At 39.7% G+C, this 71,159-nt stretch overlaps 4 protein-coding genes across 18 annotated transcripts in view; 3 read left to right on the top strand and 1 right to left on the bottom strand.

The window, feature by feature from the left end:
• The window catches only part of b4galnt3b (beta-1,4-N-acetyl-galactosaminyl transferase 3b), a 33,754-nt gene extending 17,280 nt beyond the window's left edge, over positions 1–16,474 (top strand). For both annotated transcript variants that reach the window (XM_044035316.1, XM_044035317.1), the window contains exons 10-20: positions 1,087–1,221; positions 1,353–1,462; positions 2,986–3,086; positions 5,927–5,988; positions 6,098–7,244; positions 9,606–9,868; positions 11,843–11,996; positions 12,095–12,167; positions 12,375–12,528; positions 13,685–13,811; positions 14,876–16,474. In XM_044035316.1, the coding sequence (XP_043891251.1) occupies positions 1,087–1,221; positions 1,353–1,462; positions 2,986–3,086; positions 5,927–5,988; positions 6,098–7,244; positions 9,606–9,868; positions 11,843–11,996; positions 12,095–12,167; positions 12,375–12,528; positions 13,685–13,811; positions 14,876–14,993 (2,444 nt within the window). In that variant the 3' untranslated portion in view covers positions 14,994–16,474. The remainder of the gene's footprint in view (positions 1–1,086; positions 1,222–1,352; positions 1,463–2,985; positions 3,087–5,926; positions 5,989–6,097; positions 7,245–9,605; positions 9,869–11,842; positions 11,997–12,094; positions 12,168–12,374; positions 12,529–13,684; positions 13,812–14,875) is intronic.
• A 3,376-nt stretch (positions 16,475–19,850) lies between these two features.
• Positions 19,851–51,380, top strand: c2cd5 (C2 calcium dependent domain containing 5). Of its 13 annotated transcripts, none has more exons than XM_044035444.1 (29): positions 19,851–20,156; positions 21,313–21,421; positions 21,987–22,073; positions 22,180–22,351; positions 22,450–22,545; positions 23,170–23,325; positions 23,441–23,678; positions 26,661–26,821; positions 29,379–29,467; positions 32,266–32,374; positions 37,190–37,304; positions 37,428–37,526; positions 37,652–37,763; positions 37,880–37,959; positions 38,441–38,627; positions 38,711–38,875; positions 40,037–40,081; positions 40,604–40,744; positions 41,239–41,302; positions 41,392–41,453; positions 42,601–42,699; positions 43,622–43,711; positions 43,800–43,878; positions 44,169–44,261; positions 46,611–46,643; positions 46,944–47,045; positions 49,206–49,399; positions 49,481–49,627; positions 50,579–51,380. In XM_044035444.1, exons 2-29 carry the CDS (start codon positions 21,332–21,334, stop codon positions 50,693–50,695), a joined length of 3,222 nt encoding a protein of 1,073 aa, XP_043891379.1. In that variant the 5' UTR covers positions 19,851–20,156; positions 21,313–21,331; the 3' UTR covers positions 50,696–51,380. The 13 variants fall into 13 exon arrangements, with proteins under 13 accessions (XP_043891379.1, XP_043891378.1, XP_043891377.1 ...); XM_044035443.1 differs by having other exon boundaries at positions 46,914–47,015; XM_044035442.1 differs by having other exon boundaries at positions 46,914–47,045.
• A 2,240-nt stretch (positions 51,381–53,620) lies between these two features.
• Positions 53,621–64,372, top strand: lmf2a (lipase maturation factor 2a). Of its 2 annotated transcripts, XM_044036231.1 has the most exons (15): positions 53,621–53,806; positions 55,448–55,701; positions 55,982–56,010; positions 56,368–56,561; positions 58,018–58,196; positions 58,580–58,718; positions 58,970–59,098; positions 59,864–59,969; positions 60,065–60,161; positions 60,252–60,434; positions 61,381–61,549; positions 61,640–61,751; positions 63,391–63,499; positions 63,603–63,945; positions 64,078–64,372. In XM_044036231.1, exons 1-14 carry the CDS (start codon positions 53,713–53,715, stop codon positions 63,924–63,926), a joined length of 2,118 nt encoding a protein of 705 aa, XP_043892166.1. In that variant the 5' UTR covers positions 53,621–53,712; the 3' UTR covers positions 63,927–63,945; positions 64,078–64,372. The 2 variants fall into 2 exon arrangements, with proteins under 2 accessions (XP_043892166.1, XP_043892165.1); XM_044036230.1 differs by having other exon boundaries at positions 63,603–64,372.
• Positions 64,373–64,412: 40 nt separating this feature from the next.
• miox (myo-inositol oxygenase) lies at positions 64,413–70,578 on the bottom strand. The gene is made up of 10 exons (XM_044036235.1): positions 70,447–70,578; positions 70,285–70,365; positions 70,106–70,186; positions 68,315–68,477; positions 67,500–67,567; positions 66,666–66,775; positions 66,312–66,379; positions 66,130–66,179; positions 65,203–65,315; positions 64,413–65,116 (listed from the first exon to the last, which is right to left on the bottom strand). Exons 1-10 carry the CDS (start codon positions 70,462–70,464, stop codon positions 65,008–65,010), a joined length of 861 nt encoding a protein of 286 aa, XP_043892170.1. The 5' UTR covers positions 70,465–70,578; the 3' UTR covers positions 64,413–65,007.
• Positions 70,579–71,159: the final 581 nt, after the last annotated feature.

Below are 71,159 nucleotides of genomic sequence, written 5' to 3'. Positions count from 1 at the left end.
CATTCATGACCACGGAAATTCTGAATACCAACTACGAATGGAACACACCCAGATTATGCATTGAGGAGTTGAATTACTATTGCATGCAAATGTTTTGTAAGTCGCTTTGGATAAAAGCGTCTGCTAAATGACATGTAATGTAATGTAATGTAATAAACTCTGGAGAAATTCCGCTAGCTTAAATGCTAACGCGTTAGCATAAAGTCCGCTAGCTTAAATGCCAACGCGTTAGCATAAAGTCCGCTAGCATAGCACAAGTGAGATCGGAGTTGGTATTACCAGAAGCCTCTATTGACGTTAAGAAGCCACGATTTAGTTCTCCTGCAATGTGTTTTTTCTTGTCCATCTTCATTTAACGGTGAAAAACACGCCACACAGCTGAAATAGAAGGTTGGGAAAATTCTACAAATCTGTTTGGAAGAAACAGATTTTTCTGCTTTATAATTGTGGGAAAGTTCCCCAAGAAACCTCCTGCGACCCATTTGTCAGTCCCAACCAAGTATGGAACCACTGCTCTACATGGTACCAAAGAGCTGCCAGATTAAGTTGTGTTGTATTTGACAAAAGAGTTCAACCAGAAAACACAGAATACTAACAAGCTGAAAGGGGTCAGGACAATATATTCAGACTACGAGATGGACAATACATCGGTTCTCTGCTAGTGCTTCCGTACTGGATCGTTTAGTCGTCAGGTTTTTAAACCCCTGCTTCTGAAGTTCACTCCACCCTGTGCCTGATTTTCATTGTACTGCTGTATAATGACGATAAAGGCATTCTAAATTTTGAAAACAATGCAGAGATGCCCTCTGTCGAACCGGGTCATGAACCCAGGTCTTTTAGCCACTACACCGCTGTGTGACCCTCAATTTTAATTCAATAAATCAATTCCCCTCAAGAGCTTGTACACTCGACGAAGGACTGCGCTTCAGGTTGAAACAAAGTGAGTGAGATTTCACAGTAAATCTGGATCACACTGTCCTAACCATAAACTGTTGCCTTGCATGTTCTGCTCAGAAGCTCACACCGCACACCAAGTCGGAAGATAAGTTTCACAGTAAGCTCAGAGAACTTCTCTTCACCCTGCAGATGAGTCAACATTTTCGATGAGCGATGTTACCCACATACCACAGACAGCTGCGAGCCACCAGATCACGCCCACAAAACAGCACAGCGCTACAGTCGACATGCTGAGGAAAGACCCGCGAGACACGCTTTACCAAGGTGAATGACGTTCAAGCACATGAAGTGTCTTCACTTCCTATTGTCCTGGATGCATGTGTTGTGCAGTAAGTAAGTTCCTTCCACCACAGCGCAAAGTAATCATCTCTGCGATCTCTACATTGTGCTTGCAGTGCCTTTGATCAACAGCAAGTTCCTACAGGGGGTTCTGCCTGACTGTGTGTACAAACCCAGCTACACAATCAAAGACTTTCCTTTGCTGCGCTACCAAGGACTGAAGTTTGTATGTATTTGTATATGTTTGCTGAATTTATCTTGGCTCTCATGACTCTTTTCACTTATTTTATTCCCATATTTGTTTTAAATTTCACACAGTTAATACAACAAGAAACTGAACATTACATGAGTCGACCCACATTAAAAAATAGTAATACTAACCATAGTGAGGTGCTCAGCAAACACACTGATGGATGACCTTCAAAATAATGAAACTAGTGAGCATATTCTCCCTGATAAGGTGTAAGTGTGTTTTTCTGAGGCCAAACAGCCTCAAAGAGAACTTCAAACCATTGTCCATGTGGTGTCTCAGTCGTTTTCCATGCATTTTCAACAATGTTTGGCAGGAAGTGAGCACAAGCTTATAGTGACCTAATAGTGAGACCACAGATTTTAGCAAACACAAAGCCTCACCTCTCTGTTTCACAGGTCAGGAAACTATGGTGGCCTTCATGTGCCAAAAAGGATGTTCTTTGTTTGTGTAGTGAGATGCTTCATGACGCGATAGAATGCTTTGGCTGTTTTGTCCATTCGGGCTGCCGTAGAAACTTGGTGGCCTCCATAAAGTAAGACCCATTGCCTTAAAGCTGCAGTGTGTAACCTTTGGAGGTTTTCATTGTCGTTAATGTCTTTCTCTCTTTTTTGTTAATAATTTCACGGCAACGGAGGGTTTTTTTGAGCAGTAAAATTCACTCCTGAAACTTTTCAGTCATACTCATAACCTGTCTTTTTATGTCTTTCTCAACATAAAACAAATCACAATGTCGACAACGATTCTAATGTTACAGACAACTGCTTATAATTAAAGTGACTCACTGTAGGTTTAAGTACTTGAAAAGTTGAATCCAAGGCAACATAAACAAAAGGATTTTTTTTAAAGGCAATTATACACTTATACAAACATATAAATGGATAGTGTGTTACATTTCTGCTGATAAATAAATGTAATACAGTGGATCTTTTAGCTCGGGTGGAAAACAGTCTAAGTTTAGTTTTCCCAGAAAATCTTTGCTCAAGAGGAAATAAAAAACATGCCTTCTTTTCGTAGTTCTTTTGTGAAGTTAGTTTCTGTTGATAGTGAGCATTGCTGTCTCTCTGAGGACTCTAAATTACGATTAGGACCATTTGAAATATAAATAATAGATATCTATATGAAATATATAGAATAAAGTCATTATGCACCCATTTAATTAATTTAATTAAAACAATTGAAATGCTGTTTTCTTTCACGTCCTACAACCTCTCTTATTCGTCTCATAAGTCTCCATATGTGTCACTTTACATTGACTCTGGTGGTTGCCAAGCAACCTCATGCTCATGTCACTACTCAGCCAAAAAGTACTGTGCAATCTAGCCCCACCATAAAACCACAACCTGTTTTTTTATTTACGTTTTGATATTTCTGCAGCTTAAACAAAGTAGGTGTAGTTTTGTACACACACACACACACACTATAATCGCTTAATCAAATATGTTGTCATGAGAATGTAAGCTCTTTTAACAACATGTCCTTTAATTTCATCTCACCAGGTGCACATGTCCTACATCTACCCCAACGACTACACCAGACTCACACACATGGAGTCAGAGAGCAGCTGCTTCTACCCGGAGAGCAACTTCTACTTTAAGATGTGAGATAAACATGTCAAACTGACTATAGATCCATATGTAGTGAGGCACACTTTGTGCATTCATAGTCCAACGAAGATGGGACACAAAAGTTCTGGGGGCCACTGAACACCTAGTCTGATCAGGGGGTCAAGAGGGGGCCGGTCAAGTGAAAAAAGATCAACATTTTGGGGAAAAGCAACACTTCAGTAGTGGTGGGTGATATGAGCTTAAAATCATATTGCGATTTTCCATTGTGACATAGCAAAATTTCAAAATCAAAGTACAGTATTTGTGTGACTATGAATCGATTTCATAGTGCACAATAAAAACATTTATTTATGACCTTTGCCTTTAAGGGTAACTAAGTATTCTCTTCTGAGGCTAACTGAATTTGAAGTGGGCTGAGAGCTGAGTAGGAGGGGGGAGTGCAGGGGGCGTGGTCTGGTAGTGAAATCTGACGAAAGCGTCGACTAAGAAAGCATGCAGTAGCTGGTGTTTGATCATAGAGGCAGTAAATACACCAACTTTTATCAAAACATGTATTTCAATACTTTACACTTAACTGTGATAAGATTTGCACCTGGATCAACAAATAACATAGTACATATATATATATTATATACATACACTGGTTTACACCTGCTAAAAGTGGTTCAGTGTGGGCCGGGCGATATGGGAAAAAATCTTATCACAATATACTTTTTTACATCATTTGATATCAATAATATGGCGATAGAAATCAAATCAATATTTCTGTAAGGCTGCACAATATGGCTTAGAAATAACGTCTGGATATTTTTTGGCTATATGGAGATATATGGGATATAAAGCTGCACACAGGTTGTTTCTCTGGACTCGTGAAAAGATGCATATTGTGATGTGCACTCCAAAATGAAATATCCACTGTTGATGATCTGTATTACATGATCTTAAAATGCACTTGAATTATATTTACGTGTTAGAAACAATTAAAATTGACTGTTAATATGGTGAAATTCTGCTAGAACACAAATAATTAGGCTTAAAATGAAAGAAGTGTGATTATAATATAATATTTTTACATAAAACTTTGTCGATTGCGTGTATGTGTTAATCCCTATATAGTATATAATCATTTATTCAGTATAATAAATAGGATGGTTATCAATGCAACATCCTTTAAAACCAGGAAATGTCATCTCGGATACCTTATCACAATACGACGATAAGACCATAGTTTGTCTCATGTCACAATACAGATATCATATGGTTGTGTTGCCCAGCCCTCCTGTGATCAGTGATCTCCTGTGTGATGACAGGTGTCACATGATCGGGCTCTTCCTCAGGGCTAACTATGCCATGTTTGAAAATTGTAACCTACTTTTTTTTTTTTTACCGTGCTGTAGGCAGTTTTGATCCGGTGACTTTGACCAGTATCGGACCGATGCTGATACTGAGTACCGTATCAGTTCATTCCTATTATAAATCCCAAACTTTGCACAGAAAGTGACATATTCTTATTTTACGTGAGGTAGCGTATAACTGCACAAAGAAAGCGCTGACCTGTAGTTTCTTTGTCACACAAAACAGATCTACCACAGAGGTTTTTCATTTTGAACATACGAAGGAAATGACTCATCTCTTCCTCGTCCTACCAACAGTATGAGCTGTAGTCTCTTTTATTTCAGCTGAAACACGACTCTTCCTCAGGGCTAATTATGCCATGTTTGAAAATTAGAACCTACTTTTTTTTTTTACCGTGCTGTAGGCAGTTTTGTGATCAGTTCACTCAGACCGGAGTCTGATTCCAGTCTCATGTTCAAATCTGAGTCACCAAACAAGCGTTGTAGAATTCATGTACACAAAGCATGACTTTCGGTCTCTTCACACTGTGAGCTGTGAATGTGTTTGTTGTCCCACATGCTCACGTGTAAGTGATGGCGTTCATATAGCAGACAGTATTTCCTGAGATTGATTCCAATTAACATATGACATGAAAGTCTGAATGCAGTAATGTCTCAAGACAGCATTCATCTAGAAATACAGAAATATACTTATTTATAAACCATGCCAGTTTGCCTTTATAAATCTATTATATATAAACATAATCTATAGCTGTATTTCCATTGAGTGCAACATTTCAGTTTGGTATAGTAGGGTGCAAATTTGTTTGTGCTTTCAGTCGAAATAGTCCCAAATTTACCCACCCCAACCATTCCATTCTTTGACACCCTTCCCTTGAGGTACCAGAGTAAAATGCTACGGTACAGTCAGGGTGGAGCTTTATGCAAAAACGTCCTATTTAATAGTAATCATTATTGTTCAGTACATTTCAGGGCGTCTCAGTCGAGCAAGGTTTCGTGGCTTTCTGTTCAATCATGTTCATCTTTTTGTGAGCAGAAAAGATTGGATTTATTTTACCCTGTGGTATCATTTTCCTGAGGGAAGGCATGATGACACTTTTTTGTGTCCAATACCACAAACTTTTACTGTTACTGTTACAGTCATTGTAGACCTTGAGCTATTAACAACACCTTTAAGCTATTTCAAAGACATAGTCCTTAAACTGTGTCACAAATATTCTTCTCCTATTAAAGAATTTCATGGTTTTTACATTTTTATCCGTCCAATATCTGATCCGGTGATTTTGACCAGTATTGGACCGATGCTGATACTGATATAACTGGTATAACTGCACAAAGAAAGCGCTGACCTGTAGTTTCTTTGTCACACAAAACAGATTTACCACACAGGTTATTCATTTTGAACATACGAAGGATATGACTCATCTCGTCCTCGTCCTACCAACAGAATGAGCTGTAGCCTCTGTTATTTCAGCTGAAACACAATGTAGACTAACTCTTTGTCCCTTTAACTCCAGGTATGGTTTCTCTGAATACATGAGACTTGATCGTCCTGATATGAATGGAAACGGAATCTCTGGTAGAGTTGGGGTTTTTTTTCCGCACTTTTTCTTAAGAAAAAGTTCTTTGTATTTATTTTTGTGAGCCTGTTTCACCCTTATTTCTTTGTGTTTCCTGGTGAATGTTAGATTTTGAGTTCCAGCAGAAGTTAGTCATGCATGAAGAGGATGATTTTGATGACAACAATGAGAGGGAAAGGGAATCCAGGCGTGACCAGAACGACAATGCACTTTTTCCAGACTACGGAGACGATTTTGACGACTACAATCAGAAACGCACACGTAAACTCTTCTCTGTACCTGTGCAAGAAGTTAACAACATGCCAAACTCCTCTAACACAAGACAGCACATGGGTAAAGTGCAGATGAGACAAAGGAAATATAATGTGCCACAGGCTCAGACTGAGAAACCAGAGACACCTCTGCCAACACAAGCCTCGAAACATCACCTGGAACAAAAGAAGGGCCTGGGTAAAAAAGTTCAACAGGTGAAACCTGAGGGAAAGCGACTGCCTGAGAGACAAAAGAGAAAATCAGCAGCAAAAAAAAGGCAGCATAGGAAAAGTGATCCAATACAGCTTAAAGCACAGGAGCGACCTGTAGTTCCAACAGAGCAGCTCATCACTAAAAAACATCCCATTCAGAGGTCTCGTTCACTGAATCGAACCAGAATCCAGAGACGCAAAGCCTCAAAGAAACCCACTGTGACCAAGCAGCAGAGGATTGTAACTGCAGAAGTGGAACATCACCCAGACATGAAGAAGCATGTTACCGCTCCTAAAAGAGACATCATCCCACCTTTAGTGCAGTTAGATCAGAGAGACCCCTTTATCAGAAAACGCATCAGGGAAAAGGAGATGAAGATGATGGCGATGCCTCAGGATGTGGATAATGACATCGACGGGCCTCAAATGGTCACCACAAAGACTGACGGTGATTGGTCAGATATGAGGGGACAGGAGGATATGCTGATGAACGAGGACAGAGGAGATGACCCGGCCGGGAAGCAGATGTACAACGGAGACTCAGACTCTCTGTGGCAACCACAAGAAGACTCTGAAGGCACCGACAATGAGGATTTTACTCCTGCACCAGTGTTTGATGCCGAGGTGAAGTGGAGCCAAACCTTCCAGTTCAATCACCTGGACATTCAGGCTCAGCGCTCGGACCGGATCGACCTGCACTGCAACATCTCCGGCAACCTGCTGCTCCACTCCAGTGATACTCTGCCGGTGGTCGAGGCCTTCATGGAGCAACTCAACAAAAAGCATAATGGGTAAGTGTGTTTGAAACTAACCAAAGTCTTAAAACCAAAACAGGATGAAGTGGAACGGTTCAGTTCAGTACGATACGTATTTTTCTTGCTTGGTTTCTATCAGGAATAGTACGGCCTCAACCTTTCCATTTTTCCATTTAGCCCTGTCTTGTTGTAAATGGAACAGTACGGTATGGGTGGAGCTAGACCCACGACTGTCAGCTGACTGGGCGACAGAAAAGCGTCACTCCCTTGCAGCCGGTGATTCTTTAATGCCCGCAGTCTCTTCTCATACAAAGATTGACGTGTTGTTGCGACAAACAGACACTAAACGAGCAGAAAAATAACGAGCTACTGGATGTCATCCAGTGTTGTCTGTTGTGTCGCGTTTGATGTCGTTGTTTGTTATAGGCACGCAGCTACAATGTCATACTGTTGTCACACTACTACTAATGTTAAATTTCCCTGTGAACATAAACGATCACAAATCAACATCAAATTAAGTGCAATTAGGCTCCAACTAAAAGAAAAGCAGTTAACTTTACAATAAATGAGTGAAAGGAGACGATACGATGTGAAACTAAAGTATGTAACATAAAAGTATACTGTTTACAGTACACCATATAATCATCTGTGCAGGATATGATGTGCAGGACAGATGTTTATGATGAGAGCCGGTGCATTTACAGTATATCAATGTCCAAGAGTGGGATCAAAGTTAGTGTGTGTGTGGGTCTAATCTTACTGATAAGACTCACAGCAGAGGGGAAGAACATGTGCTTGTGGGGTGAAGCTTGGTCTGGATTGACCACAACCTTCTGTCAGATGGTGCCTCAAACAGTGCGTGCCTGGGGTGGGAGGAGTCAGCACTGGGTGGCATCAATAGTAATAGCAGAGAGTCTCCCAGATGGATATAAACAATTTACTGCACCAGGAAGCTAAAAATATAAATACTGTACAGGGATGTCACGATACCACGGGTCCGATATCACAGACTTCAGTATCTATTGATACCGATATCAGTCTAACACAGTCATTTTAGACCTTTTAAATTGTTAAGCTGTAAACAACACTTGTGACATTTCAAGCTATTTTGCAGACATAGTTCAACTGTGCATCAAATATTCTTCTCCCATAAAGAAGAAATAGACAGCCCACAATATGACTCTGCTAAAATGCTGCGGCTGATATGTTTATGGTCTATGCAAGCAAGCAATACAGAGGATTTTATATTTCTATCTGTCCGTTATCCGATCCAGTGATTTTGACCAGTAATGTATTGGCTCATCCCTATTTAACATATAAGTCAACAAAGCCATAGATAATGTCAAAATGTGAAATGTAAAGAAATCTCCCACAGTCTCTAAGACTGAGTGGAATAGACTGAAATTGAAGTTAATAAAATTGAAAATGAATATACTACCCATAAGTATGTTTGTGAAAATGTATAACCTCTTTTTAAGTAATGGAATAAGCCTTTGACAGTGTGTGCCTGGCTTTAAGGACAGCAGCCACAACGGGCTAAACCAAAATTTGCATTTCACATTTTGAAGCAGGAAACTTACAATGCAAATGATAATTTCAGTTCATAGGACATGTGTTCTCTGAAGACACACTGTTACCTGTGAATCAGGGGTGCTCTGAAAACAACCCCCATTAGCACTTGGTACATTCGTCCAGATGAAATCAAATTAACCACAGACTGTATGAAATTAACACGGCAATAAGTCGACCAATCAGTCGACCAAGAGTCGAGCCAGAACGTATGGACTCATAAATCGACCAATCGACTGGGACTTTACAGCCCTATCAGTTACACCGTCTGTGTGTTTGTGTCACATATGAAACAATGTCATGGCAGTTTTGTCATGACGACCCCGCCCACACTGGGGAGGAACTATGAAGTCATGGAAAATGACGTGCCTGATACCAAACTGAGTAGTGTTGGTTCAAGTAGAGACGAGTAATGCTAGAACTGTAAAAGTGCCACACAAAGGAGTAATGGCAGGGCAAAGATACTTGGCATGCATTAAATTCAATCTTTCCTGATACTAACTGCATTGTTTCCTTCCAACTAAAACCCACATTTGACAGCTAATCACAGACTTAGCAAAGATGGCAAAATTTGGCACCTGCACTCGTCTCTGAAGAGGCAAAAGTGTGCAAGAAACCGTATTTTTTAATTCTATAGTGTGCTTGAAATAATTGAAATTTTCAAAGTACACATCACAATGTGTACTCTACAAAAATTTAAATGACCCTAGTTTGTCACAGTCTGAAAGTGACTTGTTTTCCAAATCAATTTAAGAATATTTGGGCTGTTTTTGCAGTGTAATCATGTGCATGTGCCGTCATAATTGTGACTCTGTGTGTCACCTGCAGGCGCTTCGCCTTGGAGCGTGTGGTCAACGTGGTGAAACGTGTGGATAAAGTCCTGGGAAATCGTTACCTTCTGGAGCTGCTTCTGAGAGACGGGGTGAGCGGCCAGCTGCTGCGTCTGTCCAAGTACGTCTACGTTCTGATCCGCCTGAGAGGGCCACGCAACTGGGACCGTGGTTTCCAAAACCAGCAATCTGACACTGTGCTGAGTAACCCGGTGGGCTTCCGCTGGAACCCCGATGCCACTGTCCACTTCATAATACCAGGTACTATACATCCTTATCGGAACATGTGCAAGTGCACTGAACGTTGTGTTAACAATAAACCATAAACACAATAAACAGAAGCAGAAACAGCAGACGATATATCTGTAGTGAGAGTAGGGCACAGGTGGAACAGAGAAGAGCCTGAAGAGGTTGGAGGTCTGCACTAGAGAGAAGAGGAATGAAGGTTAGCAGGAGCAAGACAGAATACCTTTGTATGTAGTACATGGCGTCACATGTATGTCAAAAGTCGTGAGAGCGGTAAAACGAAAAAATGTTCACTACCAAATAATATGACCACGCTATATACTGTAGGTCTTTGCACCCGAGCAGTTCAGACAGCTGTGAGTGAGAAAACTCAGCTGTGTCACTCAAGTCGACCAGACATCAAATATATGCTTCAACATGAGTTCTCGTCTGTGCAATTGTTTATATGGTGTTTACTTTTTGAACATCACAAACTCTTTGCTTCAGGCTCACACAGGGTAATACATCCAAATACATCTAAAAACAAAACAAAAAACAGGTAAATACATTTAAAAAAGGAGAAAACATCGGTAAAAGTCATGTGTTACACTTATTTTTGTTTTTTTGTTATGTTGTGTTCTTGTCTAGTTAGTACATTGAGTTGTATATGCACTATATTAATTAAAACTGTTACTTTAACTCACAAATCTTCTTACGAGTCTTTTGGAATTATAGCATCATTGCAAGCACTATGTAACTGTCTTCATTGTTTATTGACCTGGAGATAATTCAATAAAAAAGAGAAGAAGAAGAAAAAAGGGGTAAACAAAACTTCCACACAATAAAACAATAAAAAAAAACACAACTTAAATTGTGTCAAAGGCCAATGTAAAGAGATGAGTTTCAAGAAGAGATTTAAAAGCAGACAGGGAAAAGGCAGAGGGCTCTGAGCTGCATTTGGTTTTTGGCTGATGATTGAGCAGGTGGTTGGGCAAGGGCAGGGCAAGGTTATTAAGGGATTAGAAATTAAAGAGGAGATTATATGCATCGCAATGTCAGTACCACAGCTCTTCACACACCCTCTCAATGAACATCTAGCACTACTGCCCTCAGGCTGTGATTACAGGGCTATAAAGGTGCATTTGAGTGGCAGGTTGTTGTGCTTTGGAAGAAGTCTGAGTCCCTTAGCCCGATTCCTTCAGTCTGATTCCCTCAGTCTGATTCCTTCAGTCTGATTCCCTCAGTCTGATTCCCTGTCTGATCCCTCACTCTGATTCCCTCAGCCCGATTCCTTCAGTCTGATTCCTGTCTGATTCCCTGTCTGATTCCCTCAGTCTGATTCTCTCAGTCTGGTTCCCTCAGTCTGATTCACTCAGTCTGGTTCCCTCAGTCTGATTCCCTCACTCTGATTCCCTCAGTCTGATTCTCTCAGTCTGGTTCCCTCAGTCTGGTTCCCTCAGTCTGGTTCCCTCAGTCTGGTTCCCTCAGTCTGGTTCCCTCACTCTGATTCCCTCACTCTGATTCCCTCACTCTGATTCCCTCAGTCTGATTCACTTACTCTGATTCCCGTCTGATTCCCTCAGTCTGATTCACTCAGTCTGATTCACTCAGTCTGATTCCCTCATTCTGATTCCCTCAGTCTGATTCACTCAGTCTGATTCACTCACTCTGATTCACTCAGTCTATGTAAGAGTTGATTCATGGTAGTAAAGTATGTTAAGTTTGTATTGTGGAGTATTGTGTTGTTGTTGTGAAAGATATTCTCCAGGCTTTCTTCATTCCTTCAGTCTCTGTCGTTGTATACATTGTGATGTGTACTTATTTGAAAAAAAGCTTTATTTGAAAGAAAAAAAATGTGTTCACAGCTCATTATGCCATATGCACATGCTCACCGTCTTCTTCTCCAGTTGTGGTGTAGCGGTGCTACAGCGCCACGCACAGGCCTCGCGTGTGTACTACAGTGTTGCCATGTTTGCGGATAACTTTATCTTTGTGTCCTGTGTGTCTCAGTGAAAAACCAGGGTCGATGGGTCAGGACGCTGATCGATTACATGGAGAGACTGTTCAGAGAAACTGGGGACACCAACTTCAACCTCATCATCACAGACTACGACAGCACCGACATGGACGTGAGGAAGGCTCTGCAGAAATCTTCACTCCCCAGGTTACATATTTCTGTGCTTGCATTTGCTTTCACGCAGCTCATAAATGAATATTTATAGAGTGTTAATGTGCTTTAACAATCCCTGTGCAATGTTTCAGGTATCAGTATGTGAGGCTGACTGGAGATTTTGAACGCTCTGCTGGTCTTCAAGCAGGAGTCGACCTTATAAACGTAAGTAGAAACATGAGTAGATGTAGGGCTGGGCCATACAGGAAAACATCCTATCATGATATACCTTTTCATATCATTCACTATCAATTATATTGATATATCAAAATATGACGATATCCAAAATCTAAGCATATCTTGTCTCATGCTGCGATTACAGATAAAATATCGATATATTTCCCCGCCTTAATGGATGATTATCTTCCGCAGGACGACCACAGCATTGTGTTTCTGTGTGACCTCCACATCAACTTCCCTTCCTCGATCATTGATACCATCAGGAAACACTGTGTGGAGGGATACATGGCCTTCGCGCCCATAATAATGAGACTGGACTGTGGGGCGACACCACTGGATCCCAGAGGTACACACACACACACAAACATCTGCAGTTTCACTGCCATGCGATCGCTGCTGCTTGAAAACGGGAATTCAATTTGTTAGGAATAGCGACATCTAACGATGAAACTGCGGTGATCCACTCTGCATTCCAAGAAATGGATGTCGTTCTTTTGTGTTTTTGCCTGTTTGCACTTCAAAATAGTGAAATGCACACTTTGTCTGTTTAGGCTGCTGTAGAAAGATGGTGGCGGTTCTGACTAGGGATGTATATCGTTAGGATTTTATCGATAACGATACTCCTTATCGGTACCGATACTTATCGATCAATTACTTATCAACATGTCATTTTTTTGTTACAAGATGTTAAAAGATTCAACCTTTTTTTTTTATTACCACATGTTATATTAAAGCTTCAACAGAACATAAGCTATGCAATTACAAATGCTTCTCAGAAGAGAATGAAAACTAAGTAATAAGTACAGACAGAGCCGTACGTCAAACTTCTCCTGCCACATTTGGCCCTAACAGTTTTTGTTAAAGAAAGGCAACACGGAAAAGTGCTTTTACCCAACTTTTAATATCTGCCAGTTGTGTTAAAATAGTGTATTAACAATTTGAAATGAAGCAAGACTAAAAGTTTTATTGAGGAAAGCACTGTAGTTGAACAGTACAAAACAAAAATAAAATTTTTGTTAAAATAACAAAAATGGAAACTCTCCTCTCTGGTGACAAAGACGCTGATTCTCCGGCTTCTTCTTTTTGCTTAATGCTGGACAGTAATTTGACCCTTCTGAAAGAGAGGCACCTCTCTGATGATGTCTTCCAACATGGGCTACACAGTAAGGTAGTGATTAGTATTGTTGCCTCACAACAAAAAGGTTGCCGGTTTAAATCCTGGTTTTCGACCGATAGCCTCTCCGTGTGGAGTTTGCGTGTCCTCCCCATGTGTGCGTTGGTTTTCTCAGGGTTCTCCGGTTTCCTCCCACAGTCCAAACACATGCAGAGGTTAATCTGACACTCTGAAGCGGCTGTAGGTGTGAATGTGAGGATGAATAGATGCCCGTCTCTGTGTGTCGACTGGTACCTGTCCATGTCGCCCTGTGTCAGCTGGGATGGGCTCCACCAGCAACACACACAAGTTTGTGTTGGCTCCATAATGTGATGTGTGTGGTTTGCAGGTTACTGGGAGGTGAACGGCTTTGGCCTTCTTGGAATCTATAAGTCGGATCTGAATGCAGTGGGAGGAATGAACACCAAAGAATTCAAAAAGCAGTGGGGAGGAGAAGACTGGGAGCTCCTGGACAGGTGTGGTCCTTACTGAAAAGTGTCATTACATTGTTTTTCCACTGTTCATCTTTTATTTCTGTCAAATTTTCTGGACTACATGTTTTTAAAGACACCACCGTAAACATCCATCCATGTTCTCCTGCTTTATCCTCAATTTATTGTAAAAACTCACAGCTGACAGTGACTGACTATGTATCTCACGAGTTACATATGTCGTTCCCACGGGTCAGTATCGCGCGGCCATGGGTTACACATCTCAGGCCACGAGTTACGTGTCTTGTTCCCACACATTACTGTGCGGCTGACTGTTGTTGCCACAGGTCATTAGCACACAGCCACAAGTTACGTGTCCTGTTCCCAAGCATGTGTGGCCACGAGGTACATGTACATACTGTATCTCATGAGTTACATCTCGTTCCCACGGGTCAGTATCAGGTGGCCATGGGTCACGCATATCAGGCCACAAGTTACATACAGTATGTTGTTCACACGGGTCATTAACGTGTAACACATCTCATTCCCAAACGTTATTAATGCGTGACCACAAGTTACGTGTCGCAAGAGATTTATGTATTTCACGAGTTGCGTATCTTGTTCCCACTGGTTATTAATGCACGGCCACAAGTTGTGTACGACGTTACTACAGGTTATTAATGTGTATTTCGCGAGTTGCGAATCTCGTTCCTACGGGTCAGTATCGCGTGGCCATGGGTTACGCATCTCAGGCCACAAGTTACATACGTCTTTCACATGTTATTAATTAGGTATTAATGCGTGTGGCCGTGAGTTACGTGTCTCAAGAGTTTCGTATTTCAAGAGTTACGTACCTCGTTCCCACACATTATTAATGCTTAGCCACAAGTTACATATAGCGTTAACACAGGTCACTAATGCACGAGTTACGTATCTCGTTCCCACGGGTCATTAACTCATGGCCATGATTTAAGTATTTTGTTCCCAAGCGTGATTAATGCGTTGCCACAAGTTAACATATCTCACGAGTTACACAACTCATTCCCAAGGGTCATTAAAGTAACGTGGCCAAATGTGATGAAACAAACCCTCCTTGTTTTCTGCTCCAGGATCCTTCAGGCAGGACTGGAGGTGGAGAGGATCTACTTGAGAAACTTCTTCCATCACTTTCACTCCCGCCGTGGCATGTGGAACCGGCGTGTCCCGCCTTCGCCCGGCCACAGGTGACCTCACAAAAGTGACATCACTACAGTTACAACCAGAGCACTTTACAGCTGAATCATGGAAACTGCTGTTACACCTGCTGACTGACAGGAAGTGACATACCAGAGGTGCAGATACCGCGTGAGTTCACGCAAACGTCGCAGAGGAGCGACACCTCAAGGAGCTGCAGTGAAATACAGCAATAAGGAGATTCTACTGATTCTACACTCCTGAGTTTGTTTCGCTGGATGTTCTATTGACTACTGAGACGGTACTGGCTGGTGCCACTGACTGTGTGATATTTATATGAAGGTACTGCTGTGTTACTGACTGAAACGATGATGATCTGCACTACTGCCCGACCGACCACAGACACGACACAAATGAAATGGCAGCGCTCGCTTAAACCCAAGTGTCTTACATCACAACTGTCTCAAGTTTTGCACATGAGTCTTAACTGGACGGAGAGAAAATAGTTTTATTTTTGACAAAAAGGAAATGTCCTCTTTGTATTTGACTGGAGGGCCTTTAGAGAGTAAACGCAGCTTCACTTTGACGTGATTTAAATGAGAGGAAATATGGAATATTTATTGCATCAATGTCTGTGGGATTTTCCTCATGGATGTTTGTTCTTGTTATTACTCAAAAACGGGCCCCGACTATTCTGAATCATGTACCTCAAGTTGCCTGTTGATTGTTGTCGCCTGTGTTTAACGTGCCTTCTGCTGTTGTTGTTGTTGTTATTGTTGTATTTATTCAGGTACTGAATTCAGGAAAAAAGCTTTAAAGTGGTGAAAATATTTTGGCAAGAAAAGGGAATCATAGTCGTTAGAAAAAATGTTGTGTTTCACAATGCATCACAGACAGTGACAGACAGACTGTATTTAATAGAAAGCTGATTGTTGCCTGTTCTCTGTACATCACCACTTACGGAAGACAATAGGTTTATGTTTAACGTGCAGCTTATTAAATATGTAAATATGGCATTAGTCCAGACATAGTTTTACTGTAATTGATCTGCTGGCTCCATTGAATTGTTGTGGATCATAAAAGTAATATTTCTGATGAAGTTCACAATCTCATAATGAAACTTTTTATACAGTAAGTTATAGGTAGGAAATGTAGCTAAGGAAAATGATCGTGTTGGTTCATGTTTGCTTTGTAATTGAAGACAAAACTCGTGGCAGCATTTTTCCGATTTTCCACATTCCAGTTGAACAGAGTTGAAGAAATGACACTTTTTTTTATTGTGGGCAGAGTTTTGTAGTTTGGTTTCTGGTTTGAGCAGAGGACGTTTTGATACTTTCCATTTTTCTACCAAAAACCGTTTCTCCTTAAACTCTTCTCCTTTGTTGTGTTTAGATATACCTCATCCCTCCCTCACTCTCTCAGTGGTAGGAGTTCACCTCTGCCGTGTTGTACAGTTCAGTCGTCTCTTCTCTCAGGGGCATTTCTGTTTCACTGTGCCTTTTCAATTCTGAGGAATAAATTTCTCTAAAAATGTATATGTTGCCTTTATTTTTATTACAATCTGTGTTGATACTTTTATTTTGCGTTTATTTTCCATATGGAATTTACACATCTGAGATATTCTTGCTTTTCATTTTACATTAAAAGATATACAAGATATGCCGTATATCTATGTGTTTGTTGTGTATGACAATAATAACCAAAGTCTGGTTATTACTGTTTATAACGGATATTTGTTTTGGGTCCATAAAGTAGTATACAGATTTTTTCAAACTTTTAATTAAGATTTACAGCACGTGTTTATGTTTTAACCCTTAGAACACAGAGCTGACAACGGGTTGAACGTTGACATTTTGACATTGATTTGGATTTAAATATTATGCACTGCACTTTTAAGCAGGTGTATATTTTATAAGATGATCCTTCTGTAAAGAGGCTAAAGGTCATGATCCTTGTTTCTTTACCTTGGATTTTTGTTCCATTTGTCTGCTATTCTGTTCCTTGTTTCCTGTTTTATTTTGTAGTTTTTCCCTGTCAAGTTTTACTTCCTGTGCTGCCTTCCCTTTTGATCATCTGCTCCCCTCTGTTGAGTTTCACTGTCTGTGCTCCCCAGTGTCTGTCAGTTCATTTAGTTGGTTCATTCTTGAAACTGCATTTGGGTCCTCAGGTTTAACATAGTGACATTAAAATGTGTTTTCCCTTCATGGAAAGGAAGTCGGTGTTCGACTAGCACACTGCAAAAAGTGCAAAGTATCTCTTTAAACCGTTTTTTCACTTGAAATGATGATAACAGCTGCATATTAAATTTGTTGTAAGTTTCATAGTAACGTGTGTCATCTGAGAGCAGTGTTGTGGAGTAATGAACTGCATAATTATTAGTGCAGCCAGAGACGGCGCAGAGAACACTTGTGTTTATTAACCACTGAGATTAACGGGGTCTTCACTGATGCCGTCACTATGCCGATGAGGCATAGTCTGAAATGTCCTCTCCTGACCAGGGTATTAGCTGAAGGTCACAGCATCTGTTGTTGATGTGACAGTGACTCAGAACAGCTTCAGCAGATTGACCCAAACTTTCTACACAGGAAGCTACTTTTTAAAGTTGGCAAACTTGTTTGGGGACCCCAAAAAAGTCTCCCGTGACCCATCTGTGGGTCCCGACCTGCTGTTCTCAATAAAACTCAATAAAAAGAAGAACATTATGATTAATAGGGAATTGTGCATATAAAGGATGTGTCTCATGCTTTTTATTTCACAGGTTAAGTTTGGAAACACAACATTTAAAACAGATGTATGTCCCAAATCCCTCAATCCACAGTGGAAATCTAAGTGGTTCAAATTTGAGGTAAGAATCCCAGTGAGCATCTCTTTAAACAAGGGCTGATAAGTATACTAAATATAGCATTGTAAAAATAACATCTATCAAAATATTTTATATTATCATCATCATCATCATCATCATCCGGGGCCGGGTCGCGGGGGCAGCAGTTTCAGCAAGGGACCCCAAACCTCCCTTTCCTGAGCCGCATTGACCAGCTCCAACTGAGGGATCCCGAGGCGTTCCCATATTTTATATTAAATGCTTAAATATCACAGTTAACACAACAGTTCTTCTTTCGTAGCAGCTGTCGCAGCTGTCGCTGTCCCATCATGCCTTTGGCTGTTGGACGTGCCAAGCAAGTAGAGCACGGGGACGGCTCTTTTTATATAGCCGAGAGGCATTACAGCAGCTCTGTGTCATTTGACCACTACGCACACAGTAAAGGTTCAGACACCAGCATTTACTAATTCTCACCTCCTCTGTTCTGTGTTTGTGGATCAGAGTGAGGTCCCAGCATGCACCACATACAGATTTTTATTTTCTGGTAGGGCTCAGTATACATACAGAAGCCTTTTGTTCAAATTTTGTTTGAATTCTTTCAGGGAGAAAAAACATGTTTTTTGTGAATAACTTTTTCTATTATTGTATTATTATTTTCTATATTAGAAGTCCTTGCACTCATATATAGTCTATAAATATATAATATATAAATAGTCTCCTTGTCCACTAATTACTTAATAATGTTGCTGTTTAATAGAATTTCACATATTTATATAGTTAGTTAACTATGTACTTAATCTTGATTGATGGCTCTTTCCTCAAGAGTTCCAGGGAAGGCACAGATGTTTCTCTTCGTAGATACACACTGACGAAAAATATCAGTCTGTGTGGTGTAAAAAGATGGAAAGTCTAAGCTCTAACTGACATTTCCTGAAAATAGAAATGTTAACCTTCATATAGTGTCATTTTGGTTGAGTGGTGCATACATACAGTACAACTCTAAATTTAAGATGATTTTCAGCCATACATGCAGTATACTTGTGAGCATGATCGGTAATGTGAGAACAAATGAAGGAAAGTGCTAGTCAGTGTAATGACGTAGTTCCCTGATGTAATTTCCTCAGCTACAGGGAACCTTATATGTTAAGTTCTAGTTATTCTTGTGTTTATATGGGCCTTGACAGGAGAAAGAATAGAAACTCCCCACACCCGCCCTGAGTGTGGGGAGTTGCCTAGGCATTGGTGGCTGCCTAGGGACACACATAAGGGTGGGCTGGATGCCCACAAAGAAAACTCCCAAACTTTCTATATGGGGACCCACTTTTTAAAGACGGCAAACCAACGCAACATGGCAACATAGATCATGACAACAGCACATTTATGCACACATTTTTGATTTGGTAAACAAATTGTTTCCCAAAAATGTTAACACATAATTCTCAACTAAAAGGTTGGGAATATTCTGCAAATGTGTTTGTGGACCCAAAAAACATCTCCCCTGACCTCTGTGGGTCCTGACCCAGTCTTTTTGAAGCACTGATATACATGTAGGCTATGAATTTCCCTAATTGATGCTACATTTCAGTTTTTGTACAAGACAAAAATGGACAGGAAAAAATGTTTTTTGCACCTTGATCATAACAATGTCGTAATGATCTCCTTGTACAAGGAGAAAGGAAGAGGAGGAAAAATAAAGAGGTATGTCAACTGGTAGTTACTTTATAGCATTTTATTATATTAAAATAAATAATAAAATACCAGATAGGACTCAAAGCTGTGTCCACAACCTGGAAGATGAAACAGGTAGTAAATGTTTCCCTTGTCCATTACAAAGCATGACGGTGACGCTGCCTTTACGTGCTGTCGGAAAACAGGGCTTTATTACGTAGCTACCACAAAGACCGTAAACTAGATTCAAAAACTGCTTTTAGTGTTTAGTATGCATGTGTGTATACTGATTAATATTTAAAATGAGGATCTTTCCAAGCAATGTTCACATCACTTATCACTGTCAAACTGGAAACTAGTAGTTTGACGTTTTAAGTGTACGCTACGAGTTTACGAGGCGTCTTGAAAGCAGCACACACCAAACCCTGCAAATTCATTCAGCACGGGTTGTATCTTCAAGCTAGCTGCAGGCTCACACGCTAGCCAGCAGCATGTGTAACGAATTAATACGTCGGTCTTTAACTTAAGTTCCACAGCAGTAACAATATACGTCAGTAGCAGTATCACTTCGTGAATATAAGTGAGCGAAAGGACACTTTTTTGGCGGGTGCGGTGGTAACGAACGTCTCGTGTTATGGGAGAGAAACGGAGGTCAGATGAGCGGTGGGCAGAGAGTGACGAGCCTGCTGCTGCTGTTATGACAGCTCTCCTGTGATACTGTAGTACTGGTAAGGACGACTGAATGTGACGAGCAGCACCATGTTATTGCCACCTGGGTGGTGGCTGTACAGTATGATGAGGGTTTATAAACATGGCCGAACAGGTAGAGCTAAAGAGATTGTGGCTGTCTGAGTGGCTTTACCTGCTAGCCCCGCTTTGCTAACATAATCTTGGCTAAAACGGACGGTTGCGTCTTTGCTAATAAACGCCACTGAGAGTTCAACACATCAGTTCAAACAGAGCTGCTAAGCTATTTATGGATACCTTTGAAGCGTTAAATACTCAAATTAGAGCAGGAGATAGCAAACATCCACCAAGGCCGCTCGGTTTCACACAGTCACCACAGTTCTCCCACACAAATGTAATCATTTCTTTCTTAGGCCATGCCAGTGGCAGAGGTCCGTTTCATTAGCATTGCATAAATAATATTACTGGTTGACAACTTAATAATGTTGTACAATACTTTGTTGGAATTGCATAATGACATATTAATTCATATAATTCACAATCAACACTGGAATGTTTTGGAATGAAATGCACAAGTTCCCTGTGGTGTGTGAAAATTATTTCAAGCTCAACCTTCGATTAAAGACTTTACAATATTTTCCACAATTTTTTCAGCTTTACTGAAAGCAGCAGTGGTTGTTGACTGATGAAGGAATTTTTACAATTAATTATATTTAGACTGATGGGTACCATACACTGTTATTGCTATGTTTGTTTCATATTTAACACTGATGTATTACTCTCTTAAACAAAAAGATTCAGTTGACTGTGTATTTAAAATGAATCTAAATGATTTAGTAGTGAAAGCACTTGGAGAGCACAAACCTCTGATAATGTTGCTCAGTTTCCCACAATGTCCGTTAACTCCCCTGACAATCCCTGATCTGTGTCGCCATCATTACCAAAGTCAGTTAATTTTTTCCTTGGGCCATAACTCACATCTCCAGAAGATTTCATTAAAATCTGGCCTTTATTTTTTGAGATCTTCTGCTCCAAATCAGACAAACCTTTCTTTGTAAAGGTGATGCGATAAGCTGCGTGACGCTAACATTAGCCAGGGTGGCGGGGGCACTCTCCATACTGTCAACAACATATGTCCTTGTTACGCTGAGTCCCTCTCACTGATGTTTGTGACTGTAGCGTACTCTTCATTTACAGATCGACTTACATTACAGTCATGCCTGGGAAACTAAAGGCAAAGATTGTGGCGGGGCGTCACTTACCTGTCATGGACCGAGCCAGTGACCTCACTGATGCTTTTGTGGAGGTGAGTGAATGTGCTAAAAAAAACAACAGGCTTGGTTTATTCTATGGACTTTTGTGTATCTGTGTCTGACATTATATGATATACAAATATGAAATGATTGATGGCTGAGTTCCATTTAACTTCCCTCCAGGGTGCGTTGGGCTTTTTTTTAGGAAGGAAGCACGCATGTGACTGACATGATGATGATGTTAAGTTCAAGTAGTTATGACAGTGTGGCAGTGAATCCACATGCACCATGAAACTGAGCAAGCTGAATGGAACTCCGCCATCATTTATATGATTATTTACACCTGTGCATGCATTTCCATCACTGATGTAGAAAACCAGGCCTACTGTGTTAAGAATAAATATTTTGTATTGTGTTACTATACAAGCATGGTGTGGATCTGTGTTTTGTTTTTGTTTGTCTCGCCTGTTTTAATCTGTGTTGTGGTTGAATAGTGTGAATCCTGCTGTTTAAAACTGACATTAGTGCTTCTGTACACATTTGGTGCAATGTGCATTTGCTGTTGAAAACAGCAATAAAAAGAAGAATAGTATGATTAATATGTTTTTTATTTCACAGGTTAAGTTTGGAAACACAACATTTAAAACAGATGTATGTCCCAAGTCCCTCAATCCACAGTGGAACTCTGAGTGGTTCAAATTTGAGGTAAGAATCCCAGTGAGCATCTCTTTAAACAAGCGCTGATAATGTTTTAAATGCATCACAAACAGACAATTTATCATCTGTCCTTTTTCCTCCTAATGCTGTTTAGGTTGATGATGAGGACCTGCAGGATGAACCATTGCAGATCACTGTTTTGGACCACGACACCTATAGTGCTAATGATGCCATAGGCAAAGTTTACATTGACATTGACCCACTACTGTGCAGTGAGGCTGCTTCTGTCATCTCTGGCTGGTTTCCCATCTATGATACCATCCATGGTATGATAAGAACTAATATGACTATAGAATAGAATCACACTGTGTACTGTATGTGTTATTCCTATCCTAATGTTTTTCTCTTTATTATTTGCCATTAGGTATTCGAGGGGAAATCAATGTCCTCGTCAAAGTGGAGCTCTTCAATGATTTGAACCGCTTCAGACAATCCTCCTGTGGTGTTAAGTTCTTCTGCAGTAAGTCTAACTTGACTTGAACTTCAGTTGTTTTGTTTATAGTTTTAAAATGCATCATGAAACACAATTTGTACACTTAAACCAACAACACATTAAACCACAGGAGTTTGTCTGCGTTAGAACGGCACCTTATTCAAAGCACTACAGGGTGATACACAGCTTCTCTTATTACTGTACGGCTCTCACAATAAGAGGAATAACAAAAAATATACAGGGTGATATTCACCTGCTGCTCGCTAATGTAAATGCACGGCACACATTACTTTGTGCTTACACACACCAGGCTTAGCCTGTAACTTAGAAGAGACTAGATTAGTTTATGTCTGACAGGGTGGGGGTGTGGCATCACAATGGAGAGTCACCATCGTGATGCCACACCCCCACCCTGTCAGACACAAACTAATCTAGTCTCTTCTAAGTTACAGGCTAAGCCTGGTCTGTCAGCCAATCACGATGCCAGTCACGATGGCACAGCCCTTGTGTCTTATACATTCAAAAGAAATTAGACTTGCGTTTAAGACTTGCAGTTAAAGGTGTACCAATAGGAAATGGGTAGCTCAAATTAAATGTTATGGTTTGAGATCCTTTGATTCTGCCTGATGCTTATCCACTTTTGTATAATAGCCACATCTATTCCACGCTGCTACCGTGTTGCGATGGTGCATGGGTTTGTGGAGGAACTCGTGGTGAATGAAGATCCGGAATACCAGTGGATCGACCGTATCAGAACTCCCCGGGCCTCCAACGAGGCTCGTCAGAGGCTCATCTCCCTTATGTCTGGTAAGAGCTTTCATCATGATCCTCTTTTCATGTTGATGAAGAGGAAGAAAAATGAATAGCCTGCTTTACACCATTTCATTGCTGGTCCAATGCTCTTTGCGCTGTCTGTGTTTAGGAGAACTGCAAAGGAAAATTGGGCTTAAGGTACTGGAGATGGGTGGGAATGCAGTGGTGGGCTACTTGCAGTGTTTTGATCTGGAAGGAGAGTCGGGTCTTGTGGTCCGGGCCATAGGTACTGCCTGTACACTGGATAAACTCAGCTCTGGAAGTGCCCCCAACACCACCACACATGTGCATCCTAACACAGCCCCTGCTTCTAATGCCTGCAATTCCCCCTCGAAGGATGGAAAGGAGTGAGTATGGACCAGTAACACATGCATGGATCCTACATTTGTTTACATATATTACTGGGGATTTAGTTTGTGAGAATGAGGAAAGATGAATGCATGAGAGTGTGTGGATGAAATGTATTGTATGCCAGCGTATGTGTGTGTTAAGATACAATTACTCTTGTGTGTGTCTCAGTATCTTTGATTGTCTCACATACAGTTTGTGTGTCTCTGGTGTCACGTGTATTTCTCCACTAAACTAACCGCACAGGACGTAACCTGAGACACACACATGTGCAGTACACACACCCATCTCCCCTATTTGCTCTTTTAGGCCACTCTTGCATGGCTTTCTGCTCTGCCTCTGCATGTTCTAGTGCTTTTAGTGAGTATCTAGCAGACATATAGTTACATTATTTTGTCCTGCTGTCCTAACCCTGGCTACTGAGTGGTTAGTTTGTAAGTTCACCCAGTTACTCTAACTACACCTGAGTGCATGTGTGCCTCTCACTTGCCTTTATCCTTGATATCTTTGTGTCGTTGTGTTGGAGATGGAGTTTGGAGATTTATACTGAATATATATATATATATATATATATATATATATAACTTTTAACTAATTCAGGAGCTTCATCTGGATGATGGCGATTCAAAACTTATTTCAGAGGGGACAAAGGGGACAGAGTTTTTAGGGATGCACGATATTGGGCTTTTTGCAGATATCTGATATGCCGATATATTGGGGTTGCTTGGGCTGATAATGGAAACCGATATGTATACATTTGTCCCAGCAGAGCCCTTAAAAGTTAAAAGTGCAGGATTTCTCTATTTATTCACAACATGGAGAACGAAGTGCATAAAGTCTATGTATGGAATGTGGATGGGGCATCTCTTAACGTCACTTTTTCTGCCATTATCCCACTGTAAATTCCTTCTCCTTTGGCCAGGTAACCAAAATTCAAGTTTCCCTCATTCATTTGAGCAGACATCATTATCACCATTATTGCACGAGGAAGGGCTATGATATGTATCAGCAAAAATCGATATTTTGACCCACCCCTAAATAACAATATTGTGCATCCCTACCTTTTTTTATCTCCTTTGACCCAAGTAATAAAATAGGTGTTCAGTGCTTATTGCAATCGGAAATGTTTGTGCAACACTGAACTTTGCATCATAGCCAATGTACGCCACAACCAATGCATACGTGAACCCCCACGTGTAACCTCCCAATAGTAACGTTTTGGGAGCTGATATAATCAATTGTTGGTCATTTTTGCTTGTTTTTTTCAATCTGTCATGAATATTGTTGCTCTTGTAGTTGGGTATGTTGATGTACATGAATGTGCCTCTTTGGGCCTCTTTCTGCTGTGTTTTCTTCCCTGCTGTGTACATTTGTTAGAGGCTACATCCACATTACTCTGTTTTCATTTAAAAACACACACACACACTCTCTGCTCTTGGTACGCCTGCTGTCCACATAACCTCGGAGAAAGAATGGTTCTGTTTTAGTTCTTAAAATTGTCCAGCTGCATTTTAGTCTGGATGGACATAAAGCTAGACCTTTGGAAGCAATGTTACAGTTACCAATAATTACTTCCTATCAGCCACAACTGGATTATTAGCTGTGAATTGAAAAGTTTTGTTAACACTTACTTTCATTTTCACCCCGTCAATGGGTCCTCATAACAGAAGTTGTTCTTACTTTTCACCATTCACGAGTCAGAATGAAGAAAGGCAGGGTGACTAAGTTATCACAAAGCAAAAAGACCAAACTATCTCCAAACACAAGAAGAGGAGGACGACTATGACAAAGAACAGCAAAATCATCCCTCCGTGTTAGTTGTCTACACGAAAACACAAGGGTGGTGTCTGTATGCATAGTTTATTTGAATATGCTGCATCAAAATGAAAATATAGTGTGGATGTAGCCTGAGACTGAGATGTGTAAGCTGAGAGCTATGCATGATTTTTCCTTCTCCTTTCACACGGCTTTGAGTGGAGTAACAAAGGCGACGCAGACAAATCCTCTTTTCTGTTCTTTTTTCCTTTTGTCTCCTTTTGTAAGTTGTTGCAATGTTGTGGTGTTGGTTGTTGTATGCATCTCTCTCTTCCTCTCTTGCTTTTCTCTTGCCTACATTTGGATCGGGACGTTTCTCGCTGCCCGTGTTCAAAACCTGCCCTCCATCTTCCTCTCTTTTTCTGCGTGCTGATTGGCCCAGGTCTCCCCTTGCCCACGGATGTCGCTCCACCCACAACAGCCCAGTGCATTCGGCCTGCAGCTCCCAGAGACTGTCCCAGAACTTCTCTGTCTCTGTTCCCACACTCATCTTTACTGGTACGCAGGGTCAGGGAAGGTAATACGTATGGAAGACAGACGGAACATAGATGATGTTTAACAGTAAATATAAGCTACATATGCCGGGTAGAGTGACCACCTTGTCGTAACAATAGAGAACTTGTCTAGACAGAGGTATAAAAGAAGACACACCCTTTTATGAGAAAGAGACCGAACAATAATCCTAGCCTCAACTAGCTCCTCCTATCTTTTTCCAACAGTAGAAAGGAGGTTTCACATTTCCACCTGCATCAGTCTGCATTGAATGGCTTTTTGCAGGAAGTTGATAGGTGGTGTGGCTGTAGCCCTGAGGAAGGGCCTGCCATCGCTTCAGTCACCTGACCTTTGCCTCACCCTATGGGGACACATGCTTCAGCTCATCATCCTCTGTTCGATCGAAACCTTTTGTTTGCCATGTTGCTTTTGTTGTAGCTTATTGTGTGTGTATTTCTTTGTGTTAATGCATATATTTTTTGCCCTCCCCCTCCCCATGCTTGCTTTGTTTGGTTCTCCAGCCACCTGTAGCACCTCACACTCACCTCACCCAGGAGACTTGCAGATTAAAAAGTCAACACTGACTCCACACCCTTAAGTACATCCACACAAATGCTCACAGGCTGAGGTGGTGACTGATGTGTGTGTGTGTGTGTGTCATGTTCTCCTGGCAGGCCGGTTTTTGGTGAGGATGTACTCTCGTTCTCTGGCCCACCCACCCCTTTCAGAGCCCTCCCCACCTCCTCCTCCTCTCCTCCCCCCTTCTCTCCCTCCAAGCCATGCAGCCGCCAGTCCTCATCATCAGACACAGACCTCAGTTTGACGCCCAAGACGGGTAAGAACACTGTCCCCCATCCCCACTTTCCCTGTTGTCACCCCCTTCTTCCCCTACAACTCTTCCGTTCAACTCATTTTGGTGCTACTCTGGTGGTCGGTTTTAAATTTTTGTTGTTTTTTTTTCTTTTACTTTTTTTTTATGGTTAAATGTTTCATGATTATGAATCCTTCCCTCGTGTCCTCAGCAGACTGGTGTGTCTTCTTGCGCCACTGTATTTAACAAAAGGTTTTCTTAAACATGTATGATTACATGAAGTCACACCAGATCTGTGTATGTGTTCTGTTCCCTTTTTGTCGTGGGATTTACATGAAGCACTGTGTCTCATAAGAGGATGATGTTGATCTGAGGTCGCCGCTTCATTGGCAGCCGTTGCAGTTAATCACTGAGGACAGGGCTTGCTTGATCAAACTCAAGGCCAAGGCACCTGAGCACATTTTAACACAGTTAAGCATAAATGCTGAAAAGCCTGAAGAACCGTCTTATCAGAGCCAGCTCTTGACCTTTCAGGGAGAGAGCAGCAGTCTACCTTCCTCCTTATTTCCTTGTTTCTTTCAATCCTTTCTCCTGTTCTTTGTCATTTTCTTTTCTTTGTTGAGCCTCCATTCTTTTGTCCTTCTCTTTAACAATATATTGATAAAATGTAAAAACTAGGTATAGTGCAGTGGCCTTTTTTTGAAACCTAAATTTAAAATATACAATGAGCGTGCCACTATTGGAACCTCCTAAGTGTGGATTTGTCATCTGGATGTTTTCAAAATGCGTCACAGCGATGTGAACTGTCCCAATTGACACTCAAATTGCTGGCTCCTTCTCATGCGGCAGACAATTGCTTGTTTTTGAAGGATACATTAATGTATGCTTCGCAAGTGTGGCTGTCCTAGATGTTTGTGAGTGCCAGTGGCAGAGCTTAAACTTTTAAACTTTGATAACAACACAAGTAAGGGCTTGGTGGAACCTGGATCATTATATTCCCAACAGAAATGTTATATTTGCGGTTTAATCCACAAATATAAATTCTTCAGAAGTAAACCCTGTTTAAATTGCATAAAGAATGAGTTAACATTACTCAGTAAGCCCATTTCAATATTAGATGATGAAAAACAAATTTTATCTAATTATATCATAATCATATCTTCTTCTTGTAATGGTATTATTGTAGAGTTTTTTTGCATTTGTCTTCATCTCCAGGTTGCACCTGTTATGTCAGGTTGTTGCATATGTCTTCAGATTTTTAAAACAGAAAGGTGCATTACTGCCATCCTTATTGCTCTGCTGTTGGTGCACAAAGAATTCTTGGATATGGTCGGCCGCAAAGGATACACAAATATATCCTTCAAAAATGTCGACTGCATGAATTAGCTGGCGGTTCATGTGACAATTAGGACAGCCCGCAACACAGTGCTGTAGCGCATCTGGACAACAAATGCACACTTGGAGGAAGCAGCCTTGAAGATTGAGACGGAGCTAAAGTATACACTCACAGAAACAGAGCCAGGGGAAAGGAAGAAAATTAAAGTTAACATAGAGCAAACAGACAACAACAAACAACTGTGTTTTTCTTTTAAAAAAAGAAAAGGAAAAAAAAAAAAACTATTTCAAGGCTCCCAAAATGCAGTTTCCATGTGACTGAAACACCAGAACAACAAGGCATCCAGAGATGGCAGACTTCACCCCATTCATGCAACAAGCCCCTGTCGGCCTCTGTTGGTCATGTTGGGAAGTGCGAAACACAAACACACACAGAGCCACTAAAAACAATACTGAAAAAATCTATGTGGATTCTCGTTTCTGTGTGGTCTGGCCCTAATCCAGACACATCCCTTCTTTCTTTTGTCCCCTCTCTTTTCTTCTGTTTACATCGATGCTTATTGCTCTATCCTGTTTTCCTCTGTGCACCCTCCATGTTTTTTTTGTTTTTTTTTGAATCTGCTGGACAGAGAAACCCCAGCTAGTGAGATGCAGGCCTGGCATTTTTCTCTGCCCCAGCTCCCCCATCCTCTCTTCAGACAATCTTTACTTCCCTGGTTCTGGCTCACTGGGCCGTGGTCCCAACACTGCCCTGAGAGCTGCCACCCCACCCTGTATCTCCTCCATCCAGTCAGACTCTGCCCTGCTGAGAAAGAGTGTGTCCTTCACTGAGGACCTACTGCTGGCAGCCTCTGGTATAGTAGGACTGCTGTGTGTCTTCAAGTAACACAACCTTCTAACAGTTTTGCTCTGGCATCTCTTGTGTGTTGGTATCTGGACACATCACACCCAGATTGACTTGACTGGAGATTTCAGAAACATTAACAACATATGCATGATATAACCGCTCAGAGCAGAAACACTTGGACTGATTCCTGCAGCATGTGGTTTGATGGAGTTGTCAGGTGAACACAGTCCTCACTCTCGGTTCAGTAGAGTAAAAGAAAATGCTTAGGGTTGTATTAGGAAGAGTGAGGTATGGTGTTAAGGTGCACAATATCAGCAATTGCTATAATCGTCTGAAAGTGTGGCATTTCTTGCCTTTTGATTAATGTGATAAAAGTGATGAACTCTCCTCCATGATCAGGTATGGGCAGTGGAGGCAGCGCCGGCAAAGAGGCGGGACCTCTGAAGACCCTGCTGCGACAACAGACACAGACAGCTCTTGAACAGAGGGTATGATCACGTGCTCACACACACACGCTCACCTTTCATGTATTTAGTTACTCACTGTATGTGGAGACATTGGAGACTGAAACGCACAGTTTTATTTCAGCTAAGGCTTTTGTTGAAGTGTCATTTTACTTGGATTTACTTTTATGCCAAATAAATAAAAACTCAGCTAATGCTTTGACATGTCTCAGATGTATGCACATAAGGCACACAAAGCTTTCTTTGACCCTTTTCAAATCTGGCATTACCATCCTTTCTCAGTGGTCGTGTGGAATGCTCTAAGTTCAGACTACAAGTTCAGACTTTTGAGTGGACAGCAAAGTAAGAATTTCATTGTACAGGGAAACGTGTTTCTTTACTGTGCATATGACAATAAACACTTTGAATCTTGAATCTTGAATCTACAAATCCGTCCTGAATGTGTCCCTGGATCCAGTCACAAACGACAGTGGTTGGAGGGACACTTTTGTCCACATTCCTTGAACTGCATGAACAATGTCTGTCTTCAGGATAGATGTGAGACAACTTCCCCAGCTGCTGTCCTCCCAATAACACTTTTTTATACTCAGCACTCGCACATTGATTTATTTCCAACCCTGTCACAATACTAACACTAATCACCATGTGATGTTTGGATAATGGTTTAAACACAGAGATCTGATTCACTCAGCTCCTCTCTGTCACTCACACAGACACACAGATGCACACTAGGGCTTTCACTTTTTATCAAAATGTTGGACAACCATTCAAACTTGGGTAGGGATTTTCAAACACGGACCATAAAAACTAGTAATGCAATTGCTTTCAGACTGTGAGGTAATTATCAAGTTGTTCAGCAGAGGACGCTGTAAGCCCAGTTTGTCCTGCATCCATGTTGTCTTTGCTCCTCAAAAGAAGACAACAATTAAGTAATGCTGTTTTATGGTGACAATGGAGGACAAAAACAAGCTTAAATTTGTTTTAGAGTGGACAGTCATGACAATAAATCATTTGAACATGTGGAAATAATTCTGGTTTTATGCCATCAATGGCAGAGTAACTAATAAATCAGCATACTTTGCTGTTCACTAGATGGTGCTGGTGGAGCTAACTGTTAACGTAGTCAATGCATCACACAGCCATCTGTCTTGTGTTATCCACAAACCAAAATTATTATTCAGTTTTAATTATTTCTTTGTTATATGGAGCAAAGAAACCACAAAATACTGACATTTAAGAAGCTGAAAAATCTGACAACTTGGTTGCACTTTCCACATGAGGTCAGACTACTGAGGATGGATGTTAATACCAGGTCTGACTTGGGCCTGTGTTAGAGAATACTAATTTACACTTATGAGATGGGAAGTGGGTCTGTGTAAGAGCAAGTAATATTCCCTCTTTTTGTCCTCTTGATCACTTGTGCTACATCAGGGAACGTCCTCCTCTGGGTTATTGTTAAACGCCAGGGTATGTCCCAATCAGTGTGACACTTCCTCTGTCCACCTTTCCTCTTAACACCCTGACCTGCCGATGGCCACCATCCAGTCTGAATCGGCTCTTTACCCTTCCCTCCCTGATCTCTGTAGAGGGACGGGCTGGGTTGAGTGACATGGCTTCCTCATGTGTCCTCACATTTGCTTGGCACCCACTGTGCTCTAAGGGGTTTACATGCATGTTGGGTTGAGGGGGTTCAGAGTTGTGGTTTCCTCAGGTTTTAAAAGAAGGGCATGTGACTGCGTGTGTGTGTGCGCGCGCCTTCTAGTTACTCATATGAAGTCCCCTTTCTGTCTGACTCCTTTTCCTGAGTGTGATTCTGGTTGCTCGGGAATGAGCATGGTCACCTCATCACCTCTTTCTTGCCTCTGTAGTCTGAGTAGAAGATGTCAACCATATTAGTATATTGGACAAGAATAAAACAAATGGCAGTCCCACACCTGATTTTTAAACTCTAAAGCCCCATCTCCACCAAGCAGTACAGTTTGGTTCAGATTAGTACTTAACACAATTATTTGCATTTCACTTGTTGAAAGTTGGGAAAATAACTGATCCATACTATCTCACATTCAGCCATCCAGCCATTGAAATGCTAGTCAAGTCAGGATTTACCATTCCAAAACGTACAGTAGCGAGCTGAGCTGCACTGCACTGCTTGAGCCAATCCGTCATTGCATGATTGGTAATCACAGCAAACCTCAAGGTTTCTGTAAAGTTGTAATCCCTTCAACAGAGAATGATTCTAACAGGCACAGAAAGTCATTTTAACTTCACTTGTGAGTGATTGCATGGATTATGTGTGTGTTTGTATGCCCTTCAATTTAACTTGAAAGGGTTGAATAAACCACTTAATCATTGATATTGAAAATACTTAATATCAGTCACTTTCAGATCTATTTGAATTGGGGAATTCTTGCACGTGGGGAACTCTATCACTCTATATCTTTTGCTGCATGCTTGCACATTTACTAACACCAGGTTTGCACAGTTAAAGATACACTATGTAGCATTTGGGACTTCAAAAATTCAAAAGCCACTATTGGACATTTGAATCTTTTTAAATATCTTGCCTGTTGTCATTGTTGAAAATGAAATTAGGGAATTTGTAATATTTAATTTGAAGTGGACTGAAAACAATTAAATCTTTTTACGATTTTGTATCATAAAAAAAAAAGAAAACCTCTGCTCTTTCCAAAACTGCAAACTTGAACTCAGACACCTGCATATCAAATTAAATCATGACATTTAAAATATTGTAATCAATCAAAACTACACAGGAAAAGTGTTTTTCTCTAATGCTCATGACCACACTTGTTTTCTTTCATCAGGAGTTTCCATTCTTCACTTTAACATCTTTCCCACTGGGTTTTCTGGTCCATGTCGGTGGAGTAGTCAGTGCCCGCTCCGTCAAACTACTGGACAGAATACACAACCCTGGTGAGTCCCACACACAAAAAAACACAAGTGTCCTAATGTGGCTCGTCCATTGTCCAAAACGCTATCAGTTGGTTCCTCCATCGACCTACACTGTTGTGTGAGTGTCCAGTCTTGCCACAAGTGGGTGTTAGTTGATGCTGCCCCTATTATCTGCCTGTTTCTCACTCTGTTTGACTGTGTAGATAAGTTGTGTTGTAAGACCTCAGTTCTTGAGTCCTAAAGTGGGTGAAAGCTGTTCCTGGTGGTCACGCAGCTTTGCCGCACTTGGCGGCAGTAATCTCAGTTTAGGCTGTAATCAAAACAGTGAAAAACACTTTCATGAATGGGGCAACTTTCACTTTATGATTTGACTGACTGGCTGTGTGTAATCTTTTGCTGTGCTGGTGATGCGATGGTTGTGTCTGTCTGTGTTTGTGCGTGAGGTGCAGCCCCCCCCCACCCCCACCCCAAAATGAGGCTTTTTAGTGGTGCATGGCTCCAATCTGTTGCCTGCTGCTTCTGTGGTGTGATGATGATGATGATGTTGGCTGTAGGTGGTGCTGTGGTGAGATACTTTGGTGTTTTACATTGCTCTGCTCAGCTTCTGATTTGTGTTCACTTCTAGTCTATTATTTTATAATGTAGATTTAAAAAAAAAAAAATTAGATTAACATTGACGACAGCCAGATTATTATTCATTAAGTGAGTAGAAGCTGTTTAAAGGTCCTTTAATTAGCCTGAGTATTCTTTTCCATTTCACTAATTTGAATCATGGATTCTGAGAATTTAGGGAAAGTGGGGGTGGTGCTGATGACTGTGTGCTGGGTTTAGGATAAGCAGGGTTCTTTTCAGACGTGGACAAGGAAACAAACGTTAGTCACTCAAATCTTTTACTGCTAAACTGCAAAAAAAGTGTCAATCAAGCGACTGAAATGCTGTCTGCACTTGTGCAAATCTCATAGTTTGACTTGGAAACCATTCTGAAGAGAGCCCTGTTCACTGTTGCTGTCGTATATTAATTACAGATCAAAGTTACAGCTGTCCTGTGGAGTTTTTTGACCAATTTTTTGGTCAGTTTACCTGTGCGTTTAAATCGAATTTTGCACAGTGATGCTCACTTAGAAGGCAAAACATATGAAGGAGATGATGTAATATAATTTGGTTCATTTTAGTCTTAACTAAAGTTAAGTTGATGGCTTTAAAACACAACAGGTTGAGTGATTTGACTAAAATATGACATACTACAGGTATATTACATTACATTACATGTCATTTAGCAGAAGCTTTTATCCAAAGCTACTTACAATAAGTGCATTTAAACATTTGGGTACAAATAAGAGCTAGAAGTAAGTAAGAGCTTCAAGTAAACCAAACTATGAAGTGCTAGTCATAAGTGCGATGTATACTTTTTTTTTTTGTTGGTTTTTTTTGTCGTCGTTGTCGTCTTAGTCGAGGTAGAGTCATTGCAAAAGAGAATTACTTGATTGGGTATTATCAATATACTAACTACTATACTACAAGGATGAGAACTTAAAGATGTCAAATGTGAATTATTTCTAACATTTATGTATTTAAACATAGTAGCATAGAACATAGTAGGGACGAGCCGATACCATACTGAGTATTGATATTGGTCAAATACTGGTCAAAATCAGTGGATTGGATCTTGAAAAGAGAACAATCTTAAATCCAATACGGCTGCCACAAACGTTTTTTTCGATAATTGACTATTCACCGATTATTTTTTCGATTAGTCGGATCATATGTAAATTCCAGCTTATCGCAGCGGAGAGCGGCAGGGTTTATTCCTGTGCCGTAGCGAGGCCATTAAAGCCGAGTGTTGCGTGTGATGTCAGAGAGGTGCGTAGGTGAAGCACGAAGTAATGTGTGCCGTGTGTGTACATTAGCGAGCCGCAGATGTATATCTTTGTCACCCTGCATATTTCGAGTTATTCCTCTTATTTTGAGAGCCGCACAATAATAGGAGAGGCTGTGTATCACCCTGCAGTGTTGTGAATAATGTGCCGTTCTTCAACGCAGACAAAGTCCCGTGGTTTAATGTGTTGTTGCCGTAACAACCTAATCCAAGCTAAAGGAGCTAGCGGTCATCGGAGGTTTCCTTACTCGGTTCGGGGGTCTGCTGGGTTATTGGATTATGAACTCCCCGCGACATTCACTAGGAAACTTTTGAGCTAATCATGGCAGCCCTAAAATCCAACACTATCCCAATTATGGTATGGTAATTATGGTATGTCTTCACATAAACATGGAATAATCTGAAAAAGAACAATTTACACAGTGGGATTTTGATATGGAAATGATTAATTGTTCAGCCCTACTTATATTATATATTATTCATAGATGTTTTTAAAGCAATTTATAATCTCAATAATACACATAACACAAGAAAACTCCACAGACAGGACACCTTCTCATGTACTAAATTTAACTGTTTCTGCATGTTGTTTTTTTTAATGGCTGGGTCTTTATCCCTCTTCTCTTTTCCTTGTCAGTCTTCTTCCTGTAAGATTGTTTTAGTAGGCCTGAATTTAGTTGATGTCTGCACAGTGACTGTGAAGTGCCGTGTGACCTCTGCTGTTGTGTTGTGCTTGTTTGTTAGACTCTCTCTTTTCTTTTTCTCTCTCTCTCTTGTTTTCTGTACTAACGGTGTGTTCTGGCCCAGCCTTGGGTAACACGCGCTCATACAAACTGCTAGACTGGAATAGTATCACCGCAGGTATTTCCCCCCTTTTATAGCTCTTACCTATGTGAGCAGTGGCAGCTCAATGAAGTTAAACATCTTTAAATGCATCCAACACTCAGACCAGTCAGTCTGTTTATGTACAAAGAGATTTAAAAAGTCTGCCCGAGTTACTCGCTGAGTTCACTGAGCTGCCATTCTCCTCTCTCTAATCTGTGTGAGTGTATGCTGAGCTGATTGGAGCATGCGCTGTGTCCCACCCACCCCATCCAGCCTGACCTGGCTACCCCCCCTCCTCCCCACTCCCAGCTCATCCTACTGCATGGAAGAGCTGCAGCTCTTCCCTAATGTTGTCCCAGTGCTGTTTCTAATGCTTTCTGAATCAGCATTGTGGTCAAACCTGTCTAGACCAGTGGTGGTTTAGGAGGTTTACTCAATGACTAAGAGCCACTGACTGGGCATGTGCATCCCTAACTCACTGGGCCGTATTCATAGGGGGGAAAGGAGGGATGGACGGATGGATGGAAAGCAGGCTGATTGAATGGGTGGCATTTGAGGAAAAATGAATGGGGCTGTATGATTGGGGGTGGAAAGAAAGAGCTGAGGTTGGGGAATGTAGAAGGACACTCTAACTTTGAAGCTGGACTAGCTTTGAAAGGACTCTTGTGAATGAATATGGCCCTTCCCTGCCCATGAGAGTGTACATGGTCATGAGCGTGCACGTTGGTGAGCTTGTGCCTGTGTGACATGCTGCTTCTGATTCAAAGGAACCCACCTTGTGGGCCTGATGCCTGACCATCAACCATTATATATCATCTCTTCACTTTCATCTCCAATTCTTTACCCTCTCATTCATTCATCTCCTCCTTTTCACCAAGCAACTGAGGCTCTCAGTTAAATGAATGAAAAAATGGAGTCATTAGACATATCAGATTCAGAACTCAACTCTTAGTGCTAACTTTTCACCTATTTATTAAGCCAATTGCTAAGGCAGACCAGTCTGGTGACATTTTCAGTGGACAGTGCTGCTGTCCACAGAGATCCACAACTACCTAATGAATTGCATGAAACTTGTCAACAATGGTTAGACTATGTCACACATAGGTGGGTATTTTTTCTTCCCCCCAGTTTTAAATGTAATCCTGTGAACACATGCCAGATTCTCTGAAACCTCTTTATTCACATGATGAAAACACAAAAAGCTCAACAGATATAACCCTGACTGTAATGTCTTGTTGACCAATTAGAAGACCTGTGCTGTCCACTTAGTAATGCTCATACTAGCACAAGTTTGTCTAATATGTGATGATGTCGCACACAATGGGATGTCACAAGCCCAAACTTCTGTTTACCCTGTCGCCGGGGAGATTGTGAGAATCTTTTCTAAAATTTGCATTTTCAGAAATTTACAATAACCCACGGTTTGTTTGTATGAAAGGTCAAAACACACAAAGAAAAATACCCACCTATGTGTGGACTGGGCATAATTTAATAGTCATGGTATAATTTTAGCAAAGCCTTGTAATACTATTAAAATGCATCCATGGCTTATTATAATGATAATCCTTTTGAATTCAAATCCTTTGTCACCAGGTTAGGAAAGACTTTCTTCATAAGTAGGGGCACTGTCTTTTATATAATGAATCTATAAAAAAACAGTCATTAAGATATTCTTTCCACACTACTTCAGCTGGTGCCTGTTTACACTTATCTGTTAGTATAGCTGACTGAAGGGAGACGCAGACAAGAGAGAGACTATGTTTTTTTCTTATAGTGTACATAGTATAGGAATGTCACACGCATCGATTGTCATCGTCATAAAACATTCTAATTGTCTTTTTGTTTTTACAGAATGATAGTTGGTTTTGGCTTGCTTTATTATACATTTTACCCCATCAATCATCAGAAAATATAAATTGTTATTGTTTGATTATGCTGTGGTAAATTTGTCAGATTAGACAGCAGATTAGATGCAGACTTTTTGTAAACAGTTCAATTGAAGATGAGTCTTAAATTAGTTGCTAGTTTAGTTGCTAAACCCTAAAGATTTTAGGGTTTAAGGTTTTAGAAGATGTTTCAGTCAATCTAGAAATGAGTTGTGCATATTGTTTGACTCAAAGTTTTTTGTCTTGCAGACGAGCCAGAGACTCGTGATGCCTGGTGGGAGGAAATCCGTCAGGAGATCAAGTCTCATGCCAAAGCTCTTGGCTGCCATGCTGTTGTGGGCTACAGTGAGAGCACCAGTATCTGGTATGTAATAGTAAATGACTTCCCACTTATCCAACTAAACTGCAGCCAGTTTGTTGACCATCTCCTGTCCTCATCACTGGCAACTTCTCTCTCCCCTAATGTCTTCTTTTCTCTTCAACACAGTGAGGAGGTGTGTATCTTGTCAGCGTCGGGCACAGCATCCATCTTGAATCCCAGATACATGCGTGAAGGTTGCCTAGACATCGGAAACACTGATCACAGGTTGTTTTTGTGTGAATCTCTCTGCATGTATAGAAAATGTAAATTAAATATCCGTATAGTTCATGTTTGTACAGGATGGACGGAGTCATGAAGGCTAATACCACAAGGTGCATGTTGTTTGCCAGGTTTGAGGAGCCGTCACCTCCAAGCTGTGGTTTCTGTCACATCCCGTATGATGAGCTGAACATGCCATTTCCCGCTCAGCTCACATACTGTCACCACTGCAGACGACAAAAGGTCTGAAGACGTGATGCATATAACTTTGGTTTCCCAGAAAGAAATGGTTAGTGAAAAAGTATGAGTTAAGTTGATTATTTAAGTTGTTTTTGCTCTTCTTTTTTTTCCCTACCAAGGTTCCTGATGTGCTCTTCACAACAATTGACATGCCATCTGAAGCAGCCGTCTCAGGGAAAGGCTGCCTTATTCAGGCCAGGTAAGAAACCTTACAGTTATAATCTGCATTAGCCCATTGTTATCGATCTATCTTTACATCTATACATCTATACATACATACATACATACATACATACATACATACACTTTTTTCCTCCCGAAACTTGATAAATAGCTTTTTTTGCTATGCTTTTATTTGACAATTTAGTTCTTTGATTGTCTTTTTCATGTATTTAATTCTATACATTATTACATTTTATTCAAAATATATAAATGCTCTGCACTGTGGACTTAAAATGCAGATTGGTGTAATAAATAATAATAAAAAAAATGTTTATTGAACCCTGGTGTTCAATTCAAATACATGCATTAGCTTATGTGTTGTAATAGGGAGGAATTCACATTGTACCATTGATATGTGATGATATTCTCCAGTAGATCAGCATACAATTGAATTCATATTCAATATATTGATCACACTGATCAATGTGAGTTAACTGCAGTGTGTATTGTCTTCTTAGGCTGTGTCGTCTGAAGAAGAAAGCCCAGGGAGAAGTGAATGCTACGGTCATCTCCAACCTGCTGCCTTTCATGGAATACGAGCTTCACACTCAGCTGATGAACAAACTGAAGCTGAGGAACATGAACGCTCTGTTTGGCCTACAGATACAGATCAGTGTTGGGGAGAACATGCTCCTGGGTCTGGCTGTATGTACAGTATATTTGAGTTTAACATGTTTTTTGTTTATTTTCCTGCAGCCTTGTCCCTGATAATCTCTGTATGTGTGCAGTCTGCCACAGGAGTGTACCTGACAGCATTGCCGGCACCAGGGGGAATTCAGATTGCAGGGAAGACTCCTATTGACCTGAGCAATGAGCACCACATCCTCACCATTCAGAAAAGGATCAATGACACTATAGCCAAGAACAGAGAGCTTTATCAAATCAATCCTCCGGTGAGACGCACAACATACACTGTGTCTTCAGTACAAAACATTTGTTGCCATAATCAAATGAATTAAGTCCAGTACATAAAAATGTCAAGAATTCTCACAACGGTACAATTTGGTACAATATTTATTGCACTACTGTGATAGTAACGTAGCTCTGAGTAGCTGGTGTGTGGTGAATGAGATGCACTTTGACTGCTTGTGACTCTTTTAAGTTTTGCCTCTTTATAGAGAACTAGTTATAGTGTTTGATAATATGTCTTTGGCAGGATTTTATACTTCGTCTCCATCATATTTACTAACAACCTAAATCCATTAGTGATAGCAACCTTAAATATTTTTGCAAAATGTGTAAAAATGTATAATGTATATAACATTTTGAAGTCCTCCAAGACATAAACATAACATTTGAGCAAACCTTTAAAGGTTATTGATAGGCCTGGGCATTATCTATTATTGTGACAGACATGAAACAAGATATGGTCTTAGATTTTGAATATCCTCATATAATGATATTTTTCTGGTTTTAAAGGCTGATAATCATGATATTATTTATTATGTTGAATACATAAGTGGATTGATAAAAAATACATGAAGTCATCAAAATTATGTTTATTATATTAGTCTTGATTGTAAGTCTGATTATTTGTTATATTATAGCAGCATTTGACTATATTTATAGGCAATTTCATTGTTTTTAACACACATAAATATCCGTCCTTTTTATTAAAAATCCAAAGAACCCTAACTAATAAAACAAAAGGAAATATTGGTTTGATTTATATTACATATATAGATATCTAATCATTGCCCAGCGCTACTAGGAACAACATATACTATATATGACAAGATATTAATATTCAAACATGACATTCAAGTGTATATAATTTAAGTGTCCACTCAGACTAAAAAGTATGAAAACATAACATTTGAAGAAAACTTTAAAAGGTCCTTTGTTTTGAGAGTCATTCATGACATAGACGAGGTTTGAGCATTATTTTAAGTCCAGTTGTATCAGGATAATTAGGTGCTATTTACAGAACAAAGAGTTTCCATTATTTTGGACATAATGATCTCTGTTCGAGTGTTGCTCATGTAATCATACATTATCTGCTCTCTGTGAATCCTGATAAACTTACCCCTCTCCTCTCTCTCTGGTCATTAAAGAAATTATTTGCCCTGGACCCCGAGGTGTTCGGCGGCATAAACATGGTACTGAGCACGCCAACTTTATGCTGTGAGACGCAGCAAAGCATGACAAAATAATTCACTCTATTAATCTAAATACTGCACCACCTTTACCATAACTGAGTAACAGATCTTAACTGGGGACTTTGGGAACAGGACAAAGTGTAATCCACTCCAGATTAAATCACTATAGACTATTCCACTCATTCACACTCTCACCTGTATATTTTTATTTTGTCTGCATTTGCACCACTCCATACTTTATACTCCAGATTTATAGTTGAATTAACACCAGTCGTGGGTGTGTTTGTGTGTGTGTGTGTGTGTGTGTGTGTGTTCGTGTTCGTGTGTTCGTGTGTTTGTGTATTTTATGGTTCAGCTGACTGGGTACATGAGTGAGTTTGAGCATGTGTTGCGTTTATTAACACGGTCCTTCTACTACAATCAATAACAGCTGTGAGGTACAGGAGTGCAGGGCTGCTGTGGTGATGATCTGGTGCTCACGTTGACCTCCTGTACACTCTGAGACCTTGCATTTGTTGACAGGAACTGACTGAGGAAGTGGTGGGTTCTCCAATCCCTGAGCCGAGACAGCGGTCCAGACTTTTCCGCTCGCACTCGGAGAGCTCAGATGAACTGTCAGAGCTGGACCTGTCCCACGGCAAGAAGGATGCCTTTGTCCTGGAGGTGAATAAGATAAGATAAGATAAGATAAATGAGATACATATAGTATATGTATATGATTCCTGTCTGCCCATCCCATATTTGTCAATCCTATATCTTAGAAGTGACTCAAGCTATTTTTTTCAGATTTTACACAAAAGTTGAGGATGATGTTTTTTGTCACGAAGGTCAAAATCACAGATGTCGCATAATACATTTTTGTGAATGAATATGCTAATTATGACATATTTTCTGACATTCAAATTGAAAAAAGGGAAGCATTTCTGGCCACGATTTAACACTGTGAAGTGTAACTTAAGCACTTTTTGTCAAATGTAAACTAGAGTATAGGTAGTATCTAGTAATGTGTTTCGCTGATCCAGGTGCAAATCTTCACAGTTTAGAGCTAAATATTGACACACACAGGCACTCAGCCCACTTCTTGGCATTTTTCAAAATCAGACAGTTAGCCTCAGAGGACACTTAATTGATAAGTGTTGATTGTTCCTTTTCTACAGATTGATGACACTGATGCTGTGGAGGACATCCACTCTCTCCTCACTGATGCCCCTCCCCCATCTGGTATGTAGGCAGGGAATTAACAAATAAGTACAGTAACTCGGTCCATTTCTGTGGCTCCTAACTAACATTATTATTTCTCATGTCTCCAGGTTTCTACAGCTGCAACACTGAGATTATGCCTGGGATTTACAACTGGACTTCAGCAGTGCAGGTCACACTTCACACTGATTCCTTCACTACTTCACTACGTTGTCTTCTTCAACCATTTAAAATGATTTTTATAAGTTACAGGCCACTTTTAGTACACTCACTGTGTAGTTGTGTATGCTTGGTGTTCTGTTTACCAGTTAACATACAGTATCTTTTATGGCTGAGCAATATAGCTTATAAATAATATATAAACCTATTTTAGCCTATCTATAGGCTTTTAGGATATTTTCACTGCACTCGTGAGAAGTTTTCTTTTGAGATGTTGATCTCAAAAGCGAGTGTGAGTACACTCTAAATTAATCTTCAACTATTTTGACAATGGATTAATCGGCTGTTTTTGAGGTGTTTTTTTTTTAGGATTTAAACTAGTTCCTCAGATTTTTCAGCTTCTTAAATGTGAACAGTTTCTTTGCTCCACATAACAAAGAAATCATTCAAACTGAGTCGTTTTGGTTTGTGGACAAAAGCAAGACATTAACGAACATCATTAATACCAAGTTTGAGAAAGAATTATCAACATTTTTCAACCTTTTCTGACAGTTTATGGACTAAACAATTACTCGAATAATCGAGAAAATAATCATTAGCTGCATCCCTACTGTAAATCCACTAAAATAAAATGTCTAATGTTTATGATCTGTTATACATGATCTAAAAATGCTCTTATTACATTTCATTTCCAACAATACCTGGTTTATTTATCTAACTTTTTACTGTTAAATGAAGAATGTGTTAGAAACAATGAATATGGTCAAATTCTGCTATAACATTACATTACATTACATGTCATTTAGCAGACGCTTTTATCCAAAGCGACTTACAAGGGAATTCAGTACAACCTGCCAGGGGTGGAGTTGAACTTGCGACCATGAAGTCTTTTGCACACAGGGTACACAGGTACCGGTCTTAACCACTGAGCCACTCCACCCCAATATAACACAAATAATTATGCTTAAAATGTTATTGAGTTTTTAAAATATAATTTTGTGGATTCCATCAATAAATACAATATTTAGTGTATATAATGTAATATTTTTTGTATTTTAATAATTTATTCAATGTAATAAATATGATGATTATCAATGTGACAGCCTTTAAAACCAGGGATTGATTATTTAATGTGACGTGTCTCTGTTACTGTCTTACAGATGTTTACGTCAGTGAGAGTCTTTAGGTTGAGTAATGTCAATCTTACGAACCAAGGCTTGAACAAGATCTTTACTGATTTGTGTGAAAATCTGCTCAAGGTAAGGAGCCACTTATTGATTGGTGGGCAATAATAGTATAATCTGTACTTCAGGTTGTACCATGCTGATTCACTATAACTGGACTTCGAACTGTATGGTAGCACCGTTTCAACTATACTGTTTTGTAACACCTATCACAAATTCAGACTCGTTCATTTTATGACTTATAATCTGCTCAGCTTTAGGGCTGCGGCAATTTATCGATTTTTAATTGATTACTGAACTAATCACCAACTATTTTTTGTAATAATTAAAAGAAGTTTTGCAATTTTTCAATTTCTTGAATGTCAATATTTTCTGGTTTCTTTGCTTATTGTATCAAATAAATCATTAAAACTGAATAATTTTGAGACCTTTGATCATTTTTTCCATGTTTGGGAAACAGTGATCAACATTTTCCCACAGTTTCTGATATTTTATGGACTAAAACAACTAATTGACTAATCGAAAAAAGAATTAATGGATAATGAGAATAATCATTAGTTGCAGCCCTACTTAGCTTTGACTGTCTCACTGTAAGAACACGAGATGGAACACGATGGTTTCTGTGAATTGTTTTGCACCACATGCAGACAAAATAGCTGGATACAGAATATTTTGAAGGGATCATGTTTTTGGTCAGGTACTGTTAAATGTACAGGGTCTTTCATTTCATATCTGTGTGTATTATTGATCAGTGATACTGCGTATGCCTGGGAAAGCAAGCAACAGTATGTCAGGATTACTAATATAAATTATTTATTATACTAATAATTTATTATTATTATACTAACTGTGATTAATGTCACAGTGGCTTTCATAAATATACGTGGTAAGAAAAAACAATTTATTCTGCTCTTGTATATTGCTGATATACAAGAGCTGCTGCAGAATAATGGTGATTTTAGTGGTTGTGTTTGTAATTTATTGTATGTTTTTTCAGAGTTTTTACTTCAAGTTGCGCTCCATGATCCCTTGCTGTCTGTGTCATCTCAACTTCACTGTAGCAGTGCCAGAGGACGAACTCATACAGGTAAAAAAGCCTCCTACACTGCAACTCGTTTGCATTATCACACACATCTTAGAATTTACCGATATACACTGCTCTGTCTCCCTCACAGGTTGCAGTGACAGCAGTTGCCATGACCTTTGACAAGGACCAGACACAGGAGAGGACAGCAGACAAGCCTGTCACCAAAGGTCTGTCTGCTTATTTAATTGTTGTTTTAACTCAGTTTATACTCGGGATATACTTTTCATTGGATAAGAATTTGGTATTTAACCTTAAGAAATGCTAAGAGTTACAATGCTAAGATGGCTAATGTTAGAATTGAGTTTAGAAATACTCTCAGAAACCTGAAAAGGCTTTAAGAGTCTGTCTTACAAACAGACTTATCCTTTTAAAGCCAGGCTACTCGAAACAGTAGCATCACCTCTGTTGTGTTGCATGTTAGAAATTTAAACACCAGTTGGATTGTGCATCTTTTCAGGGTGCAGTGAGACTGAAGAGCAGCTGCAGTTTCCCTTGGAGTTGTTTGCAGACTCATCATCCACCAACACTCAGACATCATCCAAAATCTCAGGTAGCCTTTAACCGTGTTCTCTTTCATTGCTCCCCGAACTCTTCCTCGTACTGTCCTGCTTCACTAACAGGCAATGCCCATCTCCTCCGCTAACACTTCAGGTACAATCTCTTTACTCACCCCTGTTGCAAAACTCTGCCAAAATCAGCTGGTTATGGTTCGTTCAGCAGGTAAATAAACAGTGATGTGGTGTGTGTGGCCCAGTTTGCTCTATTTTGCTTTAAACTTAGATGCAGTGTTGTAGTAGCATCACTAAATGTTGAGTACTACAACACTGCTTAGATGATGGCGTGGTGTAGTGTGGTCTAGATGATATGTCCTGTCCTACACTGTGGCGGAACAGTCGTCAGCCGAATGAACTCATTAACAGTACAATGTAAACTGTCGATCAGTGTTGGCTCAAATTGAGTGGATCACAGGACTTACTTGACAGCAGAGTTTGATGATGCATTCAGCAGCTTCTTTCTGCTCTCCATAAACAGTGTATCTCCAGCTCATGTCTTCAAAGGAAACACTATTCAGGTCTACAGACGAGGGGATACAGTGAAATATCGGGATATTTTGCATGACAGTATTGTGTCACCTTTCAGACACCAAGTATTGATTTTTTGGCACATCATTTTTTAACTGATGTTAAAAAATAATGAAGCTTTTTCTGGATTAGCATAAAAAAATCAATTGATGTTTCAGTCCACTAGATGGTGCCAAGTGTTCACACTCACTAAAGCTGTTGTATATTACAATATATGGTTTGGCAAATACTTTATATTGTGGTGTGTCTGGTGATTCCCACCCATACTACAGACTGGGTGTGATTGACTGAACAACCCAAAGCATCCATTTTATTTTACATCCACTTTAATGTTTAGAAGGAGATGTAGTAGGCTACAAAGTATTCAACATTTTACATTAAAGAGGGGTGTTGCATACTGATAATATGCAACACCCCTCTTTAATGTCCTTTTTCGAGTATTCAAGCAGTCTTATTGAATTAATATTTTGTATTATTATATATATATTTTTTATTGTAGTTGTACTAACTGCCACAGCCTGTCTGTCTCTGATGGACTGTCTCTGTTTGCACTTTGCAGAAGTGCTTTTATTTATTTTTTTACTGTACAAAATTAGTTTTTAAGTAGTATTTGAAAAATGTGCCCAAATTCGCCCAGAGTCGCCTTTAAGTTTACAACAGTGCCAATGAATTTGCACAATTTGCAGAATTTGTTTTCACAAAAAATACTGTTAAAAACCTTGTTTTATGAAATACATTTTGTATTTTTGTGCTCCTTAAAAATACACTACATTTCAAAACTAGGATTTTCTCAGCATTTTGTTTGACAATGCAGCAAGTAGACTCATGATACCATTTATTTATTGTATACTAATTATACAGTATTGCCCACTTTGATTTCAATCACACATTTCTACCGAATCGTGCAGCACTACCTCGGACAACAATCAAGTTGTTGCATTTTGAGACCATTTTCTAACTGGGATTATGTCCCCTGTCTTTAAAAGCCATTGTTGTAGCACACCTTATCATCATCATCATCATCATCGCTGTTAGATAGAAGTGGATCAGAGTTGTGCCAGATAACCTGGCAGTGAAGCACAGGGATTAGATTTGACTTTACTGAAAACCCTCCAGCGAGAGTCACTTGTTACAGCAAGAAGGTCCGGGGTCAAAAAGTGACAGGAACCAAAATAAGCAATAAAGTAATTTACAAAAGTCAGAATTTAAAATTACAAATACAAAATAGGATTGGAATTAGGGATAAGCTGATAAAATATTTTGTATCAATCAAAATCATTGGATCATATAGAAATGTAAAATCTGACACAATCCAAAAATCCTACATGTATTGCATGCTTCACTACTGTAAAAATCATGTTGTAGGCTGTTTTTTTTTTTCTTTATGGGTAAAGAATATTTATTACACAGTTGGAGAATTATGTCTTTGAAATGGCAAAAATGTGTTGTTAACAGCTTATTGTAGTTTATAAAGGTCTAAAATGACAGATGTATTGGATAGATATCGGTATTGGCAGATACTCGAGTTTGTGATATCGCTATTGGTATCTGACATAAAAAAGTATTTAAGAATCAGCAATTAGTATTAGCAATATAAAATATGGAAGTATAAACAATGAAAATTATTGTTTCCATAATTTACAGCACACACCTTTGACTTCTGAAAGTAATTTGAGAAGTTGTTATTGCACAAATCATTTGAGAAACACTGCTGTAGATAAACCATGTCATGTACAGAGGAAAATGACCCCAGACTCTTCTAGGTCTCTGTCACGTGAAAAGTAGACTTTAATTTCTTTTGTGTGTGTGACACACAGGTGTCCCAGAGAGTACCGGTGTCTCACCCAGAGGTAAGCCCCTCCTTCATCCCCACCATCTCCCTCTACCTCCCTACTACCAGAACGACTACACTGCCCTGTTTTTTGACTTCTCATCCCTTTGTCTCGGACAGAGTGATTCTTCACCACTCCCAAACCTCATCCACTTTTGTTCTTTTCTGTTCTTCTGTTTGTTTTTTTTCTGTCTTGTTGTTGTTGTTGTTGTTGTTGTGTTTGTGTATGTTTGGGTGTGTGTGTGTGTGTGTGCGTGCGTGCGTGTGTATGTATATATGTTCTCTCCAGCTGCCTCCGTTGATTACGGTTCCTTTGCAGACAGATGCAGCACCTGGCTAGAGCTGCTTAGGCTGAAAGCTCACACCATAAGACGAGGATCAGTTAAGACAAGTAGGAGGACACAGTCTCTAGCACACTCTGGTGATCATGCCCACAAATGCAAAACGCAGTTCCACAAGCAATCCCACACTCACATACACAACACGCACACAAAGCTTGCATACACGCACACCCCTCTTCATGCATGCCGCTGGGGGGCGGAGCATCGTAAAAAGAAAATAAAAATAAAGTGCCAGCTTTTTAGCTACAGTGTGAAAGTTGAAGCCTCATCCCTCAGAGGGATCGCCATCAGCAGCTTGGCTTTGAGATGCCTGTAGCCATGGTAACAGCAAAGTGAATCTGATTTGTTTTATTCTTTTTGCACTTGCAAGCAAATCTTTCCACTGACGCACAGATCTGATCTGATGATGATGATGATGATGATGATGATCTGTATTGATTGAAATGATACGATTTTGTAAACGTGATAAATGCTAATAAAACTTTGTCTGAATCAAACATATACAATATAGACAAACGTATTGGGCTACAACTTTTATTATTGAAATAGGATAGGATTTTCTGGGGATGGCCTGTGTCACCTCGTTCTAGTGAAGGGAAATCTTACTGCTTCAGCTTACCAAGACAATCACTCCAGCCTCCTGCTTTGTGGGAACAGTTTGGGGAAGGTCCCATAACATAACTGGCCTGTACTAAGCCCTGACCTCAACCCCACTGACCACCGTTTGGTTATGAGAACAGAGACCACGAGCCAGATTCTCTCTTCCATCAGTCCATCTTACATCCGTCAGTCAGTACCTTCCCATATATACACAGTTAAAGTCATGAGTTACTTTGGCTACTGTCCAGGCACTGACTTGGAATTTATTTATTTTGAATGGTGTGAGTCTAACTCCACTACACTAGGTGATATATGCTCTCTTTCAGCTCAGTATTAGGTTTAGTATTGGTTTTCTGGTCGACCTGTTACATCACGGACCAGGATAACCTTAACTGGAGCTACAGTAGTTGGTACCTTGTTGAGTATCATTCCATGTCTTTCTTACCATCCATTAACTTAAAGCTGATAGAGTGTACATTCAGCCTCATTGTCTGGATTTTGCCATGTTTTTCTAGCTTTTGTCATCTTCTTCTGTGTACTTGCTTTGTTTATTATTTCTGGATCACATGTTCACATGTAGTTTGGGTCCAGTTGAACCAATATTATGCTGCAGTAATTCGACCTCCAACCTCATTATCTAGATGTTTAAAGTAGTGATACAATAACTAGATTTTTTTGTAATGTCATGTAAACGTACTGACTGTCTGACCTCACAAACTCCAAAATCTTGCAGAAAGCCTTCCCAGAAGAGTGGAAGTTCTTCCTCTTCTAATAATTTCCGACAGGCTGTAATGCTGCGCTCCACAATTCAAAGTTCTTTAGTCTCATCCTCTTCATCACAGTTCAGATTTTCTCATTGAAGTTCACAAAGTTATCCATCTAACTCCTCCCATCTCCCCAGACACACCCATCCCCTCAAAGTTCACACCCTCCCCTATGAATTTAGAATGTGTTGGTGGTCCAGTACTTTTGTCTATGTAGTGTATCTTGTCATCGTTAAAGTATGGAAGAGGACAATGATTTTCTGCAAGACTTGGTGTGATTTTCAATACACAGTAAGTGAAATCCAGTCTAATGTGTTGCCCTGAAGCTCCTGATCTAATGGGACGCAAGTCACATCATGCAAATAACGGAGCATCTTTCACACTCTGGCTCATATACATGTTTCCCTCAGCTCATAGCTGTCTCTGTCCGTCTCCATTTCTCAAGCCTCTTCCACAAATGCACACAGGTCCAAATATTCTTTTCGTGTACCTCACTGTACTGCAAAGATTGTATTCACACACGTCAACTTACACAGCTGTGCCCAGGTCTGTCCGTCTGTCTGCAGACACTGTGTATGTGTCCTGTCTGTTTGCCTCAACTGCATGACATGCATGGCAGAGTACTGCTACTACTGCATGTGAAGTCACACATGAACTTACACACACACAAATGCAAATGCTAACAGGGTTGCATTTTTTGCACGTACATTGCACATTGACATTTCTTTTTGCTTCAGAGTTCACAACTGCTTTTTATTTATTTTCCACTATTTTTAATATTTTCTGGTATGTATACTTTTTTTTTCTCTCCTGTCCCTTTGTTTTCTTTTCATATCCGCTCTTCTGGACTTCTCTCTGCTCTCTCTGTACCTGCAGCCTCCTCTTTGGATCGCTGCAGTCCGTTGCCTGAGGGACGTTCCAGATCGCTGCGTTCCAACCGCTCCTTTGGGGGCGGTTCCGTCACCGTGGTGAAGATGACGCCGCTCTCTTTCCTCCCTGGGACACGCATCATTAAATATCTGGGGATTATCAATATGTTTTTCATCAGAGAGACAACATCCTTGCGGGAGGTATGAGCTGACATCACCATTCATCATTTCTTACAAAGCATAAAGATAAACTTGAAACATACGTGTGTTTCTCCTCTGCAGGAAGGTGGTGTTAGTGGCTTCCTGCATTCGTTCATAGCAGAGGTGTTTGCGATGGTGCGAGCTCATGTAGCAGCCCTAGGCGGTAATGCAGTAGTGTCCTACAGCATGAAGGAGTGTATGTTAATGGAAAATCCACATAAGAACCAGGTATTTTATGGCACTCATGCACCGTATAGAAACACAGACTTGTGTATCTTCATTTACATTTACATTCACATTCACAACATATTTTAGACTGTTCCCCAATCATTTATGTGCCATGTATTTATTTGAAATACTCATGACAGTTCCAAATAGAAATAGGGAGTGGGCAACTTTACAAATTCATGTACAATTTAAAATACAAATTAGGTGGTTGTGTAGTATCTCTGCAGTCAAATAATACATAGAAACAAAAAGACGAATGTTCATATGTCCATAGAAATCCATATTCAAGGAAAAGGATTGTATCATTCATTGGCTTTTGCAGCTGCTGCTGTTTTACATAGGGTTTGTTTTTGAAAATCACTACAAATAATAAACTAGACTAGACATTTTAAATACTCCTCAGAACTTAATAAAATGCCCGGACTCTTCAGTGTCCTGGTCCTGTCATATTTCACAATTGAAGCCTAAAAATGAATGGAACCGGAGAACAGAAACACTGCTCTTACTTTGAAACGGGTACAAGATTGTTGTGTTTGTGATGCGTGTCACAAATATAGACATGTACGAGCTGTTCAGCAGAGAGAGACAGAAAAACAAACTTCAGTTTTAAAAACAGCTGATTGTTGTGTGATGTATGCAAGGGATTTGTGAAAAAGAGAATGAATCACTAAATCAGGAAGTGAGCTGACACTTATGATCTCCACGCTGCTCCCCAAAGCCACCAAAGTTATTGTTTTGATTGAGATAGACCTTCAGCAGCAGAAATTACATGTTGTCCATATAAGGCCATGAAATTAGAAAAAAGAAAAACAACAGTTGGGAATATAAAATTCTGAGAAACAACGATGAGTTTTAATCGATTTAATCTTTGCAAGGAGAAGAAAATACTATACTATTTTTGTGGATCCTCCAAGGTGTTTTTAACGTGGGGTCTCCTTGTTCCTCCTCTAGGCTCAGTGTCTCATCAATGTGAGTGGGGATGCAGTCATCTGTGTCTTGGAGACGGACCAGGAGCCCATGTCCTCAACAACAAGCATTGGACAGACCTGCACTAGTGGAGCCACATGACACTCAGTCTGAATGAATCCACTTAACGAGCCGTCCAAATGAGTCTTTAATGCCTGCCTTACAATTCTGTGGACACAGATGACAAAGAACATTTACTCACACATACCCTCAAAAACATCTGTATTAATATAAGATAGTTCCTCTTTGTATTCTTCTATTTAACGAGAGCATTTCTGCATGGAAAACCAATGTTAGAGTATTTAGCATCATCAATCTCAGCTATCAGCCATATATTTCTGCCTGTGTATTGCAGCCGTCCAGAGTGGGCTCACCCACAGCTAAAACGTCAGCCATTCCTTTGTGTTGCACCAATGACGTGCTATGGCAGCTATGACTCATACTGTCCAGCCACGGATCACATGAGGCAGGAAATGGACAGGCCAAAAGGGACACGGGTGTGACTAGAAAAAAAAAAGCATCCAGTCTTTCCCACAGTGTTAGACCTGATCAGACCTGGTAATAACATTCATCCTGAGTGTCTGAACACTCCTTCCTCTGAGCCAACACAGAGACGGAGATTGTCTCCTCAGCTGATTTCCACCAGTTTGCTGCAGTTTCACAGTATTTTTACACTTATCGGTGATCATACACCACTGCCACAATATTAACACTGATTCGCACATGATTTCTTATTCTAATTGTTAAAATGGTAAAAAAAAATAAAATAGTTATTTGAATAACTGCAGCTCATCTTTTCTTTTCACTTTTTTTTTACTCTCATGCAGACACACACTACACATACACACACACGCCAACATCAGACTCCTTACAAACACAAGAAATTGACATTAGATGTGAAGAAACAAAGATAATGAGAGACTGGATGGTGCAGGAGTGTAATGATTTCAGAAGATTGCAGTAATGTAGCATCATGGATTTAATCCGATGCATCCGGGATGCATTTTAATGCCAAAGTGTTTACAGTCCTACTTCAAGATGTCCACTCAGGGTTGATGTTTCTACCAGGTCTGAATGTGCTGTAGGTAACATGCATGTCAAATGTTCATTTGTCCATTTATATAAACATCAACATGGCTTCATGGCAGTCTGGGATGTCAGTTTTAATGCTAAAATCCAAACGGTGAAGGAAAACTAACGCCATTTTGTTATAATCATGTAATCATTTGTGTCCAGTTTTAATTTCCAAATTCGAGTTTGTATTGATTATTGTTGATTAATCATCTTGATTGCTGTTACAGTATTGCTCGTTGCAGTATCCTGTCCAAATTCCATCAGTAAGTGTCAAATAATGATGCCACAGATTACAACCATGTTTCTTTTTGTTTTAAATGTCTGGAGTGACTCGAGTTACGCATGTTAACAAATGGATCATATACAGATGTGCACCATATACAGATGTACATATCTACAGATAGCATATTTTTGTAGAAAAAATAATTTGATTGCTTTATCTTAAATGTTAAATAATAATAATTTCTATGCCTTTTTGGTCACCTTGGACATAGAGAGGGAAACTGATAAGATACAAATATGAAAGTTGCTGAAAATCTTTTTGACCTGGACCTTGACCTAACACACACCTGGAGCGGTGTGTGTTACAGCACGTCAGTTTCTCCTCTTGATGCCTTTCACAATTAAAGTCAAATTTCACATCTTTTTGCCAAGATTATTGCATTGGCAGTTATTTACCAAATAAGTTGTACTACTGATCTGACTCTTATGCTGGAAACGAACGCATCTCTCTGTGAAGGTGCCACCTGAAACTTTATGTTCTCTAAATCAGATTTTTAATATTTTTGTATCATGAAATGTATATTGCTCATGTTGCTTGTGCAATGAATCCCTGATGTTTTAACTGTCATTGTCAGATATTTAGTGGTACTTCTAATCTGTTGTGTGATCAGGGCTTTGTGATCAGTTTCTCATACTTGTGTGTAAAACTTGAATGTACATACTGAGATGCTCTTGTTTTAGCAGCATGCAGAGCCCACTTTTCTATTGCTATGAATCTGTATGTTTGCCTGGTAAGTCTCAATACACAATAAACTCAAACCAAAATGCCTCTGTTTGTCATCACTGATAACGTCTCAATCATGCCTATACATATGTTTTTTATGAGTTGTGTCTCTAATGTCAGAAATGAGTGAAATCACCATGGTGATGCAATCAAGTTGTCGATGCAGAAAAACAAAAACCCATGAAATGAAAAGGTAAATTCTCCCATTTGGAACTACTGAAACCATTGATGATTCAACCAATTAATCATTAATATCTGATTGATCTTAACATTTCTGGCAATATGTCAGTGTGTTGTTTTGTTTATCTCATTTTCATTGACTGAATGTCAAACCCAGGCACAATTTTTAATACCTTTTCAAATAAAATTACTGAATATGCTTACTTACAAAGTTATAACAAAAGTCAAAATTTGCTGGTATTTTGACAAAACCCATACTACATTACTGAAAAGAGACAATATTTTATGTTAAACAGGGATTAAAATGTCAAAAATTCAAATATTGAGGTGATGAAATAATGCTGACTCATTTTAATTAATCTGAAAAAGTAGTAATAATTATAATTTCAGTAATTTACTTTGTATTAATTTTGTTGGTGATAATGTCCTTTTACATTTCAGATTAGATTAGATAATCCAGTACTGCAGGGAAAAAAAACACTTTTTACAGCAGCAAGGTCAGGTCAAAATGATCAAATCAAAAGAGAATCAAATCAAAGGTAAAAGTGCGAATTTAAAAATCCAAATTCGAAAAAAAATAGTATAAACCGTACAATAAAACATAAAAATCAATATAATAGTATATGGCAACACATATTAAAACAATTATATTGATCAAATTGTGTTTTATCCGACGCGTCGTGAATGCAGCACAACGGCCATCACAAACTGCAGCGACATCGTGAGGCTGAACCGGTGAACTTGCTACCTTTTTTTTTCAACTACGTGTCCGTCCGCTCCGGTGCTCTCTGCTTCCCGTCGCTCCTGCCGTAGGACAGCGGCTGTTCAGATTCAGGTCCTCGGCCGAGACAGCTCAGACATGGGGGAGATAACACTGCCGCGGCGCATGTTCCTCTGGTGCATGGCGCTCATTTACCTCTCTGCCTTCGTTTCCCTTTACTTGCAAATACCAGGTGAGACACACACACACACACACACATAATATGTGCGCTATGGTGACATTTGGCTACCTAACTTACTGCTGCTCCCTGTGTGTGTGTGTGTTGTAGTGATGATAGCTTGTTAGCTACGAACTTGGCGCCCAGTCTTCATGTTATTTCTCCGCCTCTCGCGCTCTGCAGAAGTTACTGGAAGTTTCTCTACAAGCTAACATATGTGTATATATATGTGTATATATATATATATACATTTGCAGTGTTGACAAAATCATTTATTTTCAAACCGTGTCACAGATATAAATGCTGGATGTTCCCACTGAATGGATTGTGAGATATGAATGAGATTATGTGATTTACACATTGTTTATAGTAGTTTACGGAAACTATATCATATTTATCTATGGAACATGGATGGGACAAGATATTATATTATCGTGCATCACGATAAAAAGCTGTGACGGTGAGTTAAATGTCCTTTGTTGGTATAATATTAGATGTAAATCTTTTGAGTGACTTTTTACAAGTGCCACTAGTGGGAGCCTGTATCCAGGACTTCATGAATATGTTAGTTGTTTTTTTTTATAGCATTTATGAGTATCACGGTCTGCAACGATTTGAGTGATTGATTAATCTGTTTCAGTGTTGTTGTTTTTTTGATGATTATTTATATTTGACTTTTTATGGTTTCTTTGCTCCTTAAAACTGAATAACTTTGATTTGTGGACAAAACAAGACAAACTGCACTATCATCGTTATTTTGAGGTTTGGGAAGCAGATGAACATTTTTCAACGTAGTCTGACATTTTATGGACCAAATGATTCATTGTGGACAATAATCTTCAGTTGCAGCCATTGTTAGCAACTTGTTTTTGTTACATTACAATCCTTAAAAATAATTTAGCTAACTAATTAAATAGTTGATCTGTTCCCTTGTCTGTATTTGTGCACATAAAAAAACGCCCATATGTTTATGCATAAAAAATGTTTAACTGTATGTTTATAATAATCTTAATAATAGTGTAAAATGCTGTAATTTAAGTCATAGTATTTGTGACAGAATATTTGTTGTTCCATGACTACTATAAAATGTACACATGTTCCTACATAAAACAGGAAAAGCTTAATTGTGTTGTTCTGCTTTCCTTTGTCATGTATCATCATAAACCTATGTATTATAGTTGTATATTAATACTGTAAACCTTGTAAGCTTTTATTATTATCGTAAACTTGTATCGTGAAGACCTTTGCAGGCATTTCATCTGGATCTGTTAAGTTTTGCCACTATGACACTTTCTTTAATGTTTCTTAGAATCAATCATTGATTAAAAACAAAAAATTGCTTAAAAAAAAAGTGTTAATCTAGTAACTGTCCAATGGTCCGCTTGACAGGCTTCAAACTTGGCAGGTGACTGACTGAGGCACCAGTGTGTGCAGCAATGACTTTATAAGATAAGAGATCAGAGATATTGGTAAAAAGTAAACACTGAATGGGTACTGCACTATTCAGTAATACACGTAAATGTTACAGCAAATGAATACATGCATTTCTTGACAACTGGAGAAGTGCTTTCTGGAAGCATTGAAGTTGTGCATTTTTCTGCATGAGTCTTGAATGTTGGTCCTTTCACATGTTTACAAGTTTGTGTTGATTTGCAGGTCTCTATGGTAACGAGGGACTGTTGCCAGCTCGTCGGCAGCTGCGGTACAGCGGTAAGCCCCTGATGGAACAACTGCTGTCCTCTCCCACTCTGCTGTGGCTCGGACCTCGGCTCGGCCTGGACACACACACCGCCATGGAGCTGCTGTGCCTCATAGGAGCAGCACTGAGCCTCGCTGCTACACTGGTGGAGGCTCTGCGAGGCAGTGTGGTGTTCTTCTGCCTCTGGGCCTTATACCTGTCCATGTACCAGGTAGACTTGTGGCTTCTGTCTTTAGGGCTCGCCACAGCAGATCATCTGCCTCCATCTTGTCCTGTCCCTTGTGTCCTCTTCTGTTACACTAACTCATGTCCTCCTTCACAACATCTGTGAACCTTCTCTGTGGTCTTCCTCGTTTCCTCCTGCCTGGCAGCTCCATCTTCAACATCCTTTGTCCAATTTAATCACTATCCCTCCTGTGCACATGACCAAAGATAGTGCCACTGTCTGAAATGTCCAGCTTATACTGATTGTACATATTTGTCTCTTTCAGGTGGGCCAGGTCTTTCTCTACTTCCAGTGGTGAGTGTTATGCTAATATAATGAAGAACTAACTGACAGTAGCTGGAAGACAGCGTTACTTCGACCCTGTTCAGACGTGGTATTAACATCCACCCTGAGTGAGTGATCCGTTCACATGAAACACAAGTCTGAACGCAGCAAATGTCTCCTAAAGGCTTTCTCACATCTAATCTCAAAACAAACTACATTCCTGAGCAGCAGGAATGTAATTTGTCCTCAGGAGGGTTTACAGACTGACCCGCTGCAGTTCCACAGTTTTTACATTAATTTATCTTTTGTCACCACAAATAAACAATGATCAACATTTTATTAAAGATAGTTTTAAATATTCAGTTTTTTCTTGTTCTTTTATAACAGGGACAACCTGCTGCTAGAGACAGGCTTCCTCTGTATCCTTGTTGCTCCTCTGTCACTAATCGGAGGGTCACGAGGGGTCAGAGAGCATGATGGCATGACCTTCTGGTTGATCCGCTGGCTGCTCTTCAGGCTGATGTTTGCCTCTGGTGTGGTGAAGCTCACATCACGCTGTCCCACATGGTGGGGCCTCACAGGTACACACATACTTGACCCCCCCCCCCCAAAAAAAAAAAATCTCCATGGGGGAGTCACAACACTGTTTTAATTTTAAGAATGTGGTATTGAGCCATCTCTAATGTGTACAGTGGTGAAAAATAGATGGGAACCACTAGGGATGCACCGATATGACTATTTCCGCCGATACCGATATCCGATATTAATATTGCTGCTATGGCCGATAACCGATTTTTAAAAAAAAGTTTCTGAGATGATAAAAGTTTGTACAGAATGAAAATCACGCAAACTGAATATTTGAATGTCTTCCTTTATTTTCAAAACATGTTTTACCTCCAAATAACAAGGTCACATAAGACACAAGTAACCAACTGCAAGTAAAGGTTTTTAGAAACCTTTACCACTTGTAGCAAGTGTGTAACTAAATTAAAGTACAGTTTAACTCCCTCAACTCACTAAACTCCTGTGAGAAAGTTTGGATCATAAATTACAAACATGAACATAAATAAAAATAATACCCTGCCAAAGTTACTGTAACCGAGATAAGTCTGTCTATACTGGGTATGTAAATAAAGTCAACAACCCTTCCTTCCGGCAACAACAACCGCGCCACTTCCCTTAACAATAAAACTACACAACAGATATGAGAAACAATACCTGACAAGCTCTACTAAGAGCTGCCATAATAAAAAAAAAAACATGTAAAAATACTTTATCAAACTTGCCAGTATTCATGGCAACCAGATATTTATTCAATTGCAAAACATCGGAAAAGTAGCGCCGACTTGGCAGGTTGTTGCGGGGTTCAATATGCGCTATCAACCGTCGGAACCCTCGGCTGGTCGTCAAGAGCAATCATTTCCATTACCTTGATCGTTATTACCCTGGCCACTGTCTTCCTTTGGTCGAGTCCCAGCTGCGCTGCTTTCTTTTTGTCTGCCTCCTAATGTTACTAGCGTTAGCTTCCTGCCGTTGTTTGTGTACTTCAGGGTGGCGGTTTTTCAAATAACATAATCAAATTTGTGGTATTGAATGACTTGACGCGGAACCCTCGTCGCATTACCTCGACTTTGCAAGTGTTGCATAATGCTTTTCGCGTATCTTCTATCGACACCCTGAAAAAACGCCCACACCGCTGACATTTTCTCTCCTCAACACACACACACACACATCTTGTGCTGCGCTTGCGCCACTGACGCTGTCATATGCCCAAACAAATGCCGCATGGTCTCCCCTTCCCGACACACATACACAAACAGCAATTAGACGGGTATAAACATCGGTTGTTAAAATCGGCGCAGTTTTACTCATTGAACCGATGCCGATATGTTAAAAAATGACGAACATCGGCCGATAACAATATTAATGCCGATATATCGTGCATCCCTAGGAACCACTATTATATTGTGTTTAAGAATATAAAACCCCAGAAGCTGAACTTAATCTCTTACAACATCTTATTAACTCTTCTTACAGCTTTGACGTACCACTATGAGACTCAGTGCATTCCCACTCCTCTGGCCTGGTTTGCTCACCAGTTGCCAGTGTGGTGGCAGAAGCTCAGTGTGGTGGCAACCTTCGTCATTGAGATTGCTGCACCTTTTTTGTTCTTCAGTCCTCTACGCAGACTCCGAATTGGCTCCTTTTATTTGCAGGTGGGTAAGGCTGGCCAATGTGGCTTATAAATAATATCTGTTTAGACTATATCCAGATACACGAGATATATGTGGATATAAAGCTGCACACAGGTTGTTTCTCTGGACTCTTTCCTTTTGAGATGTTTGTGCTTCTCAAAGGAGAGTGACAATACACTGAATACACTCTAAAATAAAATATCTTTATAGTGAATTAAAGTGATTATGAATATGGTCAAATTCTGCTATAACACAAATAATTAGGCTTAAAATGAAAGAAGTGTTATTGATTGAGTTTCTCTAATTCAATCGAATTTGTTGATTCCATTTTGTCGTGTCTGCAATGACAAGCTTGTGCTTAGTATAACCATATTTACTCCTCTTAAATTGTCTTGTTTGTGTAGATGCTGCTCCAAGTGCTGATCATCTTGTCTGGAAACTACAACTTCTTCAACTTGCTGACGATGATCCTCTGTCTGTCTCTGCTGGACGATCAGCACGTTCACTTCTGGCTACGCAAGGCAGACAGGAGCCCCAACAGTGGTAGGATAAACATGTGGGATAATGTATTTATGTTTGTGTCAATTATTAGTCCGTTTATAAGCTTAAATGATCATATTAACAGCCAACAGCATGTACATATCAGTAAACGAGTTATGACCAGTTTTAACTGATTGTGTGCATGAGTGCTATTGATTGCTGCATAAAAAGCTGCTGTTTGGACCTGAACTTGTTGTATTTTATACTTAACAGAGTATCACACATACTTGTTTTTCTGTTTGTGCTCTGACCAGAGTCCAGGGTGTGGTCATGGCTGTGTTACCTTGTGGAGCTGGCTGTCTGGTCTTTGATGATCTTTGGATCAGTTCTATGCTTTGACCTGCAGTTGGATCAAACAAAGAGTGGCATCTCATCCAGGACAGGTGTGTGTGTGTGTGTACACACTAGAGGTGTTGCGATATCCCATTATTACCTCTGCCAAGGAGGTCATGTTTTTGGCTTTGTTTTTCTGTCTGTGTGCTCTATAAGTAGCATTAAAGGACAGACACATTTTCTCATGTTCCATAGAGAGGAAATGATCATATTTTGGTGGTGATCCTTTTTTCCAAAAAGTGAGTGTATTGACACTCTGGGTGGCTTAGGCACATAATATATCGTGTAGATAATTTATTTTTGGAATCCAACATATTAGGTATTGTTGCTAGTTGCATATCTATAAATGCAAAGAACATCTGTCTGTCTGTTAATCATATAACTGTCCAACTGTGCGCTTGACAGACTTCAAACTTGGCAGGTGACTTAATAAGGACAACCGTGTGCACGGTGTTGACCTTGATGTTGTTTGGATGATAAATGCCAGAGATATTGATAGAAATTTGACACTATATTGCTAAAATAGTCGTTTCCGCCCCCTCTCAGCCAGCTGGCACACACACAGCGCAGCACCATTGATCTGTTGAACAGTTCCCTTGATGGAATTAGAACATTGAAATAATTACATTTTGAGGAAAAACAGTGTCTGTATCAATAGACTTACTTATCTCACAAAGTTAACAGTTTTAGTTAAAACTGTTGAAGTTAAAAGTTTAAAAAAAATCACTAGGGATGCACCGATTGATCGATTGGAATTGGCCGATTTTCACGTGATCAATTTTCAGTTTATTGTTTACATTTTTTGGTCCTTGCAGCATTCACATTCCACCAGTTTAACCAGTTTCTGAAGACTGTTACTATCCCATGTATCTGGATTGGGGTTCTCTCTCTGACCTGGGAGATGGTCAAAGCCATGTTCAGGTAGGACTCTCATCAGTGCAGAGCAGCACACTTAATGATGTAGTGTGTTGTCATGAAGACTTTCAGTATGATGTGACTTTTTTTTTTTTTTGTAGGTGTGCTTGTGTGTGTGGTTTCCTGAAGAGGTTTTGTGGAACACTTCAGTGGACCGTGTTTGCTGCCGCTACTGCTGCCATGTTCACCATCAGTCTGGTTGGTGCTGTTGCAAAATTAGCAGCTCAGTTACTAGCAACTTCACATTATGTTGAACCTGTTTTGAATTTTTTTAAATTTCTGTTTCAGGTGCCGTTCACCTACATCGAGTATGACTCCAATGCCAGGTTGTGGCCAGGAGTGCGTCGTGCTAATGAGGTTGTTAATCGTTTCCAGCTGGTCAACTCATACGGCCTCTTCAGACGGATGACGGGCGTTGGGGGACGACCAGAGGTCGTCATCGAGGGAAGCAACGATGGAATCACATGGACGGTGAGTAAAAATACATATAACAATAAGTTGTTGTGGATCCTGAAGGTTTAAAGGTCCAGATTCAGGACTTGTCTGCCATTCATCCCTCCATTCTTTCCAAACATATCAAGGAACAGACATATCAGAAACATTGTTGTAGTCAATGACCAGGATGAGATGTCAGCTGATGTGGTTCCCATGGACACAAATGCTTTAACGTTGGTTCATGTCTTGGGTTTATGTGGGTGGATCTGTTATTGTTTGCATTGTAAGCTTCCACTTCCACTGAGCTTCCACAAGGGAGACGGCAATCAGTGGTGGAGTGAGTTATCTTTCAACTAGAAGATTGTGGGTTCGATCCCTGTCTCTGCTAGTCTACATGTCGTTGGGCAAGACACTTAACCCCCACACTGCTCCTGACAGCTGTGCCGGCTGTGTGTGAATGGTTCGGTTCATATCACCGTTTTTGATTTTATGCAATCATGCAAAAACTGAAAGACTGAAGCAGCTTGATTAGACACGTCATTGTCCGTCCATCCATCTTCCACCACTTTATCCTCCACATGAGGCCCTCCTCTTGTGTGTTCTCTCGCCATTTGTACAACTGACCCTACTGCAGTTGTGCTGTGTGAGTAAGTGAATGGTCATCAAGACTAGAAAAGTGCTATATAAATACAGATGCATGTATATGAACCAGTATGGCTGGTTTGTCCATTCAGGCTGCTGTAGAAACATGGCTAAAGTACATGTAAAAGTCTTGTTCTAAGGCTACAAAAAACAAAATCATTACGGTTATTATATTCAGTGGAGCATTAAGCTGGTTCTAAATATGCTTCTGAATGATCACACTGATAATTACGTACGGGAAAAGATATTTCTATTTCCAAAATCTGTGCAATAAATACAGTTTTTCATAATAAATAATAAAGCACAATAATAATTGTCTGTCTTTTTTTTTGGCTTTTAGGAGATTGAGTTCATGTATAAACCAGGGAACCTGAGTGCACCTCCCCCTGTGCTGACGCCTCACCAGCCCAGGTTGGACTGGCAGATGTGGTTCGCTGCCCTCGGGCCTCACACACAGTCTCCATGGTTCACCAGCCTGGTGTACAGACTGCTGCAGGGAAAGCAAGATGGTACGCTCCCCCAGAAGCATGTCACACCCTCTCAAAGTCTGAGTGGCAGTAAGAAGTGAATCTCTGAAAGCTCTGTCCTGTGTTGTACAGTGATAGAGTTGATCCAGACAGATGTGTCGCAGTATCCTTTCCACCAGCAGCCTCCTGCCTACATACGAGCTCACCGCTACAGATACTGGTTCACTCGACCACAGGCTGACGGGTCAGTTCTCTCTTTATCCCACGCTTCACTGAACACACGTGCCGTGCTATTATTGCCATATTATTCACAGGTGCTAGCATGATTTTACTGCCACCATCAGGTAAACATGTTTTTTAAATTCCCTTAATTTTTGTGTGCAGGCACATCCTGAAAACATACAAATCTTTATGTATACTGTACTTGGTTTGTTTAGGTAGGTAGCAGTCTTGGACATATTACTTTAAAAAAGTAATTAGTTATAGTCACTTTTCCCAAAAGGTACAAAAGTTACTGCATGGTAAATGTAACTAGTTACCAGGGAAAGTAACTACAACGTATGAAACTTTAAATTCAACCACATGTTAAATTATTTACAGTAGAACTGAATATTAAGTATGTTTAATGAATGAAATGGACACTTAATAGAATCAATTATTAACAGAAGACATTGCACACTAATCTACACCATTTTAATGTTATGTGAGACAAATGTAATACATTGTTTACTTAGTACTATGTTTATTATTATATTAATAACAACAATAATAACAATGAAGCAAATCAGATGTACTTCCAGTTGGAAAACACTACCATAGAAGTTTCTGGCCTCGCCATCACTGTATGTGTCTCTTGGTTGTTTGTGTGTGCGAATGTCCGTCCAACTCTGCCTCTGATTGGCTTACCAAGAAATGTTACTCGACCTTAGCCAATCATCATTCTCATGTGGTTGTCCCGCCCCCTTCACCAATGTAAAGAAAAGAAAAAAAACTTTTTGAACTCATGAAAACCACTTCAATGAGCTCAGTTATAGTCACATTTTATTGTCATCAATGGTAACGACGTAGCGATTGAAACAGTTATTAGTTAGAAAAAAGAGCACTGTTATTCCCATCACTGACAGGTAGGTTGCTAAAACTGAGGGCTTTCTCCCACCCTGCAGTCCCTTTGCTCAGCGATGGACACTGAACTGAACGTATGAATTCGTACATTATTCAAGTGTTTATAAAGCTTACCGCTAACATCAGTTAACACAGTAATAACCATTTGTTTAAACATAATTAAGCATTTATTAACCTTCATTAATGCTCCTTGTGAGTTCTGTGGGTCACTTCACAATCACTCCACAAATACATGACAGATAATCCTTACATGAGCACAGTTAACTGTGTATTAACCATTGTTCATCTTGATTAATGTTCCAACCACACAGATATTAAACATGTGTTTCCCACTTTATTGTAAGCGATCATTAATTAATGGTAATAATTGTTAATAAAGGCTTAGTTGTAGTTAAGTAATGCATTTACATAATGGGAAATGGGAGCATGAATAAAATTATGCTTAAGTAATGCTTAGCGGAGAAGTAATGATTATTTAGTGATATTATATATGAATGAAGAGTCACTAAAGGGAAACAAAACAGAAACCTTTAACTGAAGTAAAGGTTAATGTAATTTTAACTGTCAGTTAACAGTTATTACTGACATTAACAGGAGCTTTATAGACCCTTGAATAATATATGGATTCATAACTACATTAAAACGAATTACATCAATAAATGGTTTGTTAAAACATTAACTGTTAGTAAATGTTTAGAACAATTAATGTACTCTTATTGTTTAGTGTTTAGCAAATAACTGTGATTGATCTTTGTTGGCAGTTCTTATCCTCAGCGCTGGTGGAGGAGGGTCTATGATGAGGAATTCTATCCCACAGTGCACCTGGGAAACACAGTCCTGGAGAGCATGCTCAGCCACTACGGCCTCAAAGTAAATACATGTTTAAAATCATCACTTGACTCTCCGTCCTTCATCAGAAACAGGACAAAAGAGATGTCTGTGTACTTGAATATTGATCTTTATTCATCTACAGGACAAAGCGCCTCCACGTACGTCCAACACAGCCGTTGCCCAGGTGGTGAGGTGGCTGCGCTCTCAGGTCAGAGGTGTTCCTGCCCACTCGCTCATCTGGACACTCATTGGCTGCAGCGCCACCTTCTGTCTCATCCGGGGACTTTTGAAGAGGAACGCGGGGACGACGCTGGAGCATCACACAGAAAAGTCAGATGAACCGCAGGCAGTGGAGGAAGAAGAGGAGAAGAAGAAGAAAAGAGAGGACAGTGAAGATGAATTGGAGGAGGCTGAAGAAGACGAGCAGGATTCTGCTTGTGATGATGAAGAGGAAGATGATGAATGAGAAGAGAACTTTTGAAGATGTAGGTTAATGGCTTTTTTTTATCACCACCTGCCTTTAAAATTGTTTTCCTGTTTCACAATTTACCAAATACTGAATATGTCCAACTTCCTGCACTACACTGTTTTTACTGTATTTCTGTTTTCCTCACCAGAAACCAACCCACCACCTAATCTCCAAGCTGAATTCAATAATTAATCTCATTGGGTGTTTATATTTTATTTAAATCCTCTATTGTATAACCCTTTATATCTGCAGATCAGGTCATATTGAATCACAATAGAGAAAAATATATAATATAAGATGGTGGAGGGTTTGTTTTGTTTGTGTGTGTGTGTGTGTGTGTGTGTGTGTCTGTCATCCTGTGGAAATAATGCTGCACTTTTTATTTCTAGTCACCAGCTTTTCTTTTGTCTTTCACAGTATTAGAAATGACATAAAATACTCTTTGTAATATTTTTTTTGTACAAAGATGAAATAAAAAAAAAATCCTTTTCTATAAAATTTTATTTGAAAATGAGTCATAATTATCAGTGACATATAACAATATCAGTAATATCAGTACAAAACCCATCTATGTACTTTTAAATTTTATTGTAAATTAGTGAGCTCGTACATTTTTCTGGGTGTTTTATGGCCTTTAGGAAGGTTTAACAAAAATCTAACTGTGAGTTAATAATATGGAATATAAAGATCTATACCTATATTCACATGTCTCAAGGAGTACTTTTTGTTGCAGTACCACGATTGACCACTGGAAGAAATTGGCTGCAAATCGGAGGGGGCGGTGCAATATCCAGTTCTTGTAATACATCCATGGTTTAGATTAGAGGAGCAGCTTTAGGATGCATTCAAGAAACCTTGTAAATGTCATCACTTCTGCAAACACAACTAAAGGGCGTGACCTTGTGATAATCAATGCACCACGTATTCACCAGGTCATCATTGTAGTAGAAAGATTTGCTTTTATGAATGCAATCATTGATAAATGTGTCGACAATATTTATAAACATTGTATTATTTTAAAATATTAAGAATAGCCACAGTAACTGGTCGACTCATGGCCGTCCCTTTGTCGTCTCCTTCACCACTTCAGTGTTCCTGGACAGTACTTGTCGATCAGAGACTGGTAGTAGGGCTTCAGCTTCTCCACGTCGGGGAGTTCAGTGGTTTTTGTGTACAGGTCAAATTTGCTGCAGAGAGGATCAAAACAGTCCAGCTTCAGTTCAAAAAGGGTGAAGTGGACAGTGTGAAATTGACAAAGAGGACAGTAACTCACTTGAATTCTTGGACCCAGGGCAGCATCTGCAGGTCTCTGTCGTTGCACAGGTGCATGTAGTCTCCATGAGAGTGCCATGGGTAGAACGAGTGGAAGCGGATCATGTACATACCCTGAGAAAAAAGATGGAATTGGATGAGCAGGTGAAGAAAGTTGATTTAACTGATCTGTTCTGCTTAGTCAAAAAGGAGAACTTCTAATAGCTCATATATCTGCGTAGATTCATTCATCCAGGTCATAGATCTCCTAATGTCTTTGAATCTGCTACAAAAGTATTAGATTAATTGAAGAGGTTTCACCTCTAATTCAAGAGGCTTCTTCACTTCTGACAGTTGGTGATAAAACCCAGGAGTTCAACCTGTGAGTGAACGCCAGTGTGTCTGAAAGTGTAACTATGGAAACCAGTGTGTGTAGGTATCTAGTAATGTTATTTGCTGATCCAGGGACAAATCTCATCATATGCTGTGATAAAACTCAGCTACTGCATTCGTTTTTGCAATCATGATTTAAAATGAGCTGATCGATGTGAGGGTGGAAAGCGATGAGATGGATGACTAAAGGGAAAAAACAAACAACAAAAAAACAACGAAAAGGGCTCTCACACCATCCAAGTTAATAGTTAACCTGATGAATTGATCTCTATTGATTGGATCACTTTGTGTTGCCAGGCAACAAGTCACGACGGAATAATATAGACACAGACATACACGTAGTCTGATTACTGTCTAGAGCTAGACTGCATCTCTGAGTGCTACCTGCTGCTGAAACATGTTTTGTCAAACTGTCATAATGAAAATGTATTCTGTGGGTAATGGGGGCGGGACTAGCTTTCCCATTCGGTTATGTGTATTGTGTGAACTACACTAACTGACATGACCGAAATAAACATATAAATAAATAAATAAATAAACATGATAACTCACTCACCTCTTCTGGGATGGAGCAGTTGTTGAACTTCAGGACTCTGTAGAGATACTCTGCAGACAACACAAGTTCAAAGTTCAAAGTTCAAGTTCACGAGACAAACAGACGTTTTGATTGGAACGCAGCTTATTTTAAAGGTTGTGCTCTGTGTGTGTGTGTGTGTGTCAGAACATGACGTTTCATACCATCATGGCCCCAGGACATGAGGACTTTGTTGAGCCCACAGTTTGGTTCATACATCCCATATTCAGTGCTGATGAGAGACAAAGAAAAGAACCTGTTATCACATTAATCAACATACCTGTTATTGTTTTTTGACTGAAACAGCACAGACAGCAGAGCAGAGTTATTCCCACACAATGTTCAGTCAAACAGATTCATAAAAACTGCTGGATTATTGTTTTATTCATCAAAACTCAAAGTAAATTTCCTGTTTTGTCATTTTGACAATCCTGGTCGTATTTATGAAAAAAGTAAGTTAATAAGAGGGTTTTTACTTGTTTATTTTCACACAAATGACACAGCACAACGATACTCACTTGTAGTTGGCGTTTTTGTCGTCTGGGTTATCGAGGAAGGTGTTGTCTCTGAACACAACTGACTTTTGATACTGGCATCCCACAGGGAAGGTGTCGCCCACTACAGCCCACTGCACACGCACACACACACACACAAAGCTTGAATAAGATTTTTTTTGGCATACGACAGCCACCGTAGTTCAGGAAAGGGAGGGGTTATAGGAAGAATTCTGTGCCACTTTGCACTGAAATGTAACTCTTTATATGTGAATGTGAATCACTCAGTTTGAAAATGTTCTCATTCTTTTGTGCCATACATCCAGGTCCTGAGAGTAATGCAAAACCAAACAGATGCTGATGGATGGGTTTGAAAGGAAGGTAGAGCCAAGGTTCTCAAACTGTGCTATGTGTTCCACCAGTGGCACACATAGCATGTGGTGGAAGTTTGACTGAAGTTGTAGAAAATTACACAAAAAACTAAATAATATTAATAAATGAAATAATAAGAACTAGAGTGGCCTTATCTCTCGCTCCATATTTGGCTCATTTCACTACAGCAGTGTGTGAAAAGTCTGTAGCTGAATTTACTCGACCTATTTACACCGCTGTATTTTAACGTTGGTGATAATGAGAGAGCTCAGTATCTTCACAGGTGGTGCTTGGTGTAAAGTTTGAGAAGAAGTGGAGGACATAATTAGACATGTGGAGGTTGTTCAGAGACAGAGGCAGAAGAAGAAGAAGAAGGAGAAGAAGCTAGTAATGCAACATTACAGATGTCTGTTGTTGTAAAACAACAAAGAAAACGAAAAGGCACCACAATGAAGCTGGTCAGTCCGGTTTGAATGTGTCTCTTACCTGTGGCTCTTCCCAAAGACCCAACATCTTCCCAACATCATGAATCAGACCCACCAACTGGAACCAGTCTGTGGAGGATATTTCGGTTTAGGAGTTGAAACACCTGGGGTCAAACATCCAAAGCACAAGAGAGGTGAAGAAGAGAGTGGAGGCAGGGCAGAGTGGGTGGAGACGAGTGTCAGGGCTGGTGTGGGACACAAGGACGGCAGCAAAGGTGAAAGGGAAGGTCTACAAGACGGTAGTGAGACCGGCTATGATGCAAAGCTTGGAGACAGTGGAACGGTCTGAAAGACAGCAGGAGGAAGAGCTGGAGATGCTGAGATGTTCATCCAGGATGTGACCAGGATGGACTGGATTAGAAATGAGCATATTTGAGGGTCAGCTCAGGGTGAACAGTTTGGAGGTAAAGTAAGAGATGGTTTGGTCACATGGTCACGAGGAGAGATAGTGATTATATTGTTAAAGATGGAGCTGCTGGGCAGGAGGAAAAGAAGAAGACCACAGAGAAGATTCATGGATGTTGTGAAGGACGACATGAGGACAGTTAGTGTAATAGAAGAGGACACAAGGCAGAGGACAAGATGGCGGCAGATTTTGTCCTAAAGGGAAAAGCTGAAAGAAGAAGAGTTTTAGATCTTTACAAAAACACAAAATTATCTACATAATAAAGGATAAATTACGTGAGGTAAAAAAAACAGTCATTAAGAAAATTAAGTTTGTGTAGCACCATATGTTTTTCTGTCATTTTATGAAAAAAAGAAGAAGAAGAAGAACATATTTATACTTAAAAGTTATCTCTCTCTCTTTAATGTTACCTTTGTCTGGGTGAGCTTGGCGGATGCCCTCAGCCGTCTGGAATGCGTGGAAAGAGTTCGGAAAGTCCACGTCAGGGTCAGATTCATCCACCAGCTGGTTCAGAGCCAAGATGGCGTCCATCATCTCCATCTGGGTGTGGTTGCAGGCTGTCCACTGAGAAAGCTACAAGGAGGTAAGTGGAAGTTTACCATGAAAGTGAAGCTTCTGGGTATGAACCTGGAAATGAAGGAATCAGCTTTAGTGAAATAAAGTGAAATAAGCCTTGCTTCTGGGAAATCCTTCTTATTTTTATTTTTCAAATTTAAGAAAAAAATATCTAACGTTGCCTTAATAAGATCTTGCACCTTGCTTGTAACAAGCTAAAACAATGGTTTAAATGAAATGTTTAAATTAATGTGTTAAATCTATTACAGATTGGTGTGTGTGCAATTATAAGAAATTCTAAGGTAGAAATAGTTAAAGTTGACTTAATCAAGTAAAGGAAGAGTCATTTTAAGTTAATTACATGACAGAATTTCTTTGATTTAAATGTACTAAATTTTGGCCTGTTTTTCTTTGTTTTAAGGCTCATCACATTCTGACAGTGGCTGCAGATTAACAAGCTAGTTTGAAGTATTCTAGTATTCAAGTATAAAGTGTAAAACCAAAAATGTCCTGCTTCATCAAACTCACTCTCACTTCAGCCTGCTGCTCTGTGCGGCTGCAGGTGCATCAGTCGGCCACCAGGTGTCCTTCTTACACACTTTGTTAGACTTTGCATAGAAAATGAACAAAAAAGGATAAATCAGCTGATCTCAGTTTAGCCCAGGTCAGGTGTTGTTGTTGTTGTTGTTGTAATTGCTAACACTTAACTTTATTGACATCACTTAATGCTGTAATAAGCATTTCCAAACATTTTTAATCATTCATAATAATTTATGTTACAACTAATGATTTAGTAATAATAAAATGTGGATTGACTGTTAAAAATGACATTAAAAGCTTTAAGTGAATGTAAATGTATTATTTTAAGTTGACATTTATTAAAAGTTTCTGTAAAGTGAAACATTTGTTTCCCTTTGGTGAAACTTAATTTATGTATAATAGCACTATACATATATATATACTGTATATATGTATATATATATATATATATTTAGTGCTATTATACATAAATTAAGTTTCACTAAAGGTAATGTATTATAAGTGTAAAACATGTTGTAAATCTTAGTATCTGTGTGGTTGTTTAAGGGTCAAAGGAAACAATAATAAAGGTTAAAAATGGTTAATAAATGCTTAATGATAGTTAAATAAAACTTTTTCAGTTCTCTCATGAATAGTTTACAGTTATTATTTATTATTTATTAACCCTTATGATGTATATCTGTATATATTCTGGAAACTGTCTATAATGTATATTCTATTTTAACTGTTTATCATCTTATTATCTTTCTATATTGTACTTTCTTGGAAATGTATGCTTATTAACTTTGTCTTCACCGTCTTTGCTGCTGTGACAATGTAAATTTCCCCACTGCGGGACTAATAATCTTATCTTAATCTTATGATTGTTATGATGATTATAATGATTGAAAGGACCACATGGTCTGCTCGAGTCTACGTCCAATGCAAAATTGAAATTCAAAACTAGTGTTTTATTTGAATAAATAAAAGGTCAGGGTTGATCTTTAAAAAAAAGTCTCACTGATATTTCAAACTTTTGTGTTCTTCTTCATTGATTGTTGATCTCAAACCTCTTAAGTCCTGCTCTAACGTTTCTCTGTGGTTTGAGTTTGTTTGGTTTTTCTCACCTTTTGCTTCACAAAGTCCACAGTTTGGTTGGTGTGCATCAGCTTATACGTCCTGAAGACGCGATCAAATAGGCTCCCAGTCTGAAACACAGAGATCGTCCATCAATAAATATAATACTTAATAAAGAGCAGGGTTAGGTTAGTTAACTCAGTGTTACATGTACTTAAAGAATTCTTACCTCAAAGTTTCTGTAGTCTTCTTTCTTTTTGGCTTCGTCCTTCTCTAAGTTGGGACGATATGTCAGAGAAGGGTCTGGACCCTGCACGTGAAACAACAGTGCCATCATTAGTTCAATGCATGTTTAAAATGATATTTCAAAGAAAGTAAAGCATCTACATACAACGTGAATGACCCTCATGGTTGTCAGCTGAAATCTTTGCTTGTTGACGTGTTGTTTGTCCTCTGAAGCTCAGTGTCTGTCCCTCTCTCTTCATATATACTTGTTCTGTAGTACTCACTCATGTCCAGTCACTTTTTAACCAAACCTCACCTAACTGGATACAACCTGTGTGTGTGTGTGTGTGCGTGTGTGTGTGGGTGTGTGTGTGTTCCTATCAGACGCTGCTTTTGTGGACACATTCAGATTACGGCCGGTCAACTTGGGGAAGGCTTCTTTAGTTTAGCAGCAATATATGTGTGCTTGTCCTCCACTGTGTGTGTGTGTGTGACCTTCTCAATCATCAGCAGGTTATCTGTTTTTACTGATGCAGAATGACTCAGTAGTTTTTGTGTCACGGTGTAGGTAGTGCCTGCTGCTACAAGGCATACTAGTGAGAACCAAGAGAAAAGTCATAGTTTAGTATGTCGTCCCAAAATGAACAAAAATGTCATACTTTAGTATGTCGTCCAAAATGTGACAAAAATGTCATAGTTTAGTATGTCGTCCAAAATTTAACAAAAATGTCATAGTTTAGTGTGTCGTCCCAAATTTGACAAAAATATCATAGTTTAGTATGTAGGTCAAAATGTAAAAATGTCATGAGGACTGGTAATAATAGTCAAAATGGAGCAAAAATGTCATACTTTAGTATAATAAAATTCAAAATGTGACAA

This window comes from Solea senegalensis, linkage group LG10 (genome assembly GCF_019176455.1).
Source record: "Solea senegalensis isolate Sse05_10M linkage group LG10, IFAPA_SoseM_1, whole genome shotgun sequence".
Taxonomy (NCBI): Eukaryota; Metazoa; Chordata; class Actinopteri; order Pleuronectiformes; family Soleidae; genus Solea; species Solea senegalensis.
Note: the sequence above shows the minus strand (reverse complement) of the source record. Positions and strands in the feature narration are given on the sequence as shown.

What these genes read in the sequence shown, in the direction of transcription:
- miox (XM_044036235.1), bottom strand. An exon ending in TGGACTTTGTGAAGCAAAAG is followed by an intron (nt 68,478 to 70,105) that starts GTGAGAAAAACC and finishes ACCTCCTTGTAG; the next exon opens with CTTTCTCAGTGGACAGCCTG. An exon ending in CCAAGCTCACCCAGACAAAG is followed by an intron (nt 67,568 to 68,314) that starts GTAACATTAAAG and finishes TATCCTCCACAG; the next exon opens with ACTGGTTCCAGTTGGTGGGT.
- c2cd5 (XM_044035442.1), top strand. Translation starts at nt 21,332, where the DNA reads ATGCCTGGGAAACTAAAGGCAAAGATTGTGGCGGGGCGTCACTTACCT. An exon ending in GCTCATCTCCCTTATGTCTG is followed by an intron (nt 23,326 to 23,440) that starts GTAAGAGCTTTC and finishes GTCTGTGTTTAG; the next exon opens with GAGAACTGCAAAGGAAAATT. An exon ending in CAGTTTGACGCCCAAGACGG is followed by an intron (nt 26,822 to 29,378) that starts GTAAGAACACTG and finishes CTCCATGATCAG; the next exon opens with GTATGGGCAGTGGAGGCAGC.
- lmf2a (XM_044036231.1), top strand. Translation starts at nt 53,713, where the DNA reads ATGGGGGAGATAACACTGCCGCGGCGCATGTTCCTCTGGTGCATGGCG. An exon ending in TTGGCTCCTTTTATTTGCAG is followed by an intron (nt 58,197 to 58,579) that starts GTGGGTAAGGCT and finishes TTGTTTGTGTAG; the next exon opens with ATGCTGCTCCAAGTGCTGAT. An exon ending in CCATGTTCACCATCAGTCTG is followed by an intron (nt 60,162 to 60,251) that starts GTTGGTGCTGTT and finishes TTTCTGTTTCAG; the next exon opens with GTGCCGTTCACCTACATCGA.